General features: G+C 45.9%; 1 pseudogene across 1 annotated transcript; it reads left to right on the forward strand.

Moving 5' to 3' along the window:
• Positions 1–36,393: 36,393 nt before the first annotated feature.
• LOC311187822 (ubiquitin-conjugating enzyme E2 C-like) lies at positions 36,394–42,388 on the forward strand (annotated as a pseudogene). Its single transcript has 3 exons — positions 36,394–36,398; positions 36,584–37,127; positions 42,338–42,388. The product of its transcript is annotated as a ubiquitin-conjugating enzyme E2 C-like (transcript).
• Positions 42,389–72,089: the final 29,701 nt, after the last annotated feature.

The following is a 72,089-nucleotide window of genomic DNA, read 5'->3' on the forward strand; positions in this document are numbered from 1 at the left end:
TGGCTCTTGTCCTTGGTAAGATGTGACATTTGTTTCAAGTTTATAAATCTCTTTTAGTCATTTTTCAGTTTCCTCCGCAATATTGGAGAAATAAAGTGTTTTTGTTTTCCAGTAAAGTATATTTAGATTCATTACCAATTCATTTGTTTTTCTTTAAAGAAATAAAAATAATCTGGATGTATTTTTGGAATTTTACACATTCAGTGCTGACAATTTGAGTAAAAATAATCAATATTTATTGATGGCGCTGGACACAAAGATTTCATAGTTCCTGAGCATTAGTGGATAGGTAAGAACCAAAAGGGAGTAGCTTAGAAAGTAGACCTTCTACAAGAAGCCTGGGGTGTGTTATAAAATATCTTTAGGGACTTCCCTGCTGGTGCAGGGGTTAAAGTCTCAGCACTCTCAAGCTATCACCAGCCACTGCAGCATGAGTTTGATCCCCAGCCAGGGAACTGACCCACATGGCGCAGCAGACCTCTCCTGTCTCGCCCGCTGCTCCCCTCAGCGGTGTATTTCAGTCAATCTACCTGTTCTGCTCCCCACTCTGTCTCTGGTGAATCCTCTCACCCTCTCTGCACCTCTGGCCTACACCCCAACTCTTGTATCCATAAAGAAATAAAATAAATCTTAAAAAAAAAAAAACCTGATTAGAAGAGTAGGAAAATGTACGCCTTGGATCAAAAAGAATAGGCATGTAGGGCTTCCCTGGTAGCTAAGGGGTTAAACACCACACTGTAAAGCTATCTGCAGCCTCTGCAGCACCAGTTCAATCCTCCACTGGCCAGGGAGCTACCCACATGGCTCAGCAGATCTTCTGCCTGGCCCGCTGCTCCCCTCAGCATTGTATCTCAGTCAATCTGCCTGTTCTGCTCCCCACTCAGTCTTTGGTGAATCCTCTCACCCCCTGCATCCCAGTTCTTGTATGCATAAATAAATAAATCTTTAAAAAAAAAAAAAAAGAATAGGCATGTACAAAAATCCTAATTGCCCCTAAAGAAATGGGGCAATTGTGTGTGAGAGAGACAGAGAGATATCAGATGTTTGCAGTTGGTGAGGGGGTTGTATGCCATCTTTCTTTTTTTAAGATTTATTTATTTATTTATGCAAGAACTGGGTTACAGGTCTGAGATGTGGAAGGTGAGAGGGTTCACCAGAGACAGAATGGGGAGCAGAATAGGTAGATTGACTGAAATACACTGCTGAGGGGAGTAGCAGGCAAGACAGGAGAGGTCTGCTTGTGCCCTGTGGGTAGCTCACAGGCCGGCTAGGGATCGAACTTGTGCTGCAGAGGCTGTGGACAGCTTCATAGCACTGTGCTTAACTCCTTGTGCCACCAGGGAAGCCCTGCCATCTCTTAAAAACTGAATTGCTGATGTGAGACTTGGAAAAGTCACAAAGTACATAAGTACATCTAGGTAAAGAGGGAAAAAAGGTTCAAAAAGTTTTCATAGGGCCTCTCTGGTGGCACAAGGGGTTAAGACACAACCTATGAAGCTGTCCGCAGCCACTGCTGCATGAGTTCGATCCCTGGCCAGGGAACTACCCACATGGTGCAGCAGACATCTCCCGACTTGCCTGCTGCTCCCCTCAGCAGTGTATTTCAGTCAGTCTGCCTGTTCTGTTCCCCACTCTGTCTCTGATGGATCTTCTTGCCCTTCACAACTCTGGCCTATACCCCAGTTCTTGTATGTGTAAATAAATCTTTTTTGAAAAAATAGCTTTCATAAAACAACTTACTAGGCACTAGAAAGATGCTAACAAAAACATTGGTTTAGTGCACCTCTAATTTGTCACTTAATAGCATACAGCAACTAGATTATAAATATTGGGTTGTCCCCAAAGTCATGACACATTATTGCAAATATGTCATGACTTTGCCAACAACCCAATATATTAAGGGCAGAAACCATCTCATTCTTTCATGGAACAAAGTGCTGCAAATGGATCAAATAAAAGGGACAAAAGAGAAACATAGCAACTAACATGGAGCGAGTGTAAAGATGTGCTAGGTATTTTTCTAAGCATTTTATTTGGATCTTTATATAAATCTTATGACATAGGCAGTTTTATTAATATCACTGGTTTACAGATAAATAAACGCAAACTAAAGTAATTAGCACAAGGCTATATAGCCAAGTGTTGTATCCTACCTACCATACCATGTTGCTTTTACAAGAAATACAAGTTTAAGAATTTAACAGGGGATTCTATGATTAAGGTCTTACGGAGGGTGTCATCCACAAAGGGCAGGGCTCAGAGGTCAAAGTGGTCAGGGAATGCTCCTTGGAGGATATAGAACTTAACGTGCATCTTAAAGGCGAGTAAGCTATGAATAGACAGAAAGGAGAGATGGAATGGGGTGAGTAACATCAGGAATCCCGCAAAAGATGCTTTGTGTTATGTTCTTTGTATTCCCCAACTTATGAGAAATGAATGAATAAATGTTTCTTTAAATAAATCAAAGGCATAAAGCCAGAGAGAGAAGTCAGTAGGCCCTCCTGATGTCATGATATAAAGGTGAAAGAGATGAAAAAGATGAAAGAGTTTATTTTAATCTTTATTGAAAAAGAAACTAGGAAGATTCTCTATTCAAGTCATTTCTTGAAGCCTATGATTTAGGAATAATGACTTGCACTGTGGTTAACCCATAGGGTAGTTAAGATCCAAATGACAAAGAAGACATGCATTAACATGATTGGATGAAATCCATGCAATAATTTGGAGAAACTTACATTTTCAGTATATATTTCCTCTTTTCCAGCTCTGTTTTAGTTCTCTTTTAAAGTTGTGTGCTAAGATAAACATGGTCAGTTCACCACAAGCCAGAACTAGAACGCCCACACTACAAGCACAGAAGCATATTTATGGCCTTCCATGTATGACTTTGTCAAAGATTATTTGACTGTCTAAGTACAATTTCACTCACTCTGGAGAACTCATGAGCTGTGCGGCCCTCTTTATAGAACTGGTGTTGCTTTTTCCTGGATAGAGGAAGCCTTTTCTGTGTTCGGTGATGCTACTTTGTTAGAGAGATACCCACTCACTAGATGAGAATAGGACTTATTCACAGTTATCAGTGTTATCTCTGAAATCACTCATGAGTAGAAGTTATGTTGGCAAATAGCCAGTGCTCTGTGGCGGGCAGAAAAAACAACATACACACTTTACCCCAAATCACAGATAGCCCTAAGGTCTATCCATCCTTCCAGATCAACTCAAGGCTATTGGACTTCTTTTTTTTTTTAAGATTTATTTTATTTATTTATGCATACAAGAACTGGAGTGTGGAACAGAGGTACTGGGTTGGGGTGGGAGGGTGAGAGGATTCACCAGAGACAGAATGGGGAACAGAACAGGTGGATTGACTGAAATACACTGCTGAGGGGAGCAGCGGGCAAGGCAGGAGAGGTCTGCTGTGCCATGTGGGTAGCTCCCAGGCTGTGGATCAAACTCCTGCTGTAGTGGCTGCTGATAGCTTCATAGTGCTGAGATTTAACCCCTTGTGCCACCAGGGAGGCCCCATTGAACTTCTTACTGCTTCTCTTGCTCATCCCAACAGTTTTTAAACTTATAACAATTCTTTTGTATCTGTCACAATCATATCCTTTTATTTCCTAAGTATTCAACGTCATCATAGCATCATCCTTAAGAGCAACAAGCATAAATTGAGTGTCCACCATGAAAGGATCCACATTTCCCCAGTGAAACCATAAGTTATTCAAGAACAAAGACTATATGTAAATTTTTAAAGACAACATAGTTCCCTTTGGGAAGTACTAATTTTTTTTTTTTTTCAAAACAAGCTCAAAACTCAAAGGAGAACACATCTAAGATCCTATGATCTCCTCTGCCTTAATCTTTGCCCCTGCCACTTTTATTATATACTGTACTGAAAAGACTGGTGACTATTTGCCCTTAAAAAAAAATAGACTTCAGGGCCTCCCTGGTGGCACAGGGGTTAAGATGTAACCTCTGACGCTATCTGCAGCCACTGCAGCACAAGTTCAATCCCCAGACACGGAGCTATCCACATGGCGAAGCAGACCTCCCTGACTTGCCCACTGCTCCCCTCAGCAGTGTATTTCAGCCAATCTGCCTGTTCTGTTCCCCACTCTGTCTCTGGTGAATCCTTTCACCCCCCATAAATAAATCTTAAAAAAAAAATAGACTTCAGAACAAATTTTTACCTTTCTCAGAAAGCATTTTTATAAATTAAGATGGTCAAATTCCTAAACCAAAGATTTAGAGAAATAGGTACAGTCTAATTTACAGAGATAACGTCTAGTATGTATTAAGCATTTCCTATAGGTTAAATGATTTTTCTAATTATCACTTTATGTGCCATCTCTGTGTCATACTTTTGATAGACAGATAGCTATTCATATGACTTACACTTTTTCTTTAATCCTCTTTATTACTATTGGGGCCTCCCTGGTGGCACAAGGGGTTAAGGTACAGCACTGTGAAGCTGTTCACAGCCACTGCAGCATGAGTTTTATCCCTGGCCGGCCAGGGAGCAACTCACATGGCGCAGCAGACCTCTCCTGTCTCACCCGCTGCTCCCCTCAGCAGTGTATTTCAGTAGATCTGTCTGTTCTGCTCCCCACTCTGTCTCTGGTGAATCCTCTCACCCCACCTCTGGCCTATACCCCAGTTCTTGTATTCATAAATAAATAAATCTTAAAAAAAATCCTCTTTATTGTTATTATGCCCAGGAGGGTAAATAACTTACCCGGGGTCCACAGGTGAGAGGCACAAACTCTAGTTCACAGAATATATGCCGATGAAGAGAGACAATATTTGGGGTAGCGCTTGGTGTGCTAGAGGTCACACTCAGAGCACAGAGAGCCACAAGCCAGATTAAATAAAATCAGGAAGCAAGGTAATGAATGGAGAGACAATAGAGTCAGTGGATAATTTCCTTCAATATTGTGCCCAAGAGAAATGAATGGGGACTGGAACAATGTTAAAAGTTAACAGTATGCGTGAATGGTGGCAGAGAGGAATGCCTGTGGAAAAGGGCTGCTGCTGGCAGCTAAGCATGTGGATGAGGGTTAGAACCTTCAGTTGAGGGAAAACTGATCTTCACAGCAGCAAGATAGGAATCTCTTGTGTCTTCAGCAAGAGTGACAGAGTGAGTGAATCAATCGCTAAACATTTGCTGAACAGCTACTGTGTTTTATTTTTAAAGATTTATTTATTAATGCACATAAGAACTGGGGTACAGACCAGAGGTGTGGGAGGGTGAGAGGATCCACCAGAGACAGAGTGGGGAACAGAACAGACAGACTGACTGAAATATACTGCTGAGGGGAGCAGCAGGCAAGTCAGGAGAGGTCTGCTGTGCCATCTGGGTAGCTCCTTTGGCTGGGAATCGATCTCGTGCTGCAGAGGCTGCGGACAGGTTCATAGGTTGCTTCCTAACCTCTAGTACCACCAGGGAGGCCCCACCTACTTTGATTAAGGTACTGTGCTAAGTGCTACAGAGATACATAGAGGCAAACATATGGTTCCAGTTTCAACTTTAGAGTCTTTTACCCTAATAAGACAATAGGTATAGAATCATAAAGATTGGAAGGAAGCTTCAGGATCTTCTCGTTTAATCTTTTTAGTTTTATAGATGACCAAAACCTAATCTCAGAGCCTGGAAGTGTTTTGCCAAAGTTCCCACAGCATTTTCAGAGCCAAGATAGACCCAGGCTTGCTTGCTAGCCCAGGCTTATTGTCTTATACAAATATACTTAGTAATTAAATGGAATATTTGCCAAGTAGCAAATTAATGATATAGGCAATGCATTGCTGCTTACCACTCTATGTTTACAAGCTCAAGGTCTAAATGCTATAACTTTTTCTGGGGAATTTTCAGGTGCAAAGGGACTTTCCCAGTTGTCTGCTCGACTGCTTTAGCAGGGAAACAGAAAATGGCCCCTCCTCTGTACTCTGTGAACACCTGTGCCTCCTTAGTCATACACGTCACATATGATCTTGATACGTCTAGTTCAGTAGTTCTGAAAGTGTGTGGTCTCCAGACCAGCACCTGGAAACTTAGAAATGCAAATTATCAGGCCCACTGCTGGCCCACTGAATCAGAAACTCTGGTAGTGGGGCCCACTCATCTATGTTTTAACCAACCCTCTAGATGACACTAATGTGCTTATGAGTTTGAGAACATCTGGGCTCTCGAAATGATTCCCTGGAGAGATATGGTGAGCTCCTTGAAGTCAGGAACCATGCCCTCCACAATTTTTGCTTCCCTAGCTTAATACCAAGACTTAAGCATAGTGGATGGTAAATATTTCTGAAACATCTATAAGGAGTGAATCTAATAAGGCAAAGTATCCTATTGTACATCTCCACGTAATGTGAACACCTTTAGGTTCACTTTCTGTTATGGGCTAATTAGTGCCACTCCAAAATTCATTTTAAGTCCTAATCCCTGTCCCTCAGAATATGTTATTTGGAGGTAGGCCTTTAAAGAGGCAGTTACGGGGCCTTGCTGGTGGCGCAGAAGTTAAAGGCAGCGCTGTCAATTTGTCGCCAGCCACTGCAGCACGAGTTCAATTCCCAGCCCGCCCGGGAACTACCCACATGCAGACCTCTCCTGGCTCCCCCGCTGCACCCCTCACCAGTGTATTTCAGTGGCTCTGCCTAGTCTGTTCTCCAGTCTCTCTAGTGAATCTTCTCACCTCCCCACACACCTCTGACTTACACCCCAGTTCTTGTATGCATAAATAAATTTAGGGCCTCCCTGGTGGCGCAAGGGGTTAAGCACAGCACTGTGAAGTTATCCACAGCCTCTGTAGCATGAGTTGGATCTCCGACCAGGGAGCTGACCCACATGGCACAGCAGACCTCTCCTGCCTCACCCGCTGCTCCCCTGAGCAGTGTATTTCAGTCAGTCTGCCTGTTCTGCTCCCCACTCTCTCTCTGCTGAATCCTCTCACCACCTCTGGCCTGGACCCCAGTTCTTGTATGCATAAATAAATAAATCTTAAAAAAAAATCTTTATAAGAAATAAATTTTTAAAAATAATAAAATAATAAAAAAAAATAAAGAGGCAGTTACGGTAAAATGAGGTCTGTCAGGGAGGGGGACCTATTCCAATATGACTGTTGTCCTTATAGAAAGAGGAGAGAAGGACACAGACAGGCCCAGAGGGAAGACCACGTGAGGACAAAGGATAGATGACTGTCTTCACCAGCCAAGAAGAGGGGCTTCAGGAGAAACCAACTCTTGACACCTTGATCTCAGACTGTCCTCTCCAGAATTACAAGAAAAATAAATTTCTGTTGTTTAAGCCACCACACTGTGATACTTTGCTATGACAAAGCAAATGAATACATGCTAGCAAATGAACACATCTTGTAAAAAAAAAAATTTACAAAAATACTGACTCAGAAATCCAGGAACTCCCATCCAAGCCTATGACAAGACAATCTTATTTTTAGATGACTCTGTGGCCATCCTTACATGTTAATCATTAGAATGTTTTTTTAAGAAATTACCCTTTAATGCTCAATATGAGCTTAGATTTTGGAGTCAGACAGAGGTGGGTTTCAATCCTGACTCAACCACTTAGAAATTGTGTAATCTTAACCTCTAAAGACTCAGTTTCCTTGTCTGTAATTTGGAGCTAATAATAGCTCCCTCCTAGACATAACTCAATAATTGGCAAGTATATCGTAGGCATTCAGTATATGATGACTTAAAAATGATAATTAACCAAATTATTCAGAATGACCTTCTCTGGGAAATGAAATTACAGCAAAGTTTTACTATAATACTTGCCTCAGTTCAAGAAACATAATACTATGGAGACTTTTCAAAAGACTATATAACGTGGCAGATTAAGTATTTTTCAAGAGAAAAGAGAATCGAAGGGGAAAAAGGAATGTCAGGAATGTAGTAGAAAGAAGTAACAGCCAAGAATAGCTGAATGTCTCCAACTGATGAGTAATTAGACTAAAAAGGTAGCAATGGCTAAATTTTGACTTGTGTCCCTAGAGCTTAATAATGTACCTAGTACTTAGTATAAACTCAGCAACTTTTTGTTGAATGAAAGGATGAATGACCTTCTGCCAGGACGATTATGCTAATTATGCAGACATTTCCACCCAAGTTTACTTACACTGAGCTGGTGGCTCTACAGCATTTTGACAATGTGCAGTCATAACTAATTTTTTTTCTTTCTTTGTTTATTTAAGATTTATTTTATTCATTTATGCATACAAGAGCTGGGGTTAGGCCAGAGGTGGGGGGAGGGTGAGAGGATTCACCAGAGACAGATTGGGGAGCAGAACAGGTGGATTGACTGAAATACACTGCTGAGTGGAGCAACAGGTGAGACAGGAGAGGTCTGCCGCGTCATGTGGGTTAGCTCCCTGGCTGGGGATCGAACTCATGCTGCAGTGGCTGCTGATAGCTTTGCAGTGCTGAGACTTAATCACTTGTGCCACCAGGGAGGTCCCAGTCAAAACTAATTTTAACCTGGGAATTCCACTTTAGGTAATAATTTAACAAGATAAACCCAAAGTGGCGGGGGGGGGGGGAGTGTTATTTATTTTTAAATATTCAGTTGTAGTAATACTGAAAACAGGGAAATCCTGGAACAGTACTCAGAACCTCTCCAATGTACTTCTGCATTTCCCTTCTCCTACCTTTTGATTGGATCCTCCCAGATGCCCCCAAATTGTTCTGACCATCCTCACAGGACCTCACCTGAGTGGCCCAGTGTCCCATGTGACCCCTTGTGACCCCTTGTGATCAGCTTTCCTCATTAAAACTTATTAGTCAGGTACCTGTTTAGCATTCAGATTCTATACAACCAAATAATCTAATGAATTAATTTAAACTGAAGTGCTAATGAATGATGATGGCTGAATATGAGCCCACTTCTGAATGATAATTGCAGTTCAGCAGCACCATACTCTGAAGAGTAATACATTTCAGGCCATGTGGCCTGGCCTAGGGGAAGATATTTTAAGCAGGGGGATTTCCTCAAGCCCCTCAAATTACACCATGGAGACAGCTGCCTATTCCACATGATCTGACCAACTCCTTGGCACCCAGTTATCAGCACTCAGGGGACACTAGAGGAAATGGGTCTGTTCCTCTTCTTAACAGAGCTTGGAAGCAGTGGCTGGACTACTTATGTCACTTAAAGGAAAGGGACATTTACTCTGGAATCTACCCGAAAGCACACATTCCCTGCACTCAGAGGTAGACTTTTTTCTGCCTATCTTCTGGGGATGGCTAAGTGACTAGTGCCTAGATTAACCAAAATGAATGAGTTGGGACATGCAAATGCTAAGAAAGAACTGTAATCTACAGTTAAGCGTCACAGGTAAAAAGATCCCAGACATTGATATGAATTTATATGAACTCATATGTGAGAGAACATTAAGCTTAATCATAAAAATAGTTGCCTTTTATAAGGTGTTAACCATGTTAACTGTGCTAAAGTATTTACATATTTTAAAAGATCTAGTCCCCTGATGCTGGGGAAACTAGGGGTTGTTATCCTCATTTCAGATAAGGAAACTGAGGCAGACATTAAGTGACAAATCTGGGACTTGAAGCCAAGGCTTTGAACTCCCAAGTTCACGGTTGTAAGAGATGCTTAACAGTCTTTCATATTTCAGAATCAAAAATCTTAAAGTTGAGGATCCTAAAACATCTTTTTTGATAATCCAGACCCTGTTTGCTGCTACTAAAAAGTTATTACCTCACACAGCAACTTATTCTATACATATGTAACTTGTAAATGTTAAATTAAGATCTGTTTTTCTATGGGGCCTCCCTGGTGGTGTAAGGGGTTAAGAGGTTAAGACACAACCTATGAAGCTATCCGTAGCCACTGCAGCATGAGTTCCATCCCCTGCCAGGGGGGTGACCCACATGGCGCAGCAGACCTTTCCTGCCTCACCTGCTACTCCCCTCAGCAGTGTATTTCAGTCAGTCTGCCTGTTCTGTTGCCCACTCTGGCTCTGGTGATTCCTCTCACCCCCTGCACCTGTGGCCTATACCCCAGTTCTTGTAAGCACAAATAAATAAATCTTTAAAAAAAAAAAAAAGATCTGTTTTTCCTACATCCCTCTGGGAACTCCAAACAAAACAGGGATGGAGACAGAGATCCTGTGTTTCCAATTCCTCTGCCATCTTTGCTGTAGTCTAAATCCCAGATCTCACTCAATGATTTAACTCATCAGTAACACAGAAAAGCCCCAAGTGCCACCTTTATCTTTCATAGATCTTGGGTCTAAATTTAGGTAATAGGTTTGATCCTGACTGCTTACTCACGGTATCCATGAGACATCACCTTAGTAAACTGTATGACTCCTCCACAAAAGCATGAAATTAATCCAAAATAGCAAGTAAGTGGCTAACATTTATTGAGATATTTCTGTGTGCCAAGTAAACCATGCTAAGTGGCCAGTATTACACACGCACGTGCACACACACAACAACAACAACAACTCCATGAGGCCCCTTCTGTCATTATCCCAGTTCTACAGATGAGGAAACTAAGACCTGATTATTCTGAGGTCTTCTGCTCATAATTGCATGTCTGTCTTTCTCTATGAGTCTCAGGAAAAGGTAAAGGCATGATACAACTTGCTATTCCCAGAATAAAACTTGTGTTTTCCCATCTTTTTGTTTACATACTGCTTCTCCATTTGGCTCATTTCTTCACAAACATTTAATAAGCACCTCTCACAGGGTTAAATAAATACTTATTCTGCAGTGATTTGGAGTCTGTTCATGATCTGCAAAGTATGCAAAGAAAATGATGACACCCTCTAAATCAGATGTCCAAGATGAGGGAAGACTTCGGGCAAGAGATAGTACCTGATGTGGGTCTTGAAACGTAAATAGGAAGAGAGTAATCAATCAGTCTAAGGACAGGATGGGGAAATTCAAATTTCAGCAAGAGGAAACAGTATGTGTAAACACCCAGAAGCATGAATTTGCATGGACAGAAAAACAAACAAAGGGCCTCCCCGGTGGCGCAGCGGTTGAGTGCTGGGTTGCGAAGCTGTCCGCAGCGTCTGAGGCGCCGGTTCAATACCCGGCTGCTCCCGGCCACTGGAGGAGGGTCCCACATGGCACGCACACCTCTCCTGCCGCCCGCTGCTCCCCTCAGCAGTGTACCTCGGTCCTTCTGCCTGCTCTGCTCCCTGCTCTGGCTCTGGTGAATTCTCTCACCCTCCCGCGCTTCTAACTGTACCCAGTGCTGGTATAAATAAATAAATAAATAAATCTTTGGGGAAAAAAAAAAAAAAAAGAAAAACAAACAAACAAATAAAAATCATTTCTTACTAAGTAGGATCCAAAAATGTTATAAGCCTACAATAGAGGGAAAGTTTGCATTATGTGAGATTAAAGAACAATTGGTCTGTCTGCCTCAACAAACATACAAGTAAGGAAGATGAGACTCATTATGTATACTACTGACTGTTCAATGACTTGGAATCAAATGGACAGGAGGTAGTCTTTTCCCAGCACCCCAAAGACCCCCTACAAAGAGATCTTTAGTCTGCTCCCATTTGAGTAAATGGATAGGAGCTTGTGAAAAGATTTTGTGGTCAATTGCAGTCACCTCTGAAATTTACATTATCATAGACTTTTACCTTTTTTTTTTTTTTTTTTTGTTTTTTGTGTGTGTTTTTGTTTTTGTGTGTGAAAGGGGTGAGAGGATTCACCAGAGACAGAGTGGGGTGCAGAACAGGCAGACTGACTGAAATACACTGCTGAGGGGAGCAGCAGGCGAGTCAGGAGAGGCCTGCTGCGCCATGTGGGTAGCTCCCTGGCCAGGACTTGAACTCAAGCCATGGCCATGATAATGCTGAGACATAACCCCTAGACTATCAGGGAGGCCCATAGACTTTTTGCCTTATTGCTGAGTGTGGTCCCTAGGGAGAAAAAGGAGAGGGAGGAAATTCGATTTAACAGGTAAGTACATATCATCCTAACAAACTTTGTGTCTGAATTTTGTCTGAAAGGTTGCCAACCATGGTCCTTGGGACCAGGATATAGAAAGAAAAATCACCTTTTTTATAAGATTTATTTTTTATTTATTTATGCATACAAGAACTGGGGTATAGGCCAGAGGGGTGTGTGTGTGTGTGTGAGAGGATTCACCAGAGACAGAATGGGGAGCACAACAGGCAGTTCTACTGAAACACTGCTGAGGGGAGCAGCAGGCCCGACAGGAGAGGTCTGCTGCGCCATGTGGGTCAGCTCCCTTCCTGGGGATTGAACTCATGCTGCAGTGGCTGTGGATAGTTTCATAGTGCTGAGATATAACCCCTTGTGCCACCAGGGAGGCCCCCACTTTTTTTTTTTGAGAGGAGGGGCTCTCTGCTTTTTCTTGTAAGTACTAATGTGACAATTCCCTGCCCCCCCCAAGATTGCTAAGAATAAAACTTTAAGATCAAAAGATCTTTTATGCATTTTAGACAGACCCAGTTCAAGTGCCACCTTCTATAAAAGCATACCCTGACCACCAAGTAGGTGGGGAATTCCTTTAGCTCAGTGGTTTGTATTATCAGGTATCAATATCCTATTTTATGTCTATGGGTATGTTATCCATATTATAATGTGCTTTCCAAATATATTTGTTGTTTGAAGGAACGAAGCAAAGGGAAAGGTACCATTTGTGTTCCTTTTATTTCTCAATTCAATCCATCAGAGTTGAGTTCACAGTGTGGATGAACTGATGAAGTCATATAGAGGCAAAACCGAATCATTGATGTGGTTATAAATGTGAGTGGGACTTGTACAACCATATTTATTCAAATGAAATCTTTACCTTCTTCTTCGCTTAGCTATCGAATTCAACAGCTCTTGGGCTGATAGGAAACATAAAGCGAGTGTATGTGCTATCTGCATAATGTTAATCATGGATGGAATTGACTTTCGAGTTTATATGTTTTATAAAATAGGTGAACGTGCTAAGATTCATTACGAGGGCTAATTCCACAGTCAAAAATCCTACTCAAAGCCCTTAAATCTGCAAATTTCCATACCTCTCCTGAGGAGGGTGGTTGGTTGGAAACTAAACCAGAAACTAAACCAGATTTTAGAAAGACCCTGCCCTCCAGGTCAGCGGTTCTCTAAGTGTGGTCCCAGAACCTGCACCAACAGCAACTAGAAACTTGCTGGAAATGCAGAAATTCTAATTATCAGGCCCCACCCCCAAAAGCCTACAGAATCAGAAGTTCTGGGGGGTGAGGTCTAGCAAATCTGAGTTCTAACAAGCTCCCCTGGTGATTCTAATACTGGAAGCCCAAGTTGCAGAACCACTGCTTCCAGTTACTCTGGGTGGTTGCTCTTTGCAAGGGAGGACTGGAGACAGGGAATGCCAGAACCTATTCTAAGCTCTTCAGGGATCCTTATTATCTATTGGTTTGCTTTGCCATTACCCTAATACGGATGGAACGTAAGGCCCATTAGACAAAACATGAACCAGACCTATTCCGCAGAACTGTGAAGTCAGTTTTTCTTGGCTTTGCCTTTGGTCATTTTTTTTTTTTTTTTAATTATTGCTTCATGAGCCACACTGGTGTCTGAACTTTTCCCTTTTCTAGTAAAAGTACAAATTCCAGCTGGAGTTCTTGACCAACATCTTTCTACTGAAGTTGCTGTCTTCCATGCTTTGCTGAGTTCCAGAGATAAGATAAATAATTTACCAAATGTAGGTTTCTGATTACGCACTCTATTAGCATTTAGAGCAGAGAGCTCCAGCCCCTGGGGAGTTTGATTCGTTCAGATGCAGCCCATCTGCTTTTGTTTTTTTTGTGGGGAGCTTTGGAGTGTGTGTGTGTGGAGGGGGGGGTTGCCTGGAAAAGCCAGGGAGCTCCCAGCATCCCACACATACTTTAGGGATGAACCGCCTAAATCTTATGGGTTTTACTGGAAATTCTGGGGAATGCTATTTTCTTATTATTGAGAAAAATACTCAGCTGCTAAGACTTTCCCCCCTCCCCCCTCCTTTTTTTCTTTATGCCGAGTAAAAACAAAACCCCACAATTCATTTTCAAATATTACACAAAATAAGATAGCTGATAGCTGAAAGGGTATTTTTAATCTTGTGCAATTTATTTATTCTAAGTTCATGCTGCATACTACAAGAATAAATTCAGGGAATTTTATTGAAGGGATTAAGTAGAGTTTCTCCTAAATCAAGTGACACCGTTTGGGGGAAAAGGAACAGCTTATTCCATCAAAGCATCATTCTTCACTCACACCATTTATAAATACAGCAGCAATATCAGTCATGATATGCAAAAAGGTCTGTGTAGTCAATCCATGGGCTCTCTCCTTTATGATAAATACATTCCATTATTATTTTATATAGGCCTTTAAAGTAAACTGAAAGAATTTGCAGAAAAAAATAACCAATTGTTTGGATGGTCCAGGGAAAATGCAGTTTCTTCTGTATTGAGAGAAACCCAAGAGGTGATGTGTTGAATTTGTAATAAACGTCCTTTTAATTCCTTCGCTTGATCAACAACTTACTTGATCCCTTTTGAAAAGAAATATTGAACTACGCGTCTGGGAGGTATAGCAGAGTCATGAGTGGGGATTTTGGTAACCACTAAGAAATAGAAATTGCATTTAGTCTTCTAGGTTAAGATTTCTGTATTTTCATGGACTTTCTTAACACAAATTCAAGACTGCACTTCCTAGGTGAGTGCCCCGTGTATAACCCTAACATGTTTACTACATGTTACTGCAGACCTGACTATTGTTTTCCAGTCTGTGATTTAGCGACAAGTTGATTGTCTCCCAATACCGAGTTGAATTGAAAGTCCCTTACTTGGAAATGAAACTTGCAAGTTGGTTTGGGGAGCTGAACAATTAGCTTGGGTACAAAAATAGTCTATTAGATCAGGGGATACCCCTGAAAGGTTGAGAAAGGTAAGGTAAGGACACAAAAGGAATTCCTTGTGCTTCACAGCTCCAGGTTTGAAGCAATTAAAGAGTGAAAGGTGTAAGATGCCACTTGCTACCTATTTTGTGCTTCTTTGGGAGATTAACCTACTTTCTTGGCTCATTTTCTTCTTCTTTCTCCATCAGTTGGTATAAAAGCTGTGGTAGCTGGCAGCCTCAGATGACTCCATCTGCATCTGTTAGCGTAGTTCCGGGCCTTTCAGGGACACACAGAGTAATTTACCTCCATTTCCTTTGCTTTTTCGCCACAGCAGGTAAAAAGGCTGCCCCGAGTTGAGACACATTCTCCCTTGTTCTAAGAATTAAATCAAGGACTGTGAGTTAATAGTCGTTGGGCGTGCATCTTCTCTTTTTCCTGTCTTCTGACAGATACAAGAGGCTAGGGCAGTAAATCTGAGAAAAGTGGCATCTAAGTAAACACACACACTCACGAGGAGACCTCGGACCCAGCCATTCGCTCTCTGCTCCAGCTTGCCGTCTGCTGCATTTTAGGTTTCATATTGCTCCTGCAACTTTTGTTTTTTTTTTTTTTTTTTTTTTTGGTTGGTTGGAGGGCTGAATGAAACACAACCTTCCCTGCAGACATCAAAGCATGTCTCCAGCATGCTAGCAAACTATCCGTCCAGCCTTTCGTCTCTCCAGCTACATTCCAATTTAACCGGGGCTGCCTTGCATGATAATCAGGCCTAATTACCGCTTTATCCCTTGATTGTTGTGCTGAGTTTTGGAACTGCAGAGTTCTTTTCTCAGTTTGGTTCTGCCTTCCCTTACTTTCCCTCCTATGATTTAGCATTCCCTCCTGAGATTTCGCCACCAAAATTAGCGAATAGGTGAGAAGGGCAGGACTGTGCCTTTGGGATATCAGTGCTCTGTCCACCTAGTAAACTTAATTCCTGTCACAGCTGGGGGAAATCCTGCATGTGTAAGATATTCTGAATACCACAGCAGCTTTAAGAGATTTATTACTAAGTTAAAGAATAAAATAAAAGCAGTGAGAAGATAGCCTCCTCCCCAGAGGTATTTTCCTAACTTCTCTTATACCACACACATACAGGCACAATCTTTTATATATGTATTTAAAAAAATGTTGAGAACTGAAGGAAAGGTATGTAAACCAGGACTTTAGGAGACTTTCTTGAATCTTTCACTTGGTAAGAGGAATGTTAATGCCTTCACTTCTCTGAGAAAGGAATCCCAGGCAAAGAATTGAAAAAATGAGAGATCATCCCATTTACTTATGTTTTACTTTCAAGTCCTTGTAAATGTATTACTGTATTAGTTTGCTATGTCTATATGTGCCAGATACAGTGTTAGACCCTCAAGGAGAATAAACATAGACTTAAAGGACTAAATGTAGATAGGAGAAGAAAACTGAGACGATAGGGAAAGTTTTGATTGGAAAGTTTTTCAAAATATAATCAGGGCCTCCCTGGTGGCACAAAGGGTTAAGCAGAGCACTGTGAAGCTATCCTCAGCCTCTGCAGCACAAGTTCGATCCCTGGCCTGCCAGGAGCAACCCACATTGCGCAGACCTCTCCTGTCTCACCCGCTGCTCCCCTCAGCAGTGTGTTTCAGTAGATCTGCCTGTTCTGCTCCCCACTCTGTCTCTGGTGAATCCTCTCACCCCCCACAACTCTGGCCGGTACCCCAGTTCTTGTATGTATAAATAAGTAAATCTTTAAAAATATATATATATATAATCAAAGACGCAGCACTATGAAGATGTCCGTAGCCATTGCAGCATGAGTTCGATCCCCAGCCAGGGAGCTGACCCACATGGCGCAGCAGACCTCTCCTGACTCACCCACTGCTCCCCTCAGCAGTGTATTTCAGTCAGTCTGCCTGTTCTGCTCCCCACTCTGTCTCTGGTGAATCCTCTCACCCTCCATACCTGTACCCAGTTCTTGCCTGTACCCAGTTCTTGTATGTATAAATAAATAAATCTTTGAAAAATATATAATCTGTCTGAAACACATAAATATAACAAAAATATAAATTGACCCTGAATTGATCATTGAAACTGGGTTTTGAGATCTGATCGCTCACTATTACTGTTTTGCTTATTTTTCATATGTTTGACATTTTCTATAATAAAAACTTAGGGAAAAAATTTAGTCAAGGACGCTAATCTGCAGGCCTACCAGGAGAAAGCTGGTTGAAATGCAGATTTGCTAACTCCACCCCAGTTCTACTCTGGGCCTTTCTTGATGGGGGTCAAGAATCTGCATTTTAAATAAGCTCCTCTTACAAATTGAATGCCTCTAGAACTTGAGTTCCTCGGTAGGGGAGACAGGGAGTGCCAGGACTGGAGACGTAAGAAAGACGGAAAGCTATTTCTCAAAGAAGAAAAACTTCCTTGGAAACCACTTAATGAGATCAGACAATTTCAGAATTAGAAAGGATTGTGGAGCTCCTGAGTCCAGGCCAGAGTATCTCAAATTATAGTGTGCATAGGAATCACCCGGGAATCCCGTGCAAATGCAGTTGGCTGGGATAGGGTCTGAAATTCTGCATTTCTCGCCAACTCCCAGGCGACGCCTTGCTGACCACCTAGGAATCACACTTTAATTGGCCAGGATCAGGTTAATTTTAGTATTTCACACATAAGGAAACTGACCCAGGCTTGCTGCCTGGATCCCCTCACTTTGTGCTATTGTCATGTAAGGATGCTGAATTTCTGGAGCAGCCTGTTACCAGCTGGATAACAGGAGCAGGCTGCACTTACAGGAGGGTTTCAAATGTGGGCCAGTCCTAGAGCTGAGTGACAGTACAGATTTCTCCTCAGCACCAGAGGGCTGATCTGAGGAGCTGCCATGTGGCTGTTCTGCCAACGTCTGTTATTTCTAATCATGATTACTGCATCTTCCAGGTGTTGAATTCTTCTTGGAATTCCATGAGACTTCTTGGGCAATAATCAGGCTTCCTGAATGCCTGACCCAATGTACTCACAAGTATCCAGACTTTAGCACATTTTTTGTCCTATACTAGTGCATTCAGCAAATTAGCTGACTTAGCCAGAGTTGTAAAGACAGAACAGGTTAATCATCTATTAGATGTACTCCTTAAAATCAAGACTAGAGAGCACTCCCTGATATAGGAAATCTTATTTAAGCAGTAATTAGTAAATTCAGGGAAATGAAAATCCCTGAACTGGCACAGATTCAAAATCTTTCACACCCTCCCTGAGAATGGATAAGATAGTTAACTGCTGTTAGTGAAAGAGGCTGTTTGGGGGATACTTTCCATCCTTTGGGGCAAGAGAAACAGTTTCTGAACTTCTTTTCCCTGACATGGACACAACTGAGGACTGTGTGAGTAAGGCCTGAACAGGGGGCCAGTTTTATAACCAGGAATATTCAGGTAGTGAAGACATTCTAAACAAAACTGTCACCACAGACACACACACCCACTGCCTATTCCCTGCAATATCAAGAAATCAACTTTTTCTCTGGCCTCAAGAAACAACTTCTGCTGGAAAGAAATGTCTCTAGGTTAGAACAGTCTGTGATCTTTGGGAAAAAGACGTGCTTGTGTCTCCTTGAAACATCACATATCACGTTGACGTCTCCCCGCAACCCCCCTCCAATGACACATTTCCCCTGAGCCCGCTTATATATAAGTGCCAAAGAGAGCACAGAAGAATGACAGGCCCAATCTCCTAGCTGTTGTAGCCCCTGAGTGGCGTCTGAAAGCCTTTCTCGGCATCAAAATCCAGAGAAAAATGGGTTTTGCTTCTGGACATGTGGACCGAGGCTTTTGTGCCTGCAGGACTGAGGCTGTGGAAGGAGTGAACGCCGCTGGAGGCGGGTGGGGAGGGGAGCAGGGCCTCCCTGCAGCCTCGGGCCGTTAGTAATCTGCTTTGTGAATGGAGTTTGAGGGGGAGGGGGCTGCACATACTTGGAATTCCTTTATCTGGGTGGGCTCCCTCTCTGCAGACTTTCAGGATGTGGGAAATGGAAGATGAAAGAAGCGGCGTTTCCAGCCTATCAGGTTACAGTGTGTAAAATGGAGGGGCGAGCAGGGGGGCCTGCAGAGAGGCCGAGGGAAGCCCAGTTTGGGAACAGGCCGGGGGGAGTGAGGAAGCCAGAGTGAGGGGCGTGCGGGTCACGTTTCGCATCGCATCAGCGCTGTGGAATTTCCTCTTTTGGGGGGTGGAGGGAGGCTGTGAAGATGAAGTTGGTTTAAGGTTAGTCGGCGATGAATAATAACCCGAAGGCGACTGATGGAGGGTGTTACTAAGTGACTGGTGTTTACAAGCAGAAATTTTGCGGTGGGAGCCGGGCCATCTCCAGTCTGGGTTGTTAACCAAATTCTGTGACCCGAGCGCCGAGTCCATGTATGGATTTTATTTGTGTCTGACCCCTGTGGTATGCAGAGCCCTGAACTGCGGGCTGAAAGCGGAGCGAAAGGAATGGGGAGGTAATTAGAAAAGGCGGGAGAGCCGCCTACGTGGGTGAGGGATCCGGGGCCCCGCGGGCACAATCCGAGAGCTCTGCTTTGTGTCTCGGGCATCCCCAGGGTGACCTGACAGGGTCTGTTTCTGTTCCAGTGAAGCCACGTGCTCCACACCACTCCGCTGTCGCCCACCCCGGCTCTCTGAGCACGTTTAATTTTTTAATTCTGCACAAGCGAGTGGCCTACCTTGTCTGTTAGGAGACAGAGCACCCACCTCTGGAAACCTCACCCCATGTGTAAGCCACGGTTGTGAACCTGTGGGAGGTACAACAGGTACGTCCACCTTTTAAGGGAAGAATAAAAAATAGTGGAAGACCCTGGGGTCAAGTCTGGGTCTAAAAAGAATACTCGCTCTTGGGGCCTCCCTGGTGGTGCACGGGGTGAAGACACAACCTGTGAATGAAACTGTCCACAGACACTGCAGCACAAGTTCGGTCCCCCGCCAGGGAGGTGACCCACACGGTGCAGCAGACCTCTCCTAACTGGCCTGCTGCTCCCTTTAGCAGTGTATTTCAGTCAGTCTGCCTGTTCTGCTCCCCACTCTGTCTCTGGTGAATCCTCTCACCCCCTGCACCTCTGGCTTGTACCCCGGTTCTTGTATGCATAAATAAATAAATCTTAAAAAAAAAAAAAAAAGAATACTCGCTTTTGCAGAGACAGGAATGAAGGATCCAGTGGGAACATGGCCACACGCAGTGGGGAAGTGCTTAGAGGAAAGGCCTATTTATTAAATCCTGATACCAACCATAATCAGGCAATGCATTTTTCTAATATTATGATCGGTAGAGAGTTATTAGATGGCATATAAATCATCACATACTACAGACGACAAAAATATTGCTTGTTTTCAAAAAATTAGAATAGAATAAAATACACTTGTCACAAAACATACCAAGCTTCATTTAATCTTTTTTGCTCCTGTTTCAGAAAGCTGTTTAGGATTTTTGCAGTCTATCAGGGTCATCATTTTCAAACATCCATTAGTGCCATCTTGTAGTCGCGTGAGAGGTTCAGTTAATAAAGATTTCTGGTTGATAGATTGCTAGAGCAAACAGACTTTTGCACTCTCTTCTTTGAATTGCTATCGAGCTATAACAGTACCCTGGTCCATTTTTTATCATTTTACAAAGCTCACACAGTCTCCCTCTCCTTTCCAAACACCTTCCTCCAATAGTTTTGAGAAAAATATATTTAATATTTCCTCTTCTTTATGTTGTGTCCACTCGGTTGCCTTCCTCTGCCAGAATCCACTGGCTTTCCCTAATCCAGCCATTTTCCAAGTTTGATTTTTTTTTTTGGCGTTTTTTTTTTTTTTTTGCCATTTGGGATATGTACTATTATTTGAAGAGGTCCTTCGGGTTTCAGTGGTTTGCTAAGAACAGGTATGGGTGGTGACTCAAGTGATATTTCCTGTGTGCCCAAGTAAAATAAGCCAACAGCATAGTTTTCTATTCTTAGTTGAAATGATAATTAATTTTTGAAAGTCCTATGGTCAGCTCAGTCCATCCTAGCCTGCTGTTGACCTTAGTGGTAGAGGATCTGAGGACTTGAATGTTAAAATTAGAACTGACTTTGAGTGCTGGCCTTATTTACCAGCTGGGCACCTTATTTTTATTTAACTAACACTTACACAGCATTAACTATGTGCCAAGGACTGTTCTAAGCATTTTGCAAATATTTGCTTGGCTAATCCTCTGAGTAGAATTATTATTATATAACAGTGGTATGAAGTGGTATATTGCTAGCCTCACTTTACCGATGTGGAATCTGAGACATGGAGCTGTGAAGTAATTGGCCAAGCTATGAACATGAGTGTGAGCTGCCTCCACAGCGGGTCCTCTGGTAGGTGGGAGATGTAACTCTCTTTCCATATCGGCCAGGCAACCTTGGATGAGTCCCTCAGCAGTGCTGGGGGCATGCGAACCCAGAGGGCCTCAGGGGAGACAGAGCATTTACGTACACATGAAAAAAAAACAAAGCTCCATGCCAGAGGAGAGGGCTATTTTGTGGACTGCTCCTCCCACCTCCATCCCCATGGAGAGCAGCCCAGCCAGTCTCCAATACCTTCTTATAATTCAATTCACAGCCTCAGTCCTGTACCATTTCCGTTTCCTTGAACGGCATCTAGACATGATTCTGGTCCCCACCAGCTTCTGACCTCATTACTCATTCTGTTTACAGCTTGGCCTCACCCTTCAGACTGCCCTGATTTCCCAGATAGGAATTTGGCTGCCCTCATTGACTATGATTCAGATTTTCACCCCAGCCACTTGCACCAGCCCCTCCTGTGCACCCAACCCTCAGACTGACATCCTGGGACCCTCCCTTTCTTCCTGCCCTGAACCCCCTTTCATGGGTAAGGCAGGGCTCTGTGCCTGTGTCCCACTGTAGAGAGGCAGGCAGGCTTTCAGAGGAACTTGAATGAAACTTGGGGGGATAATATGGAAGGGGGCTTTTGAGGAAGATGAGGCAGTTGTGCAGGACAGGTTGGAGGAGCCAGGGGCATCTGTGAATAAGGTACAAGAGCCAGACAAAGAAGGACTAAGGCAGGCCTCCCTCGTGGTGCAAAGGGTTAAGACGCAACTTATGAAGCTGTCCGCAGCCACTGCAGCAGCAGTTCAATCCCCCACCGGCCATGGACCAACCCACATGGCACAGCAGACCTTTGGTCAATCCGCCTGTTCTGTTCCCCACTCTGTCTCTGGTGAATCCTCTCACCTCCCCGAATCTCTGGCCTGTACCCCAGCTCTTGTATGCATAAATAAATAAATCTTTAAAAAAAAAAGAAAGAAGGAAAGACTGAGGTGAGGTGACTTGTGGAAATGGAAAGGGTGAAGCTTGTATGGGAGACAGAAGAAAAACTTCACACTCTTGGTCATTGTCTGGATTTGAGGTACAGGAGGATGGAGAGTCATGTGAGGTGATTTTCCAAGGTTTCTCCTCTGATGCATCTAGGAAGCTGATGCCTCAACCCACAGTAACTAGCAGTGGTGAAAATGTGGAAGGGCCAAGTGTAGTGCCTGGGTATAGCTTTGAAAAACATTGTAGGACCTGGTATATTTATGTCGAATCTCAAGATCTGATTAAGATAGTCATGCTCCTTGGAAGGATAAAACCAGAGGTCTTGAGCACCTCTGTCTTAAGGGAGGAATGGTAGGGAGAGGCAAACCCAGGGAAAGCAGTGTCTCCTCCAGGATTTACCTCTTTGGTCACTGTGGAGGAGACTGGAGGCTTCACCCTTAACGTAGTTTTACCTATAACTTGCCTGTGTTGGGAGATGTGAACAGGGTGATGCCAGGGAGGAGGGACAGGCGGGATTGGCAGCAGCAGTGGGTGTCAGGCAACTTTTAGTCACTCACTGGCTGCAGGGGTCCTGTTTGGGGGTGCTGAGGGTGCCCAAACAAAAGACCACAGGTAGCATGGGCAGGCACAGTGAGCTAGTTTACTCTGGACAGACTCATCCTTGTCAGTCCAGGCTTGTTTTTTACATTTGAAGTAGAGACCTAGGTTGTGATCCCTTCTGATAACAAAGAAATCCACTGCTCTCATGTTACTCAGTTATTTCAGCCTTGACGTCACTTCATTTTCCATCTACTTCTCCCTGTGGTCATCCCCTTGATCCTGTCTCTGTCACCCACGTAGTTTTTTCTTTCATCTCTCTTTTTTCCCCTTGGAAACTTAGGCCAGAATTGAAAATACCTCCCCCAAAGCAAAAAAAAAAACCCTAAAACTAATTAAAAAATTTTTTGGTGTGCTCCTGTTCGACAACAGGCCAGAGGTAGGGGGTGGGGGTGGGGTGAGAAGATTCACCAGAGACAGAGTGGGGAACAGAACAGGCAGATGTACTGAAATGCACTGCTGAGGGGAGCAGCGGGTGAGTCAGGAGAGGTCTCCTGCGCCCTGTGGGTAGCTCCCTGGCCAGGGATCGAACTTGTGCTACAGTAGCTGCGGCCAGCTTCGTAGGTTGTGTCTTAACCCCTTGCGCCACCAGGGAGGCCCCTACATCCATGTTTGTTTGTTTGTTTGTTTTAATGTCTCACCTTTAATTCTGGATTATGACTTGTATGACGCCAAAGGACCGTGCTGGGCTTTGAGAAGGTGTTTTATAATGAATACACTGGGCCTTCTCTCCAGATCATAATTTGATTGATGGAGATAACAGTCCCTGCGGCCACCATTTACTTTTCCAGTGTTAGGTGCTGTGTTAATTGCTTTATATTTGTTCTCACTGAATCCTCACAGTGACCCTGCCAATTACATATGCCTCTCCCCGCTGCACAGATGAGGAAATTCAGACTCAGGGTTTCAGTAACTTGCCTAGTTGTAGTTGTGTGTGGTGGCTCCCAACTGACATTTATTGAGCACTTACAGCATACCAGGCTCTGCACCCGTGTCTCATTGAACCCTTAGGCCAACACTAGGAGGGAAGTAGTAGTATCCCATCTTCCAGGCCAGGTAGCAGTCTCAGAGGGGTTAAGTCACTTGCAGTATCACATTGCTAGGAAGCAGAGGCTGTCACCCTGCAAAGTGTAACATCTCCTCGTCTTTACTCTTTGATCAATCCATTTTATTATTAAAATACCAAAGAAGCTCCACACCATTTGGCTTTACCACTGAAGTGATCCCAGGGAGGGACAGCATCATATTTAGGTTCAGGCACACCCTGTCTGTCTAAGCAAGAGAGAGAGGTGGTGGTGAGAGAGTTGCTTGGGAAGATGAATTGATTAATGTCTGTGAAGGCAAGGGCAGAAACAATGAAATAGTATTAGGACCGCCTGTGTGAGTGCCCTGGAAACGCAAACAGCTCTCGACTTGGCTTCCCTGGCTGGCTGTCCTGGGTGGCTGGCGGGAAGCCTGCTGGAAGGGAAGCCCCATCGGAGGGAGCAGACACAGGCCCCTAGAGCGGTGGCTTCCCCCTCTCTGACCTTTCACTTGAGCTGATGAATTGGCAGCAACTGTGTGACATCAGGGAGACATTTTCTTCTTTGTGAGCTCAGAGCTTCCATTTAAAAATTCCTCAGTCACAAGACGGAGGCTGCAGAACCCCAGGCACACTTGTGGCAGCAGCAGGTGCTGCACTCTGCTCCAAGTCCTCAGAAATCTGCGTAATCCCAGGGATCCCGGCGGCCTCAGGGATGGCCATGTAAGGTTCGATTGCTGGCCTTACTTATCCCCCCTGGCTTGCCAGCTTTCAGGAGCCCTGCAGGGACAGGGGCTGGGCATACCAGGCTGGCGCCTGGAGCCATCAGCCTGCTCGGGAGGCCTCCGCTTTGTGTTCACTCTCTTCTTGTTCTTAGCCCTGGGGAAAACTAGCACTCGATTAAAATTAAATGAGCTCAAAAGTTATCCGAACATGCTTTTTCTTGATTTTTGTGTGTGAGACAGGTGGTGGTGGCCAGGGTAGGGGTGGGGGTGAGAAACCTAATGTCTACTCTTGAGAGTGATAGAAGGAACCATTATGTTAATAATGTAATGGTCAGCATGCCCCTTGTTTTACAGAAGAGGAAAATGCAGGCTCAGAGAGGTGAAGATACTTGCCCCAGGCTGCTCAGCTTCTTAGTGGCAGAAGCGAATTAGCCTTTCTTTTCTGGTCTCAGCTCCCTGTCAGATAAAATGAAGGTAGGTTGTAATGATGTCCAAGATTTCCCTCTGGATCTCAGATATAAAACCATCATTGAGTGACTCTCCCAGGTTCCCTAGGGGACCACAGTATCTGCCATAGTGAAGAAGGGCCCAAGATGAGGCAGGATCCCTGGTGAGGGAGGGCATTGTTAGGTGAGCAGATATCTTGGGGACTTTGGGAGGGATGGCTCCATCGCCCTGGATGCCCACCTCTTCACTTCACTCCTGCCCTTGCTCTTGCCCTCGGAGCCCAACATTCATCCCCGAGCAGTTATTTCCCCTTTTCTTCTCTTTCCAACCCACCGACATATGTATTTCCTCACTTGCTATTTGTTTCACTATCACTCCGGCTGATAGTCTCTATAGCTTTCTACTACCTTTTCACTGAGGAATGGTGTACTATGGACAGGGAACTAAGTACTTGGCTTTATCACATTTAGTCCTCTAACCTTGCTTTTCATCCCTCTTATGCAGATGAAGTAACCACCGGAGGCCTCAAAATTTGCGTACATGCATATTCCCATCGTGAATATGGGGTGAATACCTAAAATGACTCAAATCTTACTGGGTACCAAGCTCCAGTTCTTACTTTCCATCTCCTTCGTGAGTCACCGCTCTGCCAGCCCTGAAGCCCAGGCTGTGGCCCATTAGCTCGGTTGGGTATAACGGGCTGATAAGACTGAGGTTACTGATTTTATTTGTTTGAGGACCCAATATCTTTGTCCTTACCATGTCTCTTCCAAGATCACGTCCAAGACCCCTTACCTCCCAATGAATACTCAAGATTGGGGTTCAGCACGGGGAAGAGAACAAGGATCGTTTGTGTCTTTCATAGCTACTGGACAAAAATTCAAAATAATCAGTTTCTCTGAGTTTTCCAAGTGCTAAAGAAGATGCAAGTCCACCAACTTGTTAGTATTGAAAATCCTGTGTGGGCCTCTGGTGGTGCAAGGGGTTAAGATGAAACCTATGAAGCTATCCGCAGTCACTGCATCATGAGTTCGATCCCTAGCTGGCCAAGGAGATACCCACATGGCACAGCAGACCTCTCCCGACTCGCCCGCTGCTCCCCTCAGCAGTGTATTTCAGTGGATCCGCCTGTTCTGTTCCCCACTCTGTCTCTGGTGAATCCTCTCACCCCCTACACATCTGACCTGTACTCCAGTTCTTGTATGCATAAATAAATAAATCTTAAAAAAAAAAAAAAAGAAAATCCTGTGATGCAAAGGGATATACAGACATTGCTGCGAGTAACAGCACTATCTTATAAGTGAATTCTGTTTGGGTCCTAAAATATCTTTTGGCCACCCTGAGTCATGCTCCTGTGGCATCCCCAGCTGGTCAGCAGGTCACACAAGGTGGGGTGGAGGCAGCAGCTGAAAATGCAGTAATACTCTATTAGGTTTCCCTCTGCTTGGAATGGTGGCTCTTCTCAAACAGGTGTTGGCAATGCTGAGGGCCGGGAGGCTAGGTGGATGGGGCCCGATGTGGAGCATACAGGTATCCTCGGGGAAGAGACATTCCTTTGTTCATTCCTTTCATAGACATCCACTCAGTGCCCAGAGGGTCAGGTACAATCTGAGACTGTTTTGGACATCAGGGATTCCAAAACTACTAGTCAGGAAGTTAATATTCTAACTTTGGAGAACATTTAAACAAACCATTATTATACAATGTGAAAAATGCCATCATAGAGCTCTGGGGTTTTAGTGGGAGGAGTTACTTCTGCTGGGCCAGGGGTGAGGATGGGTCTGAGATGGTCTCTCTGGGAAGGTGTCCTTGGAGAAGAGTCTTGAGATACCAGGAGGGGAGAGTACATTCCAAACCAACAGAGGAACTGGAACAAAGGTACAAAGGCCTGAGTAAGCACAAGCTGATTAGGAAATGTGGTATCCAGCATGTTCCATAGAGAGCTGGCTTGTCTTTTTGTGCAAAGAAAACTTTTGCAGGTATTGGTCATCATCATCATCATCATCATCATCATTAAGGCTAACATTCTATGTGCCAGACAGTCTGCTAAGCACTTTACTCACATCTCCTTTATTTTTTTTTTAACACAAAAACACAAAAGGTAGGTATTAACCACTGTTTCACGGGTAAGGAAACCAAGGCTTAGAGAGAAGTTAAGATTCCAGCCCAGGTTAGCAAGCACCGATACCCTTACTTGCTGTTTTTTCCCTGTCTTTGTTGAAGCTTCTTTTCCTTGGAGGGATGGGGTGTTTTTTTTCTCCAAAGTGTGTTAGTATGTGCATGTCTAGGCCCCCTCCTGTCCAACAGGGTGCCAGAGAGGTCACCATTTGGCTTTGTCCTTGTGTGTCTCCCCAGAGTTTTCCAGCAAGCCATTGTGTGTGAACTAAACCAAACCTGAAGTTTCATTTGTTGTTGGTTTTTTCCATGAAAAAAATCAAACCCAAAGAAGAACAGAAACATACTCAGAAGAGTTTATTGTGCCAATCCCAATGCCCAACGCATTTGCCTTGAGACCCTCTTAGCAAAATTGGGGTTATTTGGGAAAGTGGCCTTTGAAATATGTGCATGTTGGTGGGGGAGGTCAAGAGGGAATGACAGATTGAAAGTTAATTAGGTTCAAACGTTGGAAAGTTTGACATGCCATCTGGAGAGTTTGAACTCCACTTTCTGTTGTTATAAAGAAGAAGGGAAGAAAAAGATGTATCTATTCTGCCAGGGCATTCTGCCGGCACACGCCTTCATATTCTGCCTTGGTGAGCGATGGTTTTGAACAGGGCACCGATGCATTCAGTTTAAGGAGATGAATCATGTTGAATGCAGGATGAATTGGGAGGGAAAAGGTTGAGAAGTGAAGATTCCAGTTTGCAAGTTATGATAAAATCTAGGGATGAAGGGTGGGGAGTTAGAAACTGAATTTTGGTGATGGTGATAACAAAAAGGGGACATCTTATAAAGATGCTAAGATGTGATAAATATATTTTCATATGTAAACTGGCTCATCCGCTTTCTAAATTGAATTTTCAGTGACTAGGTCTTTTTTTTTTTTTTTTTTTTTTTTTTTTACTGTGGCCCTCACTTGTATTATCACAGATGCTCTTGCAAATCTTTTCTTTGGGTGTGGGATGCCACTTGTTGCCTGTACCTGAATGAAACTCAGATATATCAAAGCTTGAATCAGAGTAGAAACTTAGCCCCTACTGATTTGGAGACGAATCTAAACTTGGCAAAATGCCTCCATCTTTCTTCAAGGCGCCGGCTTAAAAGTAGCTCTCTAACCACCCCCTCACCCCCCAACTAATGAACTATATCTAATAGCCTCTCTTTAGAGAGTCCTTTGAGAAAGAGATGGCGTTTGTTTTTGACCTCATTATCCATTTCAGCCTGTCCTTGATGAAAATAATCGCCCCTTAGGCAGGTACATTCCTCACATTCCTCTCTCCGCTCACTGCTAAGACGTTGTTAACCCCAGTGACCATGGGAAAATGCTGCTGTCTGCTTCAGAGAGTCTGAGGGGAGTGGGCACGAGATAACAAGAGGTGAAGAGGTCAGGGTGGAAGCCCCTTTCATCTTTTCAGGCTGTTTCCAACCCAGACAAAAGATTCTGTCCAGGGGTGCAAGGCCCACGCGGCTTTACTTTATGGTCTGGCCCTGAAAGGGGGCTGGGAGGGCCTTGTCGTATCTGGATATTGTTTTGGAGGCGAATCCTTGGCTCCCGGGAAGTCCTCGACTCCTGGGGGAATGCTAAGTGGAAGGAAGGGCGAGCAGCCCCCACTTCAGCGGAAGAGACCACCCAGCTACTCAAAGAAGAGTGTGAAGGGCTTGAATGGAATGAGCTGTCCTGCAGGATTTATCATTCAGACAGTGAGATTAAGGGTGTGAGGCTGTTTAGCTGCCTCGGATCGGGGTAGCTCTAGGATACCAAGCAGAAGAGAAAAAGGAAAGGGGGAATCTCCAGTGGGGAGAGAGAGGTGGCGGTGTGGAGAGGTCAGGACAACTAGACACCAGGGCAGGGAGGGGGCAACCCGGACCTGCTGCCAGCGTGCTCTCACCTGCTTGATGGCTTTGAACATAGCTCTCTTTTGTAAAATGAAGCATTGGAAGGTTGGAAGGACACCAGAAGGTGCCTCAAGGGGCTGCCTTGAAGTAAGAGGAGGGTGTTTACACTGCTCTGCCTCTTCCCCCATACGCTTTTCTTCCGCTTGCTCCATTGATTGGGCTTTATCAGGAAGTAACATAGCCACATTATCAATAATTGAAAGTCAACAACTCCTGCTCTCACCAAAATCCCCAGCTCAGCCCCAGTACCTTCCTACAATGGTGATCTTCTGTTTGCTGGCTGGATTTCCCATCGATCTGTTTTTCCAGTGTGCCTAGGTATTTAACCTCTCTGCAGGACGCCTACGCATTGCATCACGGGTTTTCCCCCCAGTGAATTCAGGTGTTGGGTGTCTTCTGTTTGGCCCTGAAGATTTTCTCACTGAAAATTTTCTCATTTCTCACAGATTTCTCACCGCCTTCACCCTGCTCTGTGCTCTAGACGCTGTGTATGTCCCTTTGCCTCCTGTGGCTTCTGCTTGGATTTGAGGCCTCTTTCTTACCTGATTCCTTCTAGTCCAGATCAGTGTGGACCAGTGGAATCCCTCAGCAGAGGCCACAGCACCCCTCTCCACGTGGGGCCCCACCTACCCCTAGCCTCAGCTCTGTGGCTTTTCTAGACGTCGCCCACCCCCTTGTAAATAACCCTTTTATCAAAAAACTCTTCAGATTTCCCAGTGTTGCATGTGCCATCTGTTTCCTGCTGGGGCTCTGCCTGTCACAGAATACATATCATTAGTATTTTCAGATTACTGTACATAATCTCTGTGGATTGTCATGTAGCTGCATGCCATTGTGTTGCCCGTATATACGCAAGTATACCATAATTCACTTAACTGTTCCCTTATTGGTCCACATTTAATTTGCTTCCTGTTTTTTTTCCGGTAGCAAAACCTCAGTGAAATACTCCCCAGACAAGGAATAGTGGTTTCTTTTAATTGCAGGCATTTCCTTTGCTTTCTGGCTTTCTCTTACGGGCACGAGATTGAATTTTTCAAGTAGTATGTTTTCAGTTGCAGACCTTTGTTGTTCTCAGGGGACTTACCAGTTGGTAGCACAGAATCGAGAAAGGCGGTGCTTAGAAGTATAACCGAAATTATAGCTAGAAATTCAAAGATAGAGGAGGGACAGAGATGAGAATTGTTAGTCGGAAAAGGCCACTGGCGGCGGGGTTGTCTCAGGATAGGGCCAACTAAGTATCACCCTAGTTCACTGGTGGGAGTCCAGGAGTGACCTTTATGTGATTTTATTAGCCTGTAAAGTAAGAATGCCAGGGAGTTGGGTAAACCGGGCAAAAGGGATCAATTATATGGTGAAGGCTGGAATTAGACTTTTAGTGGTTAACTTACTGTAGGTATACAGATGTTGATGTACTCCTGAAATCTATAAACTGTTATAAACCAGTGTTACCTCAATACAGATTTTTTGGAACAGAATGCCAATAGTTTAGCTGATGTAGAGAAAAATGTCTGTCAAGCAGCCCTGAATCTTCATATCAATATAGCCAGCACACTATGTCCTTGTAACAGCAGGAACAGGCCACTGAACAGGTTTTCTATGATCCAGCAGACCGGGTAAAGGAGGAGTCAGGGTCCTGGAGCCCTCAGTGGCTTTTCAGGCTTTTATTGGGATTTACCAGTACATGGCAGGCAGGGGTGCTGGGGAGCTGGGAGGCTGGCAGGCCTTCCAGCCCCCAGCAAGTCCTCACTCTATCTGGGCTCTCTGGCATTCTCTGGTGGCCTTGTTCTCGTGGTTCTTCTGCTTCTCTACTTCTGCTGGCATCCCCGTGATGCCACCCTTAAAAGCCCAGTCTTAGCCCAGGTGAATCCCATCTACATATGCCCGCACCCTACTCCATCATGCCATCAGGCATGCATTCAGGACTGCAGGGTTCGTCATCTATCCTAATGGTGGGAGGGCAGAAAAGCCTGATACTTTTTACCTTACCCTACAGGCCTATAAGTAGATGTCAAATGCTAACTAAAGTCTTGTTTGGAGGCCTCCCTGGTGGTGCAAGGGGTTAAGATGAAGCACTGTGAAACTATCTGCAGCCACTGCAGTAGGAGTTTGATCCCCGACATGCCAGGGAGCAACGCACATGTTGCAGCAGACCTCTCCTGACTCGCCCGCTGCTCCCCTCAGCAGTGTATTTCACTCAGTCTGCCTGTTCTGCTCCCCACTCTGTCTCTGGTGAATCCTCTCATCTACCACACCTCTGACTTTTATCCCAGTTTTTGTATGCACAAATAAATCATTAAAAAAATAAAGTCTTGTTTGGAGAGCAGAGGTTGAATGCAAGGAATATGGTCAGATGATTTGAAAGCTTACAGGCATCAGGCTGGACAACCAGACTCACCCATCTCCTAAGTAAGAATGTCCTCCCCTGGGACCTTACTATTACCAGTCTGTGGGCCAAGACTCCCCTTGTAGGTCCTGATGGTTGCCCACTTGAGCCTTTGTAACTCCATCGTTCTTTCCTTTGACCCTTGCTTTATTTAATTTTTTAAAAAGAAATTTTTTTTATTTATTTATGTATAGAAGAGCTGGGGTACAGGCCAGAGGTGTGTGGGGGGAGGTGAGAGGATTCACCAGAAACAGAATGGGGACTAGAACAGGCACATTGACCGAAGTACACTGCTGAGGGGAGCAGCGGGTGAGTCAGGAGAGGTCGAACTCCTGCTGCAGAGGCTGTGGACAGATTCATAGGTTGTGTCTTAACCCCTTGTGCCTCCAGGGAGGCCCTGACCTTCCCTTTAAAGGATGCTTTACAATTTAAGCTTGTCCAGGAATCACCTGGCAGCCATTAAATGCCGATTCTAATGTAGGTGGCCTGGGGTGGGTGGGGGGGCCTAAGAAATTGCAGTTTTAACAAGCCCCCGGGTGATGCCAAAATCCCTTCAGTCTAGTTCTACCAGAGTTTTCTGGAGCTCTGAGGCTCTTTAAAGGAATGTCATTCTTATCTCTGCTCTAATCCCCACTTGTGGGGATTAAATGAGCAACTGGGTATATCTCAGTCACTGGATGGTGAGTAGGACACAGGGAGCTCCCTAAAGCTGCAGAGGAGAGGTCACTGAGGAGGTGAGGACTCCCACCTGGGGGTTGGAGGGCTGATGGGCTCAGACTTTGTTTTCATGCTGCTCTCCCTACCACTCAGCAGCTACAGACCCTTCATTCACCCATGAATTTTCCCTAAAGCCAGAAAACCTGAGACTTTTGTTGCCTCTTTTAATAGAGGAAGAAAAACAAAACCTAGGGCCTCCCTGGTGGTCCAGGGGTTAAAGTCTCAGCGCTTTCAAGTTATAGGCAGCCACTGCAACATGAATTCAATGCCCGGCCTGGGAGCTACCGACATGGCACAGCAGACCTCTCCTGTCTCGCCCACTGCTCCCCTCAGCAGTGTATTTCAGTCAGTCGGCCTGTTCTGTTCCCTGCTTTGTCTCTGGTGAATCCTCTCACCACCCCTACCTCTGGCCTACACCCCAGATCTTGTATGCATAAATAAATAAAAATAAATCTTAAAAAAAAGGAAAACAAAACCTATATGAAGTGTATGTGGAATGATACCTTGAGGCTTTGAATCCAGCCCCCTCATAATTTTATTTTTTATTTTATTTATTTTTGCATAGAAGAACTGGGGTGTAGGCCAGAAGTGTGGGGTGGGGGGTTGAAAGTATTCATCAGAGACAGAGTGGGGAGCAGAACAGGCAGATCAACTCAAATACGCTGCTGAGGGGAGCAGTGGGTGAGACAGGAGAGGTCTGCTGCACCATGTGGGTCACCTCCCTGGCCGGGGATCGAATTCATGTTGCAGTGGCTGCATATAGCTTCATAGTACTGACACTTAATCCCTTGCCTCACCAGGGAGACCCCTAAAACATTTGGCAATTTTCAAAGCACTTGCATATCTACAGTCTATTTGAGCCTTTCAACAACCATGGAAGGTAGAGCAAGCATTGTTATCCTTTATTCTCCCCTTATCTAGTTACAACTGAGCCTAATACACAGGCTCAACTATCTACTAGATGGTTGGGTTCACAGCCTTTAAAATGCTCAGCATGTGTTCACTTTTGTGACTATCTGTCCCAATCCGTGACATGCACACTTTAAAATCATCCAAGGACCCAGATTTGGAAGTAGACTTGGAACTCAAACCTGAATTTTCCCTCTTAGCCTGGGCTGCACAGCTTCTTGATTTTCGATGTAAAAAGAATAATTGCAGAAATAGTTGCCTCTTGGGCCTCCCCAGTGGCACAGCGGGTTGAGCGCAGCACTGTGAAGCTGTCCACAGCTTCTGCAGCACGAGTTCAATCCCCGGCTGGCCACGGAGCTACCCACATGGCGCAGCAGACCCCTCCTGTCTTGCCCGCTGCTCCCCTCAGCAGTCCTATTTCAGTCAGTCTGCCTGTTCTGCTCCCGGCTCTGTCGAATCTTCTCACCCTCCCACGCCTCTGGCCTGTATCCCAGCTCTTATATAAATAAATAAATCTTTAAAAAAAAGGATTGTTGCCTCTTTCTCTAGTTTTCTATCACTCGATCCTGCCCATTGTCACTGCTCACTATCCCTACTTGGGCTTTCATCATACATGCTTGAAATATTGCTTGGCAATAGGTTATTTAGGCTAGAACAAACACTCAAGGAGCCTTAGTATGTGGCAGACCTTATGTCAAGCTCTGAGGGTAAGGGTGACTGTGTCCTGGTCCTGGCCCTCAAGGACCCTCCGGGTGTTAGTTACAAGTCACTGCATGAGGACAAGGAAAGAGCAGTGATGGGGAGAAGTGTGGGGGCCTGAGGAGGGGCTGGTGATGGCAGGCTGTTCCTGTCCCCTGCTCGTCTGGACTTCAGATTCTCTCCTGTTACAGGAAGTCTGTCTTCTGTGCTCAAAGATCCTTTAGTAACGTCACAGTGCTTGGCTTCAGCTTGGCATTCACCGTCCTCCAGTATCTGGCCCCTGCATTCTTCTGCACAGTCCTCTGTGCCATTCACAACTTTCTCCTGAAGGGCCATGGTTGGGTCAGGCCCTTCTCATGGCATATTCCTATAACCAGTCAAAGAATCTTAGTAACTATTACTGTTTGTGGTTACTGTGCTAAACACCTTTTTCTGTTATTTCATGTAATCCTTACAACTCACTGTGGTAGGTGTAACCTTCCTAATGTTGAAGATGAGGAAACTGAGGTTCAAAGAGGTTAAGCAGCTTGCCCATGTCACTCAACTAGAACATGACTGAAAAAATCAGCCCCCAGTTCAAATCCAAGTCACCTTATTCTCACCATTCCACTCCACAGAGGTGAGGGGCAGGAAAGGACATATGAGGGTTAAGTGAATTTTTTCTTTTCACTCTCATTGCACCTACATTCAAAATGCTAACTTTCAGGCCTCCCTGGTGGCCTAGGGTTTAAATCTCAGTGTTAGCACAACTTCGGCCTGAGTCCGATCCCCAGCCAGGGAGCTGACACACATGGCGCAGCAGACCTCTCCTGTCTCGCCCGCTGCTCCCTTCACCAGTGTATTTCAGTCAGTCTGCCTGACTCTGGTGAGTCCTCTCATCCCCATACCTCTGGCCTGTACCCCAGCTCTTGCATGCATAAATAAATCTTTTTTTTTAAAATGCTTACTTTCTCTTTCAGGGATCTCAGTACACTTTCCTAAATACACCTGAGACTTGCCTTCACCTTGAATTCCCTCAGTTGCTGCTTGCTCTCTCTATACCGTGCGCACAAGGATTACTTAAACTTCCATTACCTTGGAATTATTCTCTAGTGATTTAATGAAGGTGCATTTAAGCCTAACTACAAATTACTAGTCAGACGGGCTAGACAGCCAACATCCATAATAAGAATTCACAATTGATGTTGCTGAAAATGGAGACCACCATTCAGAACACCAGTAGGAACATCAAGAAGGCCTCACAGTATAATTAGCAGGATTATATCTCTGGGCTACCATTTCCTCATCTATAAAAGTAGATACTCGAACTAGGTCATCTAGTCAACAAATATTTATTCTATAACCCTCTATACCATGCAGCCATGCACCAGACACTATTTGGTGCTAGGGATGCGATAGATAAAAATCCTTGCTCTTATTATAGCAGAAGGGGACAAAAATAGAAAAAGTAAATATATGAAGTATATACAGTCACATGTCACCTAATGTTTCAGTTGATGATGAAGGGCGGGAAATACCGCAGTGGGCCCAATTAGGCAGCCATGTAGCCTAGGTGTGGAGTAGGCCAACCGTCTAGGTTTATGCGGTTATACTCATACAGCAACGAAATCGCCTAACACTGTGCATAAATATATTATATCAGATGGTGATTAGCAGGATAGAGAAAAGTAAAGCAGGAAAGAGGGAAAAGAAATGGCAAGAAAGGTCTCACATGGTAAAAGACTCACTCATTGCTGGTGGTGAGTAGCTTGTAACAGGCCACATGAGTGAGCATGGAGACCTAAGGAGGTAACTGCGGAGTCCAGCGAGGGCTGCTGGTGTGGCTGGAACAAGCTGTAGAGGAGGTTTGATGTGGCGGGCTTAAAGTGTATTTTATTTTTTGTTTTTTTTAAAAGATTTGTTTATCTATGCATATAAGAATCAGGGTACAGGCCAGAGGTGTGGGGAGTGAGAGGATTCACCAGAGACAGAGTGGGGAACAGAACAGGCAGATTGACTGAAGTACACTGCTAAGGGGAGCAGCAGGCGAGACAGAAGAGGTCTGCTGCACCATGTGGGTAGCTCCCAGGCTGGGGATGGAACTTGTGGTACAGAGGCTACAGATAGCTTCATATTGCAGAGACTTAATCCCTTGCACCATCAGGGAGGTCCTTAGGGTCTATTTTAAAGGTAAAGCCTGCATCATTTATTGATTGACTGTATGTGGAGAGAAGCCAGGAATGTCTCCAAGGTCTTTGTCTTGGGAGGAAGGAACATCTGGGAGGATGTAGAGTTGTTCACTCAGAGAAGGAGATTATGAGGGGGCATGTTTTTTTAAGATTTATTTATGCATACAAGAACTGGGGTACAGGCCAGAAGTGTGGGAGGTGAGAGGATTCACCAGAGACAGAGCGGGGAACAGAACAGGCAGACTGACTGAAATACACAGCTGAGGGGACCAGCGGGCGAGTCAGGAGAGGTCTGCTGCACCATATGGGTTGCTCCATGGACGGCCTGGGATCGAACTCATGCTGCAGAGGCTGTGGACAGCTTCACAGTGCTGTGCTTAACCCCTTGCACCACCATGGAGGCCCCGGGGGGGGGGGGGGCGGGAGCAGGTTTTGAGGACACAACCAAGTGGAGATATGGAGTAATCAGCGAATGTAGGAGTCTGGAGTTTGGGGCCTAGTGGGGAGGTCCAGGTTTGGGATGTAATTGTGAGAGCTCTCAGGATACTGATGATGTATCAGACACCTCTTAAGCACCATGTTAAATCCTCTGGGTGCTCTTGTGTTTTCCTGTCTGTGCAAGCAACTGTGGGTTGGCCTCCCAAAGGGGTCCCCCAGCTGCCGCCAGTGTCAATGCCACCCATAAATAAGCTGAGCCCAGCAGAGCCTCCACTGGGGTCCCGTGAGCAAGAGACTACAGCAGAAGCTCACGACCCTCATGATGTCTGGTGACAAAAGGATTTCAGCCTTCTCTGAATCAATCTTCTTAAATGGGTGGGGAACATTCATGGGGCAGTTGGCAACCTACACAAAGCCTTGAGGTAGAAGCTCTCCCTGGAGTTTCCCAGAGGCGACACCTACAACTTGCCCACGGTGAAGTCCCACGCCTTGCTACCACCCCAACGTGGACACGGAGCGTAACATCTGCCTGGTCATCCTCAAGCACAAGTGGCCGCCCTGTGCAACATCAGGACCATCCAGCTCCCCCTCCAGATCCTGCTGGGAGAACCCAGCACCCACAGCCTTTTGAACACACATGCCGCCCAGCTCTGGAAAAACCCACAGCCTTTAAGAAGTACCTGCAGGGCCTCCCCGGTGGCGCAGCGGTTGAGCGCTGGGTTGCGAAGCTGCCCGCGGCCTCTGCGACGCCGGTTCGATCCCCGGCTGCTCCCCGGCCACCGGAGGAGGGTCCCACATGGCGCGCAGACCTCTCCTGCCGCCCGCTGCTCCCCTCAGCAGTGTACTTCGGTCCTTCTGCCTGCTCTGCTCCCCGCTCTGCCTCTGGTGAATTCTCTCACCCTCCCGCGCTTCTGACTGTACCCAGTGCATGTATAAACAAGTAAACAAATAAATAAAAAAAAAAAACATGCCTCTAAAAAAAAAAAAAAAAAAAGTACCTGCAAGGACCCGACTTGATTTTCCACCAAGACCCGTGACCGGAGCTGTCCAGCCTGTCAGCGTGTGTTGTCTCTATTTTTTCCTTAGCTGGCCTGTTCTTTCCTTGGTTTCTGTGTCAAATTGTGGTGTCATTTTTGTTTTGTTTCTTAAGTGAAGTCTCTCATTAAGCCCTTGTGACAAAAATATTAAAAAATACAAAATAAAGAAATCAATCCTCTTGGCCCTAACTCTTCCTCTAGCTGATGTAATTCAGCTGATAGTGGCCAGTTTGCAGTGGGTGCCTCACCCCTGCGTGTTCTGTGTACTTTTTACTTCTGCTGGTCCACGGCACTCCCCAAGGGTGACTGTGGGACAACTATGGAAACTCACAGAGCGCTGTCTTGTGTACAGCCCAGAATTATGGGGTGTTGATGTTTCAGGGCCAGCCTGAGTTAGTTGTGGTGTCAAAACCATCAAGTATGGAAACAGATGGAGAAATGCAGACCCCTCTTCACCCATTGATAGGTGGTCCTGAGTCTCTGTAGAAGGTTCAGTGGAGTCAAACATTAGTCTCCCAAGTGGTGGTCAGTTCAATAATGCCTTCCTGAATTGCTTTTCCTTTCTTCTCTGTTTCTCTTCCCCTGTCCATCATTTCTGCCCTCTGGAATTAAACTACCTGCATGTAAAACTTTTACTAAAGTTCTGTTTCTGGGCCTCTCCAGGGGTGCAAGGTATTAAGACGCAGCACTATGAAGCTCTCCACAGCCACTGCAGCACGAGTTCGAGCCCTGGCCAGCGAGCTACCCACGTGGCACAGCAGACCTCTCTTGTCTTGCCTGCTGCTCCCCTCAGCAGTGTATTTCAGTCAATCTGCCTGCTCTGTTCCCCACTCTGTCTCTGGTGAATCCTCTCATCCCCCCAAATCTCTGGTCTGTATCCCAGTTCTTGTATGCATAAATAAATACATCTTTAAAAAAAATAAAGTTCTGTTTCTTAGGGTAACCTAGGCTAAGACAGGTGACATTTAATGTCATGAGACTGAATGATAATGGATTAATTAATGAAGGTAGGGGACATACTCAAAGACTGAGCCCTAGGACTCTCCCACATTTAGAGGTGAAGGAGATGAGCTTCTAACAAAGGAGACCCTGAAGAAATAACCAAAAGAATGCAGTGTCTTGGAAGCCAAGAGAAAGAAGTGTTTCCAGGAAAAAGGGATGACCAGGTGGTCCTTGTTGGGCAGTCGAGTAAGAGGAAGACTAAAGTGTTGCTGTTAGGTTTAACTACCATGGAGGGGACTGGAGAATTTAACAAAGAATATTCTGGGAGGTGTTGTGGAGTGATGGAAACGAACTTGAGAGAAAAACTGGAGGGAAAGCAGGGTCAAGAAAGACTATTTATTTTTTAAAAGATTTATTTATTTATGCATACAAGAGCTGGGGTACAGGCCAGGATGCGGGGTGGGGGGGTGGTGAGAGGATTCACCAGAGACAGAGCGGGGAACAGAACAGGCAGATTGACTGAAATACACTGCTGAGGGGAGCAGCGGGCAAGGCAGGAGAGGTCTGCTGCGCCATGTGTGTTGCTCCCTGACTGCCAGGGATTGAACTCATGCTGTAGAGGCTGTGAATTGCTTCAAAGTGTGGTGCTTAACCCCTTGCACCACCAGGGAGGCCCCAAGAAAGACTTTTTTTAAAGATGGGTGATATTATAGCATATGTATATGTATTTATATGCTGATGCTAATGGTTCAAGCAAAAAAGGCAAAACAGATGATGCTGGAGAGAGAGGCAGGAGAATCGCAGGAGGGAGGAGGGGATGGGATCTAGTGGCCCGTGAAGGTGTTTGTCTTAGATAGGAGCACAGGCAGCTTATCCCCAAGGTGCAGGAGGGAAAGCAGAGTATGTGGGCAAAGTCTCATGTCCCTTGACTCACTTCATGCTTGAACGGCAAGAAGGCATTAACACCGAGTCTGCCTTCCACCAACCCCTTCCATTTTAGATGAGACCGAGACAGAAGTGACTTCTAATCAAGGACACCACATTGATTAGAAGCAGCATTGGAAAGGGAACCCAATGTTCCTCCTGCTCCACCTGTAACAGGGTGGGCCCCTGTCCTAATACCCAGCACCTTAGGGGTCTTCTCTTGGGCAGAATCCTTACCATACATATGCTCTAACAGACAGTCCAGTGGACTCCAGGAAGGGCATGAGAAGATTTTTAGAATCTTCTTCCCATTTTCAATGAGTTGTAACTATGTTACAATCAAGGAGACAAATTGCATAGGTAATAAATTAACGCTTTTAAACTGTAGCTGTATTTTTGACATAAATGGTTTGTCTATTCAGTGACAAATTCTCATTGCATTTCAAGATCAGCTACCCCAGATGACTTGTTCTCTGAAACTTGAGGAAAATTTGCTAATCGAGGTCCTTTCAAGTTTTTACTTATAGATCGCTAGCCGAGAACAGTATTCTACCAGGCATTTCATTAAGGTTTCCATCCTCAAGAAAACCCACTTAAGAAAAGGGACAATGAGCTTCTAGTGGTTAACTCTGAGCTAAGCTCTTATATAGCTGATCTAAAGGTTAACACACACTGAATAAGATTATGTTAGAAGCTGTTGGACTGTAAAGAAATCTAGTAAGATTATTAGGTAAGAGTAAAGGGTATTTCATGCTATATTTTTAAAAATGCAAGTTTTGGGGCCTCCCTGGTAGCTCAAGGAGTTAAGCGTCAGCACTATGAAGCTATCTGCAACTACTGCAGCATAGGTTCGATTCCTGGTCAGGGGGATGACCCGCATGGCGCAGCAGACCTCTCCTGTCTTGCCCGCTGCTCCTCTCAGCAGTGTATTTCAGAAGATCCACCTGTTCTGTTCCCCACTTTGTCTCTGGTGAATTCTCTCACCCCCCACACCTCTGGCCTGTACCCCATTTCTTGTATGCATAAATAAATAAATCTTTAAACAATAAATAAAAATTAAAAAATGCAAGTTTAGATCATTTTTAACTTAATTAATTCAAAATATTTTTATGGCACAGAAGAACTGGGGTGTAGGCCAGAGGTACTGGGGGTGAAGGGATTCACCAGAGGTAGAATAGGCCTATCTACTGAAATACACTACTGAGGGGAGCGGCAAGCAAGACAGGAGAGGTCAGCTGCGTCATATGTGGGTTCGCTCCCTGGCTGGGGATTGAACTCAGGCTAGGCCGTAGCAGTGACAGTGCTGAGACGTAACTCCTAGGCCACCAGGGAGGCCCCCATTTTTAATTTTAAAACATGTCATGGCCCAGTGTTTAAATGTCTAAGAGGCTCCTGGTTGTCATATAATTCTAACAAGTGTAAATAATCCAGGCTTTCATTATTTAGAAAACCAGATGCTAAACCTATTGCCCAGTTACCAATTTTGAATAATTATCTTCTCTTTGAGATTTGTTTTTATTCCTTTAAACTAAAAACCTCAAATTATGCTTTAGTAAAGTTTGAAGAGCTCTAGTGTTAAACATACATGGGTAAACTCTAAGAGGACCTACTAGCCACTGACTGAGTAAGGTGAAGGTTTACTGATGAGTTCAAGGCATCTCCCTAGATGTTTTTAAAAAATCAACTTAATCACTGTTAGGAAAACTGTAAACTGGCAGATTGGGTTGAGAAAAATCTGCCAAAATGCAGAAGGAGGATATTATAAATCCAAGTGCAAACAGAAGGGCATGAATTCTTCTGGAATATAGATAGATTCCTGGCTTCAAATATCCTGTCAAGCCTTGTTTTCCAGTTTGGGGTCTGGAAATACCGTCCCTCTAATCTTAGAGAGGGTTGACTGCTGCAGGAGTGGCTTAGCGGGGAGGGGAGTTTGCCGGAAGGGGAGGCCAGAGCAAAGAAGCACAAACATGCTCTTTGGAAGCATGGAAAAGCCATACACAGGGCTTTGCCTTGACCTCCAGGAAACTTGTAAAACCACTGCATTCTCTTCCCCTAATTCCATTCATTTCACAAACATTCTTTGAGCTTTTGTGTGAGGTGCTTGGCTAGGCTCTGCAGGTATGCAGGGTAAGTGAGTCGGGGATCTAAAGACAGAGAAACTAAAGAGGTCTTGCCTGCCAAGTTTTCATCTGATAGTAATAATAGAAGCTTACAATAAGAACAAGCTATTCACACATTCGACTGTGACTTCATACCCACTGCTCAGTTTCCTGTGTCTCGTTTATCTTAGTTTCTGTCCTGGACAGGAGGGAGTGTACCGTGCGGGGCAGACGGTGTCTCCCGTCCCTGCAAAGATAGCTCCCTGGCTGTGGATTCAAAAATATAAATTATACACTGCTCTTGGGTACAAATTACTCCCATGTGAGCTCGTTGAGCATGATCCACTTATCTCTAGGGCTGATCGCTAGTTAAATCCTGCCCAAGTAGCTGAAAGCCTGTTTGTTTTACGACAAACGGGAGAAAAGGTCCCTGCTGAAATTCAGGCCTAGCAAAGGGCTGGCAGCCGGGGTTATCATCTGTTTGTTTGGGGAATACTTAAGCCTCTCTTCTCCCTTCCCACCAAAATGACATTTGAGGAGACACATGTGCCCAAGTCTGACTTCCAACACTCGGGGTGCTGAGGGCAGGCTGAGTGGAAGGGGCTTGGGGTGACACCATGCTGTGAACCAGGAATGCGTCTCTGAAGAAATCACCATGATTCCTCTTTTCTGTCACCCTTCGCAGCTGTTTCAAGGCACTTGCAGCGTCAGGGATTTCACGGAATCCTTACATCCTCCCCTGGAGGTAGGCGGAGTAGGTTTTATTATCACTGTCTCACAGCTGAAGAGACCAGGCTCTGAAAGGCAACAGGACCCGGCCGAGGTCACATGGCTAATGAGCAGTTGAGCTGGACCTCGAGGTCAGGTCTTCTGACTGTGAGTCGGATGCCTGGTGTCACGAAGCCCTTCCCGGGCCTCCTCTGCCCTCTGATGAGGGTGTGGGCTCCCCTCCCTGGATAGCCTGGCTTTGAGCCCCGGCTCTGCCCTTACCGGCTGGATGACAGCGAGTAAGTTAAGCCTCCCAGTGCCTCTGTTTCCTCATCTGTAAAGTGAGCTAATGAATACACTTAAGTTCCCGTAAGTTGTTTTGGAGGAAGGAGTCCATGTGGGAACAGCGAGAGAGCAAAACACAGTGTGGGATATAGTGCAAGGCATCGATAAATGTTATATGCCCCACCCCGAAGGTCTTTTCCTCTGAGGCACAACTCCAAAGACAGGATTTAAGAGCCCTGCAGCAGGCGAACTGCCTGCCTTCCTCCCTCTCTCGCTGTGGTAATGCTGCCTCGCCCAGTGCGGCTCTTTTTACTGTTCAAAGTGCTTTCCACCAGCACCTCGAATCCACTGCCCTATGGGAAGGTCCCTGTTGGCCAAAGAGCTGGGAACTCTTTCCTCTGCTGTAGTTTCAAGTCTTGGTTGCTGGAAATCTTAAATTACATGGTTTTCCAATTCTGCCTTTGGAAGTGGCAGCTAGGGGACCTAACTGAATCTTTCCAAGGTCAGGATCACCTTTCAGAATGATAACATGGAGAGCAAAGCAGTTTGCAACCCAGAGTCCCTCCCAGTCTGCAGGTTCTCCCTATACATCCAGGCCTTGGAGGGGAGGGACAGGGTTGGGAAAGATACCCAGGGAGGGGAAGGGGTGAATTTCAGCTGACTCCCCACAAGTGGGTGAAAATTGAAAAGGTTAAAAGGACACTGCTCCCTCCTGAGACTCCAGTGTGGCTCCCCCCTGCCACTCCATATCTGAGAACACCTTGAACAAGTCAAGGTACACCTCCATTTTCTCATCTATAACAGGAAAACTGGATTAGATAATATATCAGCTGCCTTCCTGATAACCCAAACAGAATTTACTGGAAGACAACCATGACAGATTATGGGCAATAAAAAATTTTCTCAATGAAATTTCAAAGAAATTCCACGTCAGCAAAACAACGTAATGAACCCCCATTAGCTTTTTTTTTTATAGAGGCATGTTTTTATTTATTTATTTGTTTGTTTGTTTGTTTATACAAGCACTCAGAAGCGTGGGAGGGTGAGAGAATTCACCAGAGCCAGAGCGGGGAGCAGAGCAGGCAGAAGGACCGAAGTACACTGCTGAGGGGAGCAGCGGGCGGCAGGAGAGGTCTGCGTGCCATGTGGGACCCTCCTTTGGTGGCCGGGGAGCAGCCGGGGATCGAACAGGCGCCGCAGGGCCACGGGCAGCTTCGCAACTCAGCGCTCAACAGCTACGCCACTGGGGAGGCGCCCCCCGCCCCCACCCCCACCCCCCCGCATTAGCTTTAACAATCATCAACTTTCTTGTTTAGTGTCTAACTCCATCCTCTCCCATTGAGAATTATTTTGTAGCATTCCTTTTATAGGTGAAAGTCACAGACATCATATGCAGATATCTTAGCCATGACTGACCAAAGGATCCGTCCAGGTACTTCTATCACCATATAGAAAATAGCCACCTTCCTAGGAAGTTCTTGTGTCCATCATGAGCAAATGCATAACTGAACTTACTATTCAGTTAAACGTCACTGTGAGTTGAGTGCGTGGAGGGTTAACCCAGTCTCTCTTTGCAGGCTTGGGAAAGTCAGAACTGCAGTCTTAATCTGTCATTGTCCTTTCTGCTCTGTCCATTCTGTCATCCCTGTGTATCCCTGGAGGTGATGACCTTTTCCTCCATGTATGTCCTGTCCTGTTATTCTACTACGAGGCCTTTACCAACCTGACTGCAATTTCCTAGCAGCTCTCTTTTTTTTTTTTTAAATAATAAATTTTATTTCTATATTCCCCCATACAATTTCAAACGCCCCATTCTGACCCCAATCCTTCCCCTCCCGCCCCCCACCCCCCAAAAAGTGTCTCTGGTTCATAGTTTTTTGTTGATTTTGATTTTCACTTTCTTATAGATATTCATTTTCCTGGTCCCTTATTTAAGTTTTCTAGATTCCTGCTATGAGTGAGACCATCCAGTATTTTTCTTTTTCTTTTTGGCTTATTTCGCTGAGCATGATCCCTTCCAGCGCCATCCATGTTGCTGCAAATTGCATGTGTTTATCTTTTTTGAATGCTGAGTAATATTCCATAGTATATATGTACCACATCTTCTTGATCCAGTCATCTATTTTTGGGCATTTGGGTTGTTTCCAAAGCTTAGCTATTGTAAACAGTGCTCCTAGCAGCTCTCTTTTCTCTCTCCTATTCACTTCTTCTTCTTTGGGTTTTTTCCTTTGTTCTCTTCGTTTTTCTTCCTATAACTGCTTTCTCATACTTGCTGCTGTTTTATACTTTCTGTGTTCACCTTGTCAGATCTCACTGATCTTTGTCTTTTTGGTCTGTTCATACACTAGGCATCAGACACTTAACCATAACCTCAGGGTGCGGCGAAGACAGCCATTCCATCAACAGTCAGTGAGTGAATGTCCAGCACTCCAGGCTAGAGAAACACCTGCAGGCCTATAACTAAAACGTGATGGGTCCACTGGCAAACCCCAAACTGTCAGCCTTGCCATTTCTGGATCTCAGCTTTCTCCCTGCATTGAGCAAGAAGCTATTTATTTGCCCTTTTGGAAGCCCCAGCATTTGAAAGGAAGGAGGCTGATTTCCTGGCAAAATGTGACCCAAAGGACCATCCTCCCCCTCCCCAGCCCATCATTAAAAAAAAAAAAAAAAACAGAGCAAGCTGAGCTATCAGGGATACTTCCTGTTTTCCTCTCTTGAAAGCATCCTGGATAGATGAAACTGAGGGATCAAAGGGACTGCCGCCTCTGGGGCTTGGGGACTGGCAGAATGGCGTTTAACCCTCTGCTGTCTCCCAGTGTGAGTGGCATCGGCAGTTCATGTCTTGTATTTTCTGGATTGATTTAACTACTTGAGGACAGGGGCCTTGCCATTCATTTGTTTGCCAAACATTAGTCTCTCCAATGCCATGCTTGTCTTGAGGATCTGGGGACACAGGGTAAATGTGACACAGTCCCTCACCTCATTCATCTAACAGCCTGGACCAAAGTGCTAACTCGATGAAGCACTTTCTCTGTTAGGCACTCACTGCACGCTTTTCAAGCCTTAGAGTCATATAGCAAGCTCTCGGAGCATTATTAGGCCCATTTTACAGATAAGGCTTACGGAGGTTAAGCAATCTGTCACAGGCATATGACAAGCAGATGCCAGCCCTCCCCCTGCTATACTGCTATACTGGCCTGCCCCCTGGAGAACATTTTCAAGTCTGAAACATGCTGGTGTTTCACTAATTATAAATTTTACTTTTCTGGATTGGTACTGAGTTTTCAATGTTTGATTTGTTTATTTTTCAAATTGCATTATTTTTATTTTTTTATTTTATTTTTTTTATAGAGGCATGTTTTATTTATTTGTTTGTTTTGTTTATACATGCACTGGGTACAGTCAGAAGTGCGGGAGGGTGAGAGAATTCACCAGAGTCAGAGTGGGGAGCAGAGCAGGCAGAAGGACCACAGTACACTGCTGAGGGGAGCAGCGGGCGGCAGGAGAGGTCTGTGCGCCATGCAGGACCCTCCTCCGGTGGCCGGGGAGCAGCCGGGGATCAAACCGGTGCCGCAGAGGCTGACGGGCAGCTTCGCAACCCAGCGCTCAACCGCTGCGCCACTGGGGAGGCCCAAATTGCATTATTTTTAAATTGAGGTATGATTTACACATATCATCCTATTAGTTTCAGGTGTTTATTGCTTATGCTTTTGCAAATGCAGTTTATCTTTGGGTTTGCTCAGGTGTTTTCTTATGACCTAGATTGTCTGCACCCCACTTGCTGCATTGTGTTAGAATAGAGGTGAGTGACCTGCAGGCCCTGAAGACTGGAAGAAGGCTGAGAAACTACGCGTCCGTTTTTCTCCCTGTTTGGGGGACAAAAAGCACATCAGGCTCTTGCTTCCCCTCTCCTATTTTTGGAACAGATCAGTTTGCCCAAGTTTGCTTGTTTGGCATAGTCTATAAAGTCTCAAAAGGAGCCTGAGAGGATGTTGATAGCAACCAAGTGAACACTGAGGAATTATTCTAGGTCTTTGCATATATCGGTTTTTGCATCTTTGTAGCGATAGTTTCATTATCTTCATTTTATGGTCAGGAACTGGGGTTCAGAGTGGTTTGTTAAAATACCCCAAATCACACAGCTAGTGAGAGCCAGGATTTGATCCCAGGTTTAACCATCTCCAAATCCTACATTTTAACCATGCCATCCCCCTGATGCTGAAACTTGGCAGAGGGAGGAAAGACCTTCTCCTGCTGAGATTCCTGACAAACTGAATGTGGCAGGTGAGGTTACCAAGTAACCTTGAGATCCGTTGGTTAGGGACGCCTGGCACAAAAGGATCTCAAGGCACTTCCGACTCTGCAATTCTATCTCTTTAAGACCCAGCGCTCCCATGCGAAGCCTGCTTTCTGATCCTTGGTGATTTCGAGGGTGGGGAAACTGGATTGAAAGCACATACAACAAGCAAAAAAAGGTCTCAGCATTTTTGCTTCGCCTCGGTGGCTCCAACCTTTTTTTCCTCTCTCATTTATTTATTACTATGCTATTCCCTGGCCCTGCTGCTGTGTCAATACTGATAAAAGCAAATCACCCCACAAACAGGTGCAGCCGGAGCTGCCCCTTGGACAGCTGCCAGGGAATGTGATCGCTCAGCTGGGGTGACCTGCCCCTGCCCAACCCCCTTCTCGGTTTCCAGCCCAGGGCATGTGTCCTTGGGCAGTTAATGTCGGTCCACGTGTTCTATGGCTGGTATCTCAGTTGGCATCATGAAGTCAAACTGGTGGGTGTGGTTGGGGTGCGGTGGGCGAGCACAGGATAAAGGAGCCCTCTAGGAGCTATCTATCAACCTATTTCTCTTTCAGTTTATTCCAACAAATTCAGATAATACTATGTCATCAAGTCCTTCTGCAAGTATTTGAAAATATTTCCTAAGAATATCACTGCCTGATTCTCCTAGGTAAGAAATATTTTTTCCAGGCCTACTCATTTCCAAATTCATACATACACTTGCAATGTAATGATTCAGAAGACATTTTCTGAGTACCTCCTAGGGCTTAGCTGAGGGTTCACCTAAATAAACATTTTGTGAGCCACACAGTGTATCCAGAATACATTTTGATGCTCCCAAATCATGTGACTTTGACTCTGGTTTGAAAAAGATTATATTTCACCCCTCCCCCATTTCTGTGTTTTGTTCCCAAGCATCATTTTCCCACTTCCTTAGGGCATCAGCCTTTCGGGAAATGCTAGGGGAGCAGCTTCACCTCCCTGGGAGGTAGATTTCTGCAATAAGGTGGTGACAGCCCTGGGCAGCAGGAATTGAGCCTGGGCTGGGCAGTGGACAGGGGCAGAGATGTCTTGGGCAGGCAGGCAGGCAGACAGGCAGGCAGGCGGAAGGGAGGTCAGGCTGCCCCCCTGCTGCAGAGCAGCTCTGGGAGGGGAGGAGGTTGCTATGCAAATGACAAGGCGGCCTGTGGGCCCCCCTTACCCAAGGGCCTTCTGGTTGCCAAAACAGACCATTCCCCAGAACAGTCGCCTAGAAACGGTGCTGTCATAGCAGCCTCTCTGTAGCAGGGAGCCAGCCGCGCTGCCAGGAGGAGCTGGGTCAGGGTGTTCAGACCTCCTCACACCCCCTCACCACTTAGTCTCCACTTGGGGAAGGGAGTGGTGGCTAGGGCCCCTCCTTGGAGCTAGGGAGGGAGCTAATTGGATTGGAACACTCCAGAAACACATCAGCTGCTCCTCCCTAGGGGAAAGGGGTGGGGGGTGGGGGCGGAGGCTACAGACTGTCTTTGTGATGGGTTTCAGCCTCACCCTGCAGTCTCGCCCTGACCTAGTCCTCACCAGCCTCTGCCCACCCAGCACTTTCTAGGGCAAGTGGCCAGCTCCTTGTGGAGTGGAGGATGCACACGTCCATCAGATAATCACCAAAATGCAATGCAGCCATGATAAGGAGGGGCATATGATCCTATAGAAATTTTAGATATGGGATCTGACCTGCCTTGAAGGGATTAGGGAAGAACATGGGATTGCTGTGGTCCCAAACCCATGCCTACCTACTTCATCCCTCAAGATCCTCCCTTCCCAGCAGCCTTTCCTCAGTGCCCTAGCTATGCTGACCTGGCGAGCCTCCTGGAATTTTGGGAGAGTGACTTTATCCACCTCATTTGGTAGCAAGAAAGTTCTTTGTCATTTAAGTGTATGTATCTTGCCCCTTGACAATTAAACTACAGCTCACACTTCTAAAATGCAGGACCTATGTAATTCCACAAAGAACAGACAGATTTTAGCAGTTCCCCTGAGTTTAAGTGCCAATGATCTTTATCACCCTGAGAGGTGTTTAATGCTGCCTTTTAGCAACTGTTTTATTTTTATTTATTTATTTATTTATTTATTTATTTATTTATTTATTTTTTATAAATCTTTTTTTTTTTTTATATAGAGGCATGTTTTCTTTCTTTCTTTATTTTGTTTTTGTTTTTTTTTGTTTATACATGCACTGGGTACAGTCAGAAGCGCGGGAGGGTGAGAGAATTCACCAGAGCCAGAGCGGAGAGCAGAGCAGGCAGAAGGACCGAAGTACACTGCTGAGGGGAGCAGCGGGCGGCAGGAGAGGTCTGCGCGCCATGTGGGACCCTCCTCCGGTGGCTGGGGAGCAGCCGGGGATCGAACCGGCGCCGCAGAGGCCGCGGGCAGCTTCGCAACCCAGCGCTCAACTGCTGCGCCACCGGGGAGGCCCTTTTATTTATTTATTTTTAAAGATTTATTTATTTATGCATACAAGAGCTGGGGCACAGGCCAGAGGCATTGGGGTGGGGGTGAGAGGATTCACCAGAGACAGAGTGGGGAACAGAACAGGCAGACTGACTGAAACACACTGCTGAGGGGAGCAGCGGGCGAGTCAGGAGAGGTCTGCTGCGCCATGTGGATTGCTCCCTGTCTGCCCGGAGATTGAGCTGTGCTGCAGAGGCTGCGGACAACTTCATAAGTTGCACCTTAACCTCTTGTGCCACCAGGGAGGCCCTTAGCAACTGTTTTAGACTGACGTTTGGAGATTACAAAAACTTCACAAAATTCTGGCATCAGGGAAGGAAGGGGGTTCAGTGACATTAAGCCAACAGGTGAGCTGCAGAGTGACCACTGCTCAGGACACAGCGTTCCCTGTGGTCCAGATGCTGCAGGCCAGAGGGCAGAGGTATTGTGAGAGCACGTGTCTCTTAGGGGAGTGGGAGAACAGCTTTGTGTTTCCATGCTGGAAAGGGGGTCTCCTTCCTTTATACCCCACAAGAGGCTTCTGAGTTTTATTAATGCCAGCATTAAGTCTTCATTCAGTCTGGCTTAGTAAGGCAGTGCATTAATGTACAATCTCTCGTCTTTCTCCTGTCCTATGTATTGAGAGCCTATCTGTACCAGGCACTAGAGAGTGAGAGAATGATTACAGTGGTAGTATTCCATATTTATGAGGAGGGAAAAAAGTGCATAGTGGAGGGGACATTTGCCATGCCAGTATCTTTTGGTCAATTTCCCCATATTTGTGGGATTTTCCTATGTCCAGAGTCCCAGTTCTCCAAAGTAAAGACCAGAATTTTGTTAAGTAAAGACCTAGACTCCCTTGCAGCTAAAGGTTAAGCACATGACTTAGGTTCCACCAATCAGATGTGCCCATAGGAGATTTTTCTTGGAAGAGAGAAACTGAGGAAGCAGGCATCTCAGATGGAGGAGGCTGGAGCAACAGAAAGGATGTTCTTGGGATCCAGTTTGCACTATTGTTGAAGGAGGTAAGAAGAGGCAAGTAGCAAAATTGGTGCTGCCAGGATGACTTTGCTGGAAAATACAGATGGGTGATAGGGGGGTCACCCTAGAATACTGAACCTTTATGCCTATCTCCATTTTGGGCTCTGTGAACCTCATGAGTTGTTTTCCTGTTATAGAGGACTCTGTCATTTGCAACTGGGAACTCTCTGATATGGATGGAGGGATGGATAAATAGGTGGAGGGTTGGGTAGGTGGATGGGCTGAAGGGTGGGTGAATGAATAAAGTTTGGGGAGAAGTGTGTAGATGAAGGGTGGGCAACCCACATGAAGTAGCAGACCTCTCCTGTCTCAACCACTGCTTCCCTCAGCAGTGTACTTCGGTCAATCTGCCTGTTCTGTTCCCCACTCTGCCTCTGGTGAATCCTCTCACCCCCCCCCCATACCTCTGACCTGTATCCCAGCTCTTGTATGCATAAATAAATAAATCTTTAAAAAAAAATCTTAAAAAAAAAGAGAGTGGGGCAAGCCTCCTTGTTGGCACAGGGGTTAAAATCTCAGCACTAGGGCCTCCCTGGTGGTGCAAGGGATTAAGATGCAACCCATGAAGCTCACCACAGCCACTGCAGCACAAGTTTGATCCCTGGCCAGGGAGAAACCCACATGGCATGGCAGATCTCTCCTGACTCGCCCACTACTCCCCTCAACAGTGTATTTCAGTCGATCTGCCTATTTTGTTCCCCACTCTGTCTCTGGCGAACACCCCACAACTCTGGCCTGTACCCCAGTTCTTGTATGTATAAATAAAATCTTTTTTAAAAAAGATTTATTTGTTTATTTATACAAGAATTGGAGTACAGGCCAGATGCGTGGGAGGGTGAGAGGATTCACCAGAGACAGAGCAGGGAACAGAACAGGCAGACTGAGGAAATACACTGCTGAGGGGAGTAGCGGGTGCGACAGTAGAGGTCTGCCTTGCCATGTGGGACCCTCGCCGGCTGGCCGGGATCGAACTGGCACTGCAGAGGCTGTGTGTGGACAGCTTCACAGCGCGGTGCTCAAGTGCCTGCGCCACCAGGGGAGGCCCTAAATAAAATCTTTAAAAAAAAAAAATCTCAGCGCTATCAAGCTATTGCCAGCCACTGCAGCATGAGTTTGATCCCCATCCAGGGAGTTGACCCACATGGCATAGCAGACCTCTCTTTTCTCACCCACTGCTCCCCTCAGCAGTGTATTTCAGTCAGTCTGCCTGTTCTGTTCCCCGCTCTGTCTCTGATGAATCCTCTCACCCCCTGCACCTCTGGCCTGCACCCCAGTTCTTCTATGCATAAATAAATATAATAAATCTTTAAAAAAATATAGAGAGATTCATAGTGCTGTGACTTAACCCCTTGCACCACCAGGGAGGCCCACTCTGTCTCTGGTGAATCCTCTCACTCCCTGCACTTCTGGCCTGTACCCCAGTTCTTGTATGCATAAATATATAGAGAGTGGAGTTTCTTTGGGGTGGGTTATGGGTTATTTTTTTTCCTTCTGATTCCTCCCTCCCTCCTTTTTCCTTCCTTTCTTCCTTTTTTTTTTTTCCTTTCTTCCTTTCTTTCTTTCTTCCCCTTGGTGCCACCACGGAGGCCCTGTATTTTTCTTTGTAAAATGAAATGTGTTACTTGTATAATAATAAAAAAAAGTTATCAGAAACCCAGTCTTTGAAGAGCTCACAGTGCTGTGGAGGATCAGCCCAGGGAAGAGAGAAGCCAACTCTGAATACCGGCTTCTAAAGCAGCATGCGCTCCAGAGAGACTCTGTCTCTGGACTCAGATCCTGCTGACCCTGACCACCAACAAAAAGTCTTGTTTCTCTTTCTCACCTTTCTCTGAACCCCACACCCAAGGCTGTGCCCACCACTCAGAGGCAGGCACTTGTCTCATCCTGCCTTGTGACATTGTTCCTATCATTACTCAACAATCCTATTTTACCTTGAGTAAGGATGACACACACATGTGACTCATCCCACATTGTTCTGCCCTCTCCTGGCTCTGAACTTCCAGCAGTAGCACTGACTGTCCCTTGGCTGACAAGTGCCACAACCTTGTCCTGCAGTTATTTTTCACATGGCCACATCCCATCACCCAGAGAGACTGCCAGCTCCATGGGGACTGGTATTGCAACTTAGGCGATTTTTGCAAACCCTGTTCCCCACAGCTTTGTGGGAGTAGAATTTTAAGAAATGCCTGTAGAAGATGAGAAACATAACCTTGAAGACTTTCCCTGTAGTTAGGAGCTTTTGCAGATAGAACCTTTTCCTTTCGTTGCTTCCTTCCTTTATTTATTCCTTCTTTCAGCATTTAATGAATGTCTGTGAGATGCCAGGCTCTGTGCTGAGTGCTGGGGACAGAGAAAGGATTATTGAACAGATCTTCTGAAAGTGTTCTCAGTTTAGTAGCAAGAAACAGATATGCAGGCTACTAAGTGGGAAAACTGTGGGAGAAGGGCCCTGATTGCCAAGTGGTCAGGGTAAAGATGTGGTGGAGGCAGAGGAATAATATCAAGGGCTTATTCTAAGATGGCCCTGTTCTGGGTACTTACAATGTGCTCATTTGCTTAATCCTCATAGCAACAACAAGGCAAGCGATATTATTACTTTCATTTTACAAGTGAGGAATCTGAAGCCCTGAGAGCCTTATTGTCTTGCGGGCTGCTCACCAGTGCTCTGCGGGGCTGGCATGTGTGCCCAGGTCTCCAGGCACTAACATCTGTGCTGCACCGTACTGCCCTGAGCAATTCTGGAAAGGCAGGTTAATGATCCCCAGGCATGGAGGCCTTCTACGCAGGCCAGGGTTTGGAGAGCTGCAGTTCAGTTCAGTTTGGATGTGGGTGCACAAGGGGACATTATGGTGTGGGAATGGTCACTCAATAATAGGTGAGAACTCCCGAACACAGCCTTGGACTTCAGTTCTCTTTGTTTTCCAAAGAGTGTTTGACCTGAACAAAACTGTGAGTTTCACAGCATGGACTTCTCCTTCTAAAAATGGGAGGGAAGACCCCTGGCTTTGGAGGCACAGGGATTTGGGATCCCATCCGTGGACCAGCTGAGTGGCATCAGATAAGTCACTCAACATCCCTGAGCCCCAATTTTCTCAACTGTTAATTGAGGATAATAGTCTCATAGTGTTGACATAAGATTAAGTGAGATAATGCATATAGATCACTTTAGAATAGCGCTAGGCACCTACCTACCTAGCAAGTCAGCCAAAAATGGCACCTGCTTAATTTTTAGTCCACAATCCCTTATCTATATCTCCAAAGCCTAAAAGGCCTGAAAACAAGACACATTTGTCAACAAAACCTGTCCTGGATCAATGCAAAGGCCACTTACAGTTTTTCTTTCTTCCCACCTAACTGACCCATACCTTCATTGCGGAAAGATTAATGCATGAGAGAAGAGGGTGCTGTTCACATCCTGTTAGGGGCGTTACAGAATATATGGTACAGGTGCTGTGTTGCTTTTCTAAAATCCAAAAAATCTAAATTACAAAGTACATCTGACCCCAGGTCTGACCCCCATCAAATAAAGACTTGCATTTAAACTTGCATTATCTCCCCTCCATACCATTCTCTCCACCTCTGGTGCCCCAGTTACCCCACCTGCTCAAATGGCAGAGTCAGCCTTGAACATCCAGAGTCAGCCTTCCTTCCAAAAGCAATAGCTGTACACTCACCTACCCTTTATTTTTTAAAAAAGATTTATTTATTTATGCATACAAGAGCTGGGGTACAGGCCAGAGGTGTGGGGGCGAGCAGATTCACCAGAGACAGAGCGGGGAACAGAACAGGCAAACGGACTGAAATACACTGCTGAGGGGAGCAGTGGGTGAGACAGGAGAGGTCTGCTGTGCCATGTGGGTAGCTCCCTGGCTCAGGATTGAACTCCTGCTGCAGTGGCTGTGGATAGCTTCAGAGTGCTGACACTTAACCCCTTGCACCACCAGTGAAGTCTCTCACTTACCCTTTAGATCTCTCCCCAGACCTGTCTCCCTTGGCTAGTCTGTGCTCCCAACCTTTCCTTCATTTAAGTTTTTGCCAATCCCACCGGATGTAAGTGCTCTCCCCACCAGCCCCCCGTCCCCGTGTACTCTGGTTAAGAAAATGGACTCTGGAATGTCTTCTGAGCTGCTCTGGTATCTTGGTCTCAGCTAGTTGTTCCCGGTCCTGGGGCTGCAAAGGTATTGCAAGTGTCTCCGTGTCTGTTTGCACTCTGAATCCTGTCTGCTGACTGTATAAGCAATGTCTGGGGCATCGCCATGCTGCTCCTTTATAACTGGGCTGAAGCTCTCGTCGTTTATTCCACTATGAATTTCCCTAGTTGACTAAAGCCCAAAATAACCACTCCTCTCATTTGTAGGATTGCAACAATTTCTGAAGGGAAAAAGGAGTCCTCGTGTTGGAGCAGGTTGGAAACCACTGAGCCAGGCTGCCATCCCCTTCAGCAGGGAGGGAGTCATGAGACCCAAGGTCGGGTTTCAGTCCCTGCCCTGGTCGCTGGAGGATCTTGGGGGCCGTCCCGTGTGACTTGGAGTACTTAGGTTTCTTCCTTCTGGAGCAGAGATCATGAAAATTATTTGGCAGGATTGTCAAGAAGATTAAATAAGATAGTGAAAGGGCCTGGAAAACTGAAGTGCTGCGCAAATGTCAGGAGCGCTGTTGCTACGTCCTCACACATGGTGTCAGCTTCTTAAGGGCAGGAACAGTGTCTTGTTTTGTTTTTCGGTTCCCTGGGTGACACCCCCCACTTCTGGCACCTCCTGCACTCCACGCAGGACCGTGGACACTGCCTGTAGAGAACACTGCTAGGTGCCTAGCACAACGGCTTAGCTCCCAGAGGCTGCTTCATAAATGGTGGCTTGTGTGGAACACGTGCAGCCGCCAGGCAGCTGGGCACAGAGCTTCCCGGGGAGGACTCTGCTTTGATCCTCTCCCTTACCAGGTGAGTGAGTGTGACACTTGGCTCTCACCTGCCCTAGGTCCCCACCTCAGTCAGGGCCGAGCAGCACAGCAGTGGTGGTCGCGAGAGTGGGGGAGTGTGGTCTACTCTGTGGCATGGGAGTTGGCATGATTTCCTGTGTACTGGGTGGTTCTTCGGGAGGCGGCGGGAGAAAACCGCCAGACTGGAAAAAGTTGGAAATCTAGCTCCTGATCTTTGTTCAGAGTCGGCAAGGCCTTTAAAGCTGAGTAGACATTCAGGCCAGCCTTTCAGGGTCAAGGCCAATAATGTGGCAGCAAACGTGCCCAGGTGTGGGCTAGATTCCCACTCCAGGACTGTGGGGAAAATGTGTACTTAACATTTGGACGAATATGACAATCATCCAACCTGCAGATGTTTCTGTTTGAGTTCTTTCCCATCAGACTGAGAGGGATTGTTTTCCTATGTCCCAACCCACCCACCCACATTTTTAAAAAAGATTTATTTTTATTTATTTATGCATACAAGAACTGGGGTGTAGGCCAGAGGTGCAGGGGGATGAGAGGATTCACCAGAGACAGAGCAGGTAACAGAACAGGCAGACTAACTGAAGTACACTGCTGAGGGGAGCAGCGGGCGAGACAGGAGAGGTCTGCTGCGCCATGTGGGTAGCTCCCTGGCCGGGGATCGAATTCAGCCTGTGGTGGTGATAGCACTGAGATTTAACCCTTAGGCCACCAGAGAGGCCCCCCCCTGCACATTTTTAAGTTTACATTTTACAACTTTTTTGACTAGGTAATATTTACAGCTAGTGCAAAATTCAAAAAGATATAAAGGAGGCACATAAAGAGACGTTTCCTTACTCTGTCCCAGCCACCTGAGGCCCAGAAACACAAACGCTAATCTCAAACATTAATCTGGTAAGTAGAAAATGATATCTCACTATTATTTTTATGTGGAAACCGGAACATATTTGGGAGTGGAATGTTGCATTTGAATGAATTTTAAGATAAGACCAGAGACTTCAAAGGCATTTTATGTTCAGAGTAGTGAGGGGAGGGGAGCTGCTCTGCCTCTGCCTTCTGCCTTCTCTTGGGCACTCCGGGGGGGGGGGGGGGAACTCGGTCCACCTCTGAGTTAGTCTATAAAGAAAAGGAAAACTTGACAATGTCCCCCGCTCCTTGATTGTGCTGGGGGTTTTCTTTACTGTCCTGGTAGCCTGCTTACCCTTATACCTCTTCCTGCCCTTGAGTTGGCCACCACCTTGCTGCCTGGAGTAGTCCCCTCTGCTTTGGGCTTCAGCTTTCCTCACTGGTAAAAAAGAGGGGTTGGACTAAAACCCTTTCCAAGTTAGCATTCCAGGACTGATCAACTAATTCACATTCGGGTGTAGATGACTGATAACAGCTTAATGTATTACCTCTCCTGTGGGTGGGAGCATTTTAAGAGATGCATCATTCCCAAGGAATGAAGGTGCCTGGTGCAATTCCAGACATGGGCACAGCTGGGTGGGGATGATGTGGGGGAGGGGCCACCTGTCCTGGCACTCCTCCACTGATCACTGGGGGGCAGGCGGGTGTCCTGGTCTGGCCAATGGCTGTGTCAGCCCAGAGGGGACGTGCCTCTTAGTTTCTCTCCAGTGCTCATACTTCACTCATTTCTCTCTTGCCTTGGCCAAGAGCAGGGTTTTGTCATATAGAAAATGCCTCATCAGGGCCTCACTGGTGACACAAGGGGTTAAATCTCAGTGCTATCAAGCTATCGCCAGCCACTGCAACATGAGTTCGATCCCCGGCCAGGGAGCTTACCCATATGGTGCAGCAGATTTCTCCTGTCTTGCCTGCTGCTCCCCTCAGCAGTGTACTTCAGTCAATCTGCATTTTCTGATCACCACTCTGTCTCTGGTGAATCCTCTCACTGCTTGCACCTCTGTCCTACACTCCTATTCTTGTATGCATAAATAAATAAAAATACGTCTTTACGTCTTTAAAAAAAAAAAAGAAAATGCCTCATCAGGGACACCCACCTGTGTGGCCTGCAAGACTACCCTGTTCCCTGGGGTAAGGGGTGCGGTGGGGGTGTTTAGCAACTTGACTTTCAGATGTGCAGGTCAGTTTCCTTCCTGGGTAAGGGAGGAGCCTCCGCTGGAGGGCTGGCAACTTTCTGCTGCAGCAGGTGGTCCTGCCACACCTGGGTCCAAGACATCTGCCTTTTACCCGGGGAGAAAGGCTGTGCCAAATGTGTCTGGTTTCATTTTCTGCAGGAGGTTTGGTTTGACTTCTGCATTTTCAGGGAAGGCGTAGCCCACTGCCATCCTTAGCCCATCAGAAATAGGAAAGGCGTGTTTCCGGCTGGTGAAATCCTGGCCAGCAGGCCAAGAAACCCATGCATCTTCTTTTCCAGCCTCTTCTGGGATGTTATTTTGTCCCATCCATTGTCAGGGCTTCCCTTCAGTGGAGGAATGGGGGAGTCTGTTTACATACAGCCCAAACAGTGGTAGGAAGGGATGGAAACCAGATCAACGGTCAGTGTTCCCATTCACCTGGAGTGGTGAAAGGCTCAGACCAGACCAGGGCTGGACTTACCTCTCTCTCTGTCAGAATCTCCACCATCACATCCCTTCCTCCCTGGGGAGTCAGCAACTTCTCAAGGCAGGTTACTCAACTCAAGAGTCTCATCAAAGAGAGCATAGAATTCTAGACCCACCCTACTCAGAGTGGTCCTTATTAACAGTAGTGGCCTCACCTGGGAGCTGGTTAGAAATGAAGAAATTTAGTATCCCCTGAGGCTAAAGAATCCCAATCTGAATTTTTACAAGATACCAAGTTGATCCCTATGTAAGTTAATGTCTGGGCAACATCTGCCTAGATGCATGCCTCGGGGAGTTAGGAAGGAAGGAAATAAAGGTTCCCTGGAAGCCTCCTCTGAGAGGAAGACACATCCACCAGCCTGGCTCAGTGGAGGAAGATGGACACAGGAAAAGACAAAGATTGCACTCTAGGAAAACCTGCTAAAAGAGGCAGCGACTTTAATGTGTTTATTTATTTATTTTTAAGATTTATTTATTTATGCATACAAAAACTGGGATAGAGGCCAGAGGTATGGGGGGTGAGGGGATTCATCAGACACAGAGTGGGGAGCAGAACAGGCAGACTGACTGAAATACACTGCAGAGGGGAGCAGTGGGCGAAACAGCAGAGGTCTGCGCCATGTGGGTAGCTCCCTGGCCGTGATAGAACTCCTATTGCAGTGGCTGCGGATTGCTTCATAGTGCTGCGTCCTAACCCCTTGTGCTACCAGGGAGGCCCTCCAATGCTTTTAGTTTTATTTTAATTTCGTTTTTAGTTTGCAGTCCATTTATATAGTAAAAATTCTGAGAGTACAGAAGGGTATGAGACATGGTTTCTTTTTGCTTAATATTTTATTTCATATAATTCTTACATTATTTTTCATCTTTGCACAATGTATACATTTTCATTATGGTTATATTCCCCATACAATTGCACTCCCCCCTTATTTTGACTCTAGTCCTTCCTCTCCCCCACCTTCTCCCTCCCACCCCCCATAGTGTGTCTCTGGTTTATAGTTGCTTGTTGATTTTGATTTTTACTTTGTATTGATTAGTCTTTTTCCTGGTCTCTTATTTAAGTTTTCTAAATTCCTGCTATGAGTGAGACCATCTGGTATTTTTCTTTTTCTTTCTGACTTATTTCGCTGAGCACGATCACTTCTAGCTGCATCCATGTTGCTGCAAACTGCATGTGTTTATCTTTTTTGATTGCTGAGTAATATTCCATGGTGTATATGTACCACATCTTCTTGATCCAGTCATCTATTTTTGGGCATTTGGGTTGTTTCCATAGCTTAGCTATTGTAAATAGTGCTGCTATAAACATAGGGGTGCAGGTGCCCTTTGGAATTAATGTTTCTGTGTCATTTGGGTAAATACCTAGGAGTGGAATTGCCAGATCATATTGAAGGTCTATGTTTAGTAGGTCAAGAAATCTCCACACAGCTCTCCATAGTGGTTGGACCAGTTTGCACTCCCACCAGCAGTGCAGAAGAGTTCCTTTTTCTCCACAACCTCGCCAACATTTGTTGTTGCTAGTTCTTTTAATATGTGCCATTCTCACTGGTGTAAGATGGTATCTCCTTGTAGTTTTGATTTGCATTTCCCTGATTACAAGTGATGTTGAACATTTTTTCATATGCCTGTTGGCCATTTGCTTTTCCTCTTTGGAGAAGTTTTTTTTTTAGCTCTTCTGCCCATTTTTTGACTGGATTATTTTCTTTTTGTTGAGTCTCATCAGCTCTTTGTAGATTTTTGTGATGAGTGCTTTATCATTAGTGTTGTGTGCAAAAATGTTCTCCCAGTCAGTGGGGTTTCTCTTTGTTTTGGTTATTGTCTCTTTTGCTGTGCAGAAGCTCTTTAATTTGATGTAGTCCCAGCTGTTTATCTTTGCCTTCACTATCACTGCTTTGGGCGATGTGTCTGTAAAGATGTCTTTGAGGTGCATGTCATGTAGTGTTTCGCCTATATTTCCCTCTATGTATTTTATGGTTTCAGGTCTTAGAGACATGGTTTCTTTTTCACACCTGTCTCCTAGCCACTTCCCCTCTTAAAGGTAACCAGTGTTGTAAGGCTGGAGACATGAGATTTGCAAATGAAAGTGAGTGTGTGTGTGTGTTTCTTACATACCAGACCCCTTTAAAAGAACTCAAATGATATACCTTAGTGCTCATCCTCTATCAATATGGAAATAACACCCCAATTGTACTTCAGCTGAATATTACTCCACTTATATTGCCAGGACCCCACTGATGGACTTTTAGCTTTTTGTTTCATTCATTTATTTATTTTTAAAGATTTATTTATTTATGCATACCAGAACTGGGGGTGTAGGACAGAGGTGCTGGTGGTAAGAGGATCACCAGAGAGAGTGGGGAACAGAACAGGCAAACGGACTGAAATACACTGCTGAGGGGAGCAGCGGGCGAGACAGGAGAGGTCTGCTGTGCCATGTGGGTGGCTCCCTGGACGGGGCTCGAACTCATGCTGCAGTGGCTGCAGATAGCTTTGGAGTGCTCCAAGCGCTGACACTTAACCCCTGCGCCACCAGGGAGGCCCTTGTTTGTTTTAAAATACAATTTGATCTTAGAAACTGAAAGGTCACTTACTCCAAACTGTCCCTCCTGCTTAGGATTTCTTCGCTAACATCCTACCACTACCCAGGTGCCAAGTCGCCTCCTCTCCCGACCATATTCCTGACTGGACCTTTACCAGAACCCTAATTACATGCCGCTAGTGAGGCAAAAGCATGACATTCACTTTCTACCCTCTCATGCCTTCCCGCCGCAACGCAAGGTACAAGCTCCACCAGTGTTAATCATCGAATTGACCATCTCTGCAAGGAGAATCCTCCCAATTCTATTGCTGGGAGGCTTCTGATGGCAGAGATCTCATTTCTTCAAAAACTCAGTCTGCCTTTGAGAGGCCCTACTAAAAGGCCACTGGGTGAAGCCAAGTCTGTTTCCCAGTGGCCTTTCTCTCTGCTTCTAGTTCATTTTATACAACAATTCAGAAATTTGCCATGACTGTATTCCTCCCAAGCAAATACCCCAGTTCACTGTTCCAGATCCTTCTCCCAGTGTTTCTTCCTTGCACTTTTTGGTTTTAATATGTTCCTTTTAAAAAGGTGATGTCTGACCACTGCACTCTAATTAGTTACTAACTAAAGTTAAAAGATTGACCAAACCAAGTGCGGGTGGGTATATGGGTCATCTCTCAACTGCTGGGGAGAAGGTGAAACTCAGGCGGGTACTTTAGAAGACAGTTGACAGGTTCTTGAAAAGTTAAACATATATCTTTCATATGACCTAGCCATTTAGCTTCAAGTTATTTACCCAAGATAAAGGAAAGCTTATGTTCATTCAAGGCAAATGTTTGTAGCAGCTTTATTTGGAACAGCCAAGATCTGAAAACAACTGCAATGTCTATCAGCCATGAACGGATAAACAAACAAGTGTTTCCATGCAGTGGAATACTACTCAGCCAAACAAACAAAACCCAGGATATGCTTAACAACATCGATGAATCTCAGATAATACTGAGTGAAAGAAGCCAACAACAACAACCAAAAAGGTGAAAAATAACAAAAATAGAGCTGGATGATTTCATTTATATAAAATTAAAAAAAAATGCAAACTGATCAATAGTGATAGAAAGCCCTTTAGTGGCAACTTGAGGATGTGGAGATGGGAGGAGCAGAAACATTGCAAACAGCACGAGGAGACTTTATGGGGAGGTGGTTATGTTCCCTTGACCCTGGTGATGTTTTTAGAGGCATCTAAATGTCCACCATATCAAACCATGTACTTTAAACATGTGCCATTTATGGTATGTCAATGCTACCTTAAGAAAATTACTTTTAATAGGCCCACTATCTGGGGCCTCCCTGGTGGCACAAGGGGTTAATTCTCAACACTATGAAGCTATCAGCAGCCATTGCAACATGAGTTTGATCCCTGGCCAGGGAGCTACCCACATGGCATGGCAGACCTCTCCTGTCTCACCTACTGTTCCCCTCAGCAGTGTATTTCAGTAGATCCGCCTGTTCTGCTCCTCACTTTGCCTCTGGTGAATCCTCTCACTTAACCCCCACCCCGAACCTCTGGCCTATACCCCAGTTCTAGTATGCATCAACAAATAAAAAAATATATATATTTTAAAAAAGCCTGGTATCTGGAACTGATCACAGCTCCTTGATGTCACTGATGGGTGTGTGCATAGTAGGACAGCTAGCTCCTTTGATTTGGTTACTATCCTCCTACTAATGGAGCCCAGACTTATGTGAACTTTATTAGAAGGTAGATCATTGTCTTTTAAGCTTAGCAAAAATTCCAAGACTTTGATGTCACAAATGCTGACAAGCCACATCTCCCCCAACTTCAATATGATCTGCATCAAGGCCATTTATCCCTGATGTTCTTGTTGTTGTTACAGAGAAGGGATGGCACAGTGTGGTGGAAAGAGTATGACTTTTGCGGTCAGATTCCTTCGACTGGAAGCTCAGGCTAGGTAAGTTACTTAGCTTCTCTGAGTGGCAGTGTCCTCCTCTGTGAAGTGAGTCAATACTTCTGATCTCATGGAGGTGTGACAATTACATGATACATAAAGGAAATGAACTTGGCACAGTGCTTGATTCGCTGAGGTACGCAATGAAGAGAAGCTGATTTTATAGCTCCATCTCTCCTGCCTTTCAGAAATTTGAGCGTTAGCCAGACTTCTCATCACATCTCTTTATTTGATTAGCAGACTACAACCTTTATTGTAAATAAGGGTTTTATATAAATATAAAATAAGTCAAATCAAAACTGGCCCCCTGGGACACTACCACTGAGTTTTCTTCAGATTGACCTATACTTCTTGGGTTGAAAGCAATAAGTTTAGACCCACATTTTATTTTTATTTATTATTTTTTAAAGATTTATTTATGTATACAAGAACTGGGATATAGGACAGAGGTTCCGGGGGGTGGGGACAGTGAGAGGAGTCACAAGAGACAGAGCGGGGAGCAGAACAGGCAGACTGACTGAAATACACTACTGAGGGGAGCAGCGGGCGAGATAGGAGAGGTCTGCTGCACCATGTGGGTATCTTCCTGGCTGGGGATGGAACTCATGCTGCAGTAGATGATGAAAGCTTGATAGCACTGAGACTTTAACCCCTGAGCCACCAGAGAGGCCCTAAACCCACGTTTTCATTTTTTTTTTTTATAGAGGCATTTTTTTTATTTATTTATTTATTTATTTATTTATTTGTTTGTTTGTTTGTTTGTTTGTTTGTTTGCTTGTTTATACATGCACTGGGTACAGTCAGAAGCGCGGGAGGGTGAGAGAATTCACCAGAGCCAGAGCAGGGAGCAGAGCAGGCAGAAGCGAAGTACACTGCTGAGGGCAGCAGCGGGCGCAGGAGAGGTCTGCGCCATGTGGGACCCTCCTCTGGTGTCTGGGGAGCAGCCGGGGATTGAACCGGTGCTGCAGAGGCCGCGGGCAGCTTCGCAACCCAGCGCTCAACCGCTGCGCCACCGGGGAGGCCCTAAACCCACGTTTTAAAGCATAATGATTAATATGCTGGCTATTGTAGAAGCTATCAGAGGAACAACCACGGAAAGCAGTGTGGCAGTTCCTCAAAAAATCTTCCATAGAATTATCATGTGACCCAACACTTCCACCTCTGGGTATAGACCCCAAAGAGTGGAAAGCAAGGACTCAAACAGATATTTGTACACCAGTGCTCATAGCCACATTATTCACAGTAGCCAAAAGGTGGCTAATGTGGAGCCAAATGTCTATTGAGGAGCAAATAGAAAAACAAATATGGTCTATATATGCAATAGAATACTATTCAGCTTCAGAATGAAGTTGTGACATGGTTACAACATGATGGATGAGCCTGGAGGACATAGTCAGAAACAAAAGGATAAAAGCTGTGTGATTCCACTTACATGAGGCTCCTGGAGAAGTCAAGTTCATAGACAGAAAGTACATTTTGTTGCCAGGGCCAGGGGAGTGGAGGGATAGGGAGTTACTGTCTAATGGGGACAGTCTTTCCATTGGGAAAGATGAGAAAGTTCTGGAGATGGATGGCAGAGACGGTTTTACAACATGTGAATATATTCAATGTCATCAGACTCTGCTGTTTTCAAAAGAATGGAGCAGGAGGTTGCTCAGCAGTGAGGCAGCCTGGCCCTGGGGCCGGACAGACAGCCTTGTCCAGATGAGCTGGAGAGCAGGTTGGCCTTGTCAGACCCAGACTGGAGAGCAGGGTCAGGAGGCCCTGGTGAGCCTTGAAGTTGGGAAATTGGGATTTGAGATCTTCACTGAGTCACAGCTTGGGGCCAAGCTTTTGTTTCCTGGTTAAAAAGAACAATTTCTTGGGGGCAGGGTCACCAGGAACTCGTCACCAGCATGCTGAGCTAATGTGATGACTCTGCTAGTTTACCATTAGTGTATGGTCGGGGTAGGGACGGATGGCATGGCACCCCAGTTGGGCAAATTGTGAGGGAAAATGTTGGAAACATGCCTCACTGTCTTAGGATTCTCACAGCTCTGGGCTTGCATTGTGATTTCTCCACTCATTATCTGTGTGCCCTTAACTGTTCTGTGCTTCCGGTTCCTCATCTGTAAACTGGGATTGATCGCAGTGAACTTGTGTAAAACAGATGAAAGTTAAAAGTTGCATGGTAGGGTCTCCCTGGTGGCGCAGCAGTTGAGTGCTGGGTTGCGAAGCTGCCCGCAGCCTCTGCAGCGCCGGTTCAATCTCCAGCCGCTGGCAAGGGTCCCACATGGCGCGCTGACCTCTCCTGCCGCCCGCTGCTCCCCTCAGAAGTGTACTTCGTCAGTCTGCCTGTTCTGTTCCCCGCTCTGGCTCTGGTGAATTCTCTCACCTTCTCGCGCTTCTGACTGTTCCCAGTGCTTGTATAAATAAATAAATAAATCTTAAAAAAAAAAAATTGCATGGTAAGTATTTGCCACTTTTGTGGTCTTCTCTTTCCTGCCAGAGAGGAAGACGGACCTGTGGGATGCTGTTTCAGGTGAGGTGTGAGGCAGGGCAAAACCTTTTCTTTAAATAGGAAAGGATGAATGGGGAAGGACCCTTCCTGGGCATAGGGTGGGAGTGTTTGGGGGTGAAAAGGAGAGAGGCACAGCAGCTGTGCTGAGGAGTGGGACTTAGCTGGGGGAGATAAGAAGTCCCTTTGTGCTTTATTGACATATTTTCCCTTTTGTGCTTCCTTAGGAGGTTTCAGAAAGAGCCTACTGTGTTCCTTTCCCAGCTGTGTTGGAACCCTGAGCTTCTTTTGAAAGCTGGCATAAGCCTTGAGGTCACCCACTGCATCTGGGTTGCATTTGCAAAATGTCTGACACATTGTAGGTACTTAACAATGCTCCCAGTTATTATTCTGGAAGAAGGCAGAGCAAGGAACTGGAGAGAACAGGCCTGGGTACCTTCAAAGAACAGACAACGCTTTCCTGAGATACCAGGGCCACTAGGCCAGGTCAAAGACATGTTAGGCCCCCAACCCCTTCCTCTGTCCAGAACTGCACTTGCCCATATGGTAGCACTAGACACATACAGAATTTAAATTAAAATTCATTTTTAAAATTAAAATTTAAGTTCCTAAGTTATACTTACACCTCACCACACATTGAGTGTTAACTAGCTGCATGCAGCTCGAGGCAACCATATTAGACCATAATAGACATAAAATAGTTCCATCATCACAGACACTTCTATTAAACAGAGTGCTCTGGGAGGAAAAAGCCCAAGTAGGTCGGTTTGTTTGTTTATACTGGTTCCTGAAAGGATCAGAGGCAGGTGAGGACAGCCCAAGGCCCTCAGATCAGTGCCCTGTGGCTGGAGATAGGAAGATGGGCACATGGGATGAATCAGTTCTTCAGTGGAGTGGTAGAGGGCAGGGAGCCCCAGTGGGCTGGGCCCAGATAGGAAGAGGGAGGGAAAGCAGGGGTGGGGCATTGTGGGAATGAGTGTCAAAGGACAAGGCCATGAGCTGAGCTCTAAGGTGTTGAGCAATGAGAGCTACGGGAAAGAAGTTCTCCATTCTTCTTAGTGATAGCTGGTTATCTGACCTGTTTAATCAAGAAGTCCCCTGTGCCCTTCTGTTCTCAGATACAAACTCCAGTTTGCAGCTAATCGCACGCAATTAAAGAATATTGTTGTCTGGGTGCATGTTCTGACTTGCAGCACTACGGGTGGGTGCCAGGCCTGGATCCCGGCACACTGGCGGGCTGCATGTTGAGCTGCTGGGCTGGAGGTGGCAGTCTGGAAATACCCTTCCCGGTGGGCAACCTGAGTGGAGAGGCTCTCACAGAACAGAGCGAGGCCTGAGTGCTTCCTTTCAAAGCAAAGATAAGCTCAGGTCAAGTCAGAGTTTAAACAATGTTGACTCAATTGGATTCATTTTTTGGTGTGAAAGAAAAGTCAAACATGTATTAAGATGGTTTTAATTGAAACTTTGTTAGGAAGTTCAGACTTCCCGGGGTGCCTAGGGGAACAGCTTCTTATTGCTTAATTAGATAAAATATTCCCATACATTTTATTTTACCTTTTATTTTGAGCTCTAGTAGACTCTAGTAATAACGTGTACTAATCCTTAATTAGCGCACTGGCTTGAAGTTTTACATATTTAAGTTCCCGTGTAACCTCCACCCAGGTCAGGATACAGAGCATTTCCAGCTTCTTTCAGGATTCCTCAACTCCCACCCCAGAGGTAATTGCTATTCTGCTCTCTGACACAGTGATGGTTTTGCCTGTGCTTGAACTTCCCTGAATGGGGTCATCAGACTCCTGAACTTGTAAAGGAAGTATTTTATAAACACAGACCTGCAATCCTTTACTTGAACCATTGGGACCAGATAGTCTTCAGAATTCAGCATCTTTCATAGTTTGGAAAGGTGCCACCGGGAGTTTACTCACACTGTGTTTTCTAAAATGCCCCCAGCAGGGTCTGGGGCAGCACCTGGTAAACATATAAACATTTCTGAGCAAAGTCTATGAATATTCACACACTAAGTGGTGTAAATAAAAGCTATAAATAGCCTAGCCTCAGTGGAGGTCAGATTTGCTGCCAAATGAGTTCACCTCAGGTCAGATTCTGCAGCCCAATGTGTTATGATAAAAATGGTTTTATCTTTCAGGGATTGGATTTTGAAACTAAGTCACGGCTAGTGGACCTGTTAGTACCCCACAAGCCACTGGCTCTGCAGGAGGCAAACTCCCCATGTAGCTGGGGGTCCCAGTGCCCCTAGGAGAGCAGCCACCCCCGTCCCAAGGGACTGTGTGGCCAGCCAGGCCAGGAACCAGCTCTGGCCAGGGCTCTCGGAGTGTCCCTGAACTCCTGACATGGAGGGCACGTGTTAGCCTTCTGCATACGCATTTAGACATTTTTTCTGGGATCCCTATCTTAGCTCAGATTTTCAAAGAAATCTCCTACACAATAAGGTTAAGAGCCCAGTTAGAAGGTGTCCTTGAGGATCAAAGCTGTGTTTAGAGCTCCTCAGCTGTGGACCTGGGTTTCTAGGGGACAAGAGTCTCTGATGACAGACTTTTTACTGTCGGGGGAGGGGACCAGAAAGGCTGAACACTGCCCAGGTTTGGGTGTGGAGAAGGAGCAGGGAGAAGTGAGAGTTAGGATCAGTGTGTGTGTGTGTGTGTGTGTGTGTGTGTGTGTGTGTGTGTGTGTGGGTGGGTGGTGCGGGGGGAGAGGAGAACACAGCCCCCGTGTGAAGTGGAGCCTAGGAGGGGTTCTCTACCCCAAGGGTTGGGGGGGGGGTGTCTTCTCTTTATTTTTTTAAGATTTATTTATTTATTTTTATTTTTTCTTTTTTTTAAAAAAAGATTTATTTATTTATTTGTACAAATGCTGGGTACAGTCAGAAGCGCGGGAGGGTGAGAGAATTCACCACAGCCAGAGCGGGGAGCAGAGCAGGCAGAAGGACCGAAGTACACTGCTGAGGGGAGCAGCGGGCGGCAGGAGAGGTCTGCGCGCCATGCGGGACCCTCCTTCGGTGGCCGGGGAGCGAACTGGCACTGCAGAGGCTGGGGGCAGCTTCGCAACCCAGCGCTCAACCACTGCACCACCCACCAGGGAGGCCCAAGATTTATTTATTTATGCATATAAGAATTGGGGTCTGTACCCCAGAGGTGCGGGAGGGTGAGAGGATTCACCAGAGACAGAATGGGGAGCAGAACAGGCAGACTGACTGAAAATACTGCAGAGGGAAGCAGTGGGTGAGTCAGGAGGTCTGCTGTGCCATGTGGGTATCTCCCTGGCTGGCCGGGGATCGAACTCATGCTGCAGAGGCTGTGGCTAGCTTCATAGTGCTATGCTTAACCCCTTGCACCACCAGGGAGGCCCAGGGATGTCTTCTCTTAAGAGTCTGGTTGGTGCACCAGCTGTGAGCCCCTGGAATACAAAAATAAACAAGACCTGTTCCCTGCTCATGGGGCCTTGTGAGGCTATAGTGCTCCTCTCCAATGAGCTCCCTGTTTATCACCCCACCCTCACCCGCAGGATAGAAAGCACACATACACCAAGAACGACCTTGAAGTACCCGAGGCTCTGGACCATTGGGGCTCTTTCCCTTTCTCTCCATCAAAACACCATGCCCCACGTATGTTACTCCCATCCTAAGGGAAGGCAGGCATTCTTCCTGACAGTGGCATGCGCCTATTAAAGTAATGTTGATCAGAAGCAAAAAGTGGTGTCACTGGGGTCGACTTCCTCTCCATACCCAATAGTGTGACCATCTGAAAGCCCACTGGCCCCTCCCAGGGTGTCATGGGGATCAAAGGAAAGAAAATACAAGAGCTGTCAATGGCCAGGCTTGCAAAAGTCCAGCTGTGCCTATGCTGTGCTTATTATATTCCCAATCAAACAGGAGCCTTCACTCAGCAGCAGCATGGTGGCGTGGGGGTGGGGGGGGCAGCCTTATTCCACCTGCTAGGCATCCAGGGATGCTGTGGGCTGTGAGGCCTCATGGGTGACTCGAAAAGGTTCTCAAATACAGGTTTACTCTCTGTTGTAACGGTTGATTGCAGTCTGGTTGGAGCACCTGCTATGAGCCCCGGCATCCAAAGATGAATAAGACCAATCCGGAGGTGTTTGTTATAGTGTTATTTCTAATAGCCCAAGAAAAGTTATTTTTTTTACTAGAATCCTCAAGGCTCAGTGCATACAAATGTTCAAGAAATTAATGTTAAACCTTTAGAATTGAAACACTGCAAGTATGGTTAAAACATATCTTTGTTGCAGAGAATTATATGGATGGCTGTTCATGGGATAGAATATTAAATTAACTTTTTTTTTTAAAGGTTTATTTATTTCTGTGTAGAAGAACTGGGGTCTATAGGTGCAGGGGGTGAGAGGATTGACCAGAGATAGAATAGGGAGCAGAACAGGTGGATTTACTGAAATACACTGCTGAGGGGAGCAGTGGGTGAGACAGGAGAGGTCTGGGGTACCATGTGGGCTGCTCCCTGGCTGGCCGGGATTGAACTCATGCTGCAGAGGCTGCGGACAGCTTCACAAGCTGCATCTTAACCCCTTGCACCACCAGGGAGGCCCACCGTAGACTTATTTCTAATAGAGTATGTCGAAAACAACCAGCACATCCACTCAATGAATGCTGAAATCCACCACGGTGTCTCCAGGCATGTGGCTTCTGTGCAGCCCTGGTGAAGAATGCCACTGGACAACATTTCCCACCTGATGTTCCACAGACCCAAGCTTCCAAAACATCCCTCAAGGGATTTCCTAGTGAAATATGTTTATGAAATGCCAGTCTCCTCTTGATGATTCAGAACACACATTAATAAATTAAAGACTCTGAGAAGTCCTCCAGGAAAGAAGCCCATTTAAGCAGGCAGAAGCCAGTGCATCCCAAACAGTTGGGGAAGGACTCCCCTATTAATAGCAAAATGGTCTTGGCGTTCTCTGGGACCAGTTTGGGGGATGTGGGTATAGCTGACTCACGTGGAAAGAGCTGAGTGATAAGCACAGCTTCTGATAGTGTGTAGCAAACCTAGGTATATGTTTGTATTTGAAAAAAAGCCTCGCAGGCTGCGTTCCAGAACAGTAATGGATTTGGGGTGGTAGGATTATGGGTGATTTTGCTTCATCTTCCTTTGTTTTGTCTTTCAGCTTATTTCAGTTTTCTACACTGCTTTTCATTACGCTGTGTAACTCCCATAATTTTTTTTTTCTTTTTAACTACCATAATTTGTAAAAAAAAAAAAAAAGAAAACAATTGTTAAGAAAGGGATCGGGGCAACTGAAGGCCCTTCCACCAGGCCGCTCACCTACAGGAGCTGGGGCCTCCAGCTCGCAGAAAGGCCAGGCCCTTATTTAGGCAGAGACTTCCCAAGCCCACATTCCAGTGGGAATCCTTCCCCGAGCATTCCTCCTCCAGCGGCTGAGCCCAGCTGCGGCCCAGTTCCTCCCTTCCAGGGCCTCCCTCTTCTTTAGTAGCTGCCGCAGGCCCAGGCCAGGCCACACATCTGGACCTCATTAGAGGCGGCCAGCACCAGAGCTGGCACATCTGGCCGCCTCGAGGCAAAGTGCACAGCAGGGCAGCAAAGGGGAAGGGGCACGTCAGGACATGGCCGCCCAGGCACGCTCTGAGGCATCTGGAAGGGGGAAGGTGCCGGGCGGCTGACCGCAGACAGTGTACTGCCGGCTGGCTGGCCCTGGCCCTAGGGGCCCAGCAGAAAAATGCCCTCACTGGTAGGGGAGCCAAGAGGCCCCCAGAGGCCTCCCAGACTGAGGGGGGCAGACCCAGAGAAGAGGCAGCAGTTCTGCACTCCATGGGCAGTGCTTTTGCCCTGGGGTGGGGGTGGGAGGCTGCCCTGCCAGGATAGGAAGGAGAGGGCAGTTGCAGGGTCTGCTGAAGAGAAAGCATAAATAGGACTGGGGTGGGGGTGCCAGACTCCAGGTGGCTGAGCCTTATGTGGCTGACTCGTGGTGCTGCAGTTCAGGAGGCAGGGTTTTCTGCATCAGGAAGAATACTCCTGCTTGAAAGGAGGAATATACTCCTGCTTGAAGGGAGGGAGGTGGAATGAAGCAGGTCTGAAACAGAGCAGTCCTGGTGTCCTTTTCTTACACCACACATGCCCAGGTCCCAGGCTCTATTCCTGTGGTGCCATGTCCTGTCTCATTTGAGGCCTAAGCAGCCTGGATTTTAGCAGGCTGAGCCAGGCCGAGCTCCTAACCTTGGGACAGCAGTAGATTTACTTGAGGCAGGGAGCAAAGGAACTAGCCAGTCAAGGGCCTCCCTGGTGGCACAAGGGGTTAAGTCTCAGCACTATGAAGCTATTGGCAGGCAGCCACTGGTGCACCAAGAGTTCGATCCCCCAAGAGTTCGCTCCCAGGCCAGGGAGCTGACCCACATGGCGCAGCAGACCTCTCCTGTCTCACCTGCTGCTCCCCTCAGCAGTGTATTTCAGTACATCTGCCTGTTCTGTTCCTCACTCTGTCTCTGGTGAATCCTCTTACAGCCCCCCGCCCCCCATCTCTGGCCTACTCCCAGCTCCTGTATGCATAAATAAATAAAATAAATTAAATATTTTTAAAAAAAAATTTATTTGTTTATGCATACAAGAACTGGGGTACAGGCCAGAGGTGTAGGAGGTGAGAGGATTGACCAGTGACAGAGTGGAGAACGGAACAGGCAGATTGACTGTAGCTCCCTGGCTGGGGATTGAACTCGTGCTGCAGTGGCTGCGGACATCTTCATAGGTTGTGTCTTAACCCCTTGTGCCACCAGGGAGGCCCAAAATAAATTAAATCTTAAAAAAAAAAAAAAGAAACTAGCCAGTCAATAAAATGTAAAGCCTGTCAGCTCAGCCCTTAACCCTTCTGCTTAAGGGTGGTCTGAGCAGCCTTATGCCTTGACTGTTTTCTGCCTGGATGGTGTCCCCGTTACCACAACACACACACACTGTGTGTACACACAAAGGCACACACACACACATTGTGTGTACACACAAATGCACATACACACACACACCCCACCCTCTGCCTCTGTTCCCCAGCTCCCAGAGAACGACTTACCAATGGGCTCACACACCTACCGACACCAGGACCCTCAGAAAAATTCTCAGAAAGATCTAGGGGGTACCACTTGTTAAAGCAGAACCAAGCAAACAACAGAAAGTGCAAGGCTTCAAACTAGGCAGACATGGCGCCAGATCCCGTGGCCTAACCCCTCTGAGCTCCAGTTCCCTCATCTCTGAGACAAGAATAATATCTCTTAGAGATATGTTTTATCTCTGTGATAGAAATCTAATAATAGTATCACATTTTCCTCCAATATAAATGTAATGTAATATTATAAGTAACGGGAAAGTATTTTACACTTTTGATTTTGGAATCATTTTAGATTTATAGAAATGTTGCAATGATTGAACAGCATTCCAGTAAACCCTCCAG

Source organism: Talpa europaea (assembly GCF_964194135.1).
Source record: "Talpa europaea genome assembly, chromosome: 2".
NCBI classification, from domain to species: domain Eukaryota; kingdom Metazoa; phylum Chordata; class Mammalia; order Eulipotyphla; family Talpidae; genus Talpa; species Talpa europaea.